This window comes from Cavia porcellus, unplaced genomic scaffold, assembly GCF_034190915.1.
Source record: "Cavia porcellus strain 051 isolate PalLab524CR breed Dunkin Hartley unplaced genomic scaffold, mCavPor4.1 scaffold_4, whole genome shotgun sequence".
NCBI classification, from domain to species: domain Eukaryota; kingdom Metazoa; phylum Chordata; class Mammalia; order Rodentia; family Caviidae; genus Cavia; species Cavia porcellus.
In genome coordinates, this window is record NW_026947487.1 from 118,438,704 (window position 1) to 118,509,596 (window position 70,893).

Sequence of the window (70,893 nt, forward strand, 5' to 3'; positions counted from 1 at the left end):
CGAGGAGGGTGATGCGTGGGGAATGCACGGTGCGGGTGCTGTCCCAGCGTGGGCTACAGCACACCCCCCACGTGAGTGTGGTGTTATTTCAAACAGCTTGGCTGCGGGGTGTGATGTCACTGCTGAGAGACGCCAGCTCCCTGCTCGCTTGAGGTACCCGGAGTCAAACCCAGAGCACCATGCCAGGCTGTTTTGTTCTCAGCCAGGGTCCCCCAGCACTGCTAAGGAGCCCCGGCTGGGCTTGAACTTGCGATCCTCCTGCCTCAGCCTCCGCGTGCTGGATTACAGGCTGTGTGTAGGTCCCTGCTGGCCCATTCTTGGTGACAGAAATTCATGTCTCACCCACTCCTTCCCTCGGTGATGGAAGGGGCCCAGACCTCCCTGTGTGGGAAATCCTGGTGATGTTCGCGGGTCTCCAAACATCCGGTGTCCCCTCTCCTCCTGGAGGTGCTGTATCCCATTGGGGGGCAGGGCCCAGGGCCAGCTGGGAGCCGGGAAGACATTCCAACTCCCGGCTCCGCTGCAGACTCCCAGACGGAAGCTCCGCTGGGTCTGGGTGCTCACGGTCCTCTGAGAGCACCTGCGCGCTGGACCCTGGGCTGCCCTGAGCCCAGGCACAAGCGGCTCAGAGACGCAGAACGGAGCTGGGATCCGGGGCCAGTGAGGGTGGTGGGTGGACCCACAGAGCCAGTGGGCTAAGGACAGGGCCGAGGAGCAGGACCCTGGGGACCATGGTGTGCAGGGGCTGGGGTTGGAAGCCCCATCCACAAGGGCACGAGAGAGGCAGGGGAGATGGGAGGACACCCTCACCCTGAGACCGTCCATGGCTCCCGTGCGCCTCTCCTGTCCCACGCCTGGCCAGCTCCTCCGGGTGTGACGGTTCCCCGAGCCCCAGTGCACCTTGACCTTGCCCCACACACCCGGGCGCCTCTGCCTGGGCCTAAGCTGGCTCCTTTGGTCAGAAAAACATTTTAATCCTGCCATCGAAGGGCCGGGTGGCAGGCTGTGTCAGCGGAGGTACCCAAGGTACCGGCCCCCCTCTGTCCCGCTCACCTCGGGCCCTCAAGACGACAGAGTTAAAAAAGCAAAGGCAGAATGGGCGGCTCCGTAGCCAGTGCCACCAGTGCTGGAAAAAACCAAATATGCACAAGCAGGCACTGATGGCATCTGTACCATCCGTGGGCACGGTGCCCGGGCGGGGAGCACAGGACCAGCCTGAGGCCGCAGGCAGGCTCGGCCCGGGCTCTGTGCCATGGCTGCAGCCCCCACAGAACCCTGCCCGGGCAGCGCCGCGATGCCCACTCCAGATCCCGCCCCTGCCTCGAGCCCCTGTGTGCACCCACCCCTACCCGGCACGGCCAGCCTCTGCGGGGTTCATGTTTCTTCCCCGCAAGTCTCGTCTGTTTTTTGTCTCATGTTTGCACTGTCTTTTCGGGGTGATAAACAAGGTACAAGCAGTAAACAGCATGAGGTTCACAGCGGTTTTGAGGTGCAGGGAGTGTTGTGGGCAGCGGGGCCCCAGCTCTGTGGCCGCCGTGATTCCGTTCTCCGGGCCCATGAGCACTGGAGAGGCACGGGACCTGTTCAGACTGGAACTCAAAGGGAGGCTTGGAAATTTAAAAATAAATACAGAAAGAAGGAAGAAAGAAAAAAGAGGGTCCAGAGGCCCTGTGAGCCCCAGCTTCCCACGAGCAAAGACCAGGTTTCCGTGTTTAAGGTTGGTGCTTCCAAAGGAGCAGAAGCTCTCCTTCCCTTCCCATTCCTGGCCTCTGCTCCAGGGAAAGCCTGCAAATCCTCTCTCATGAGGTTGGAGAAAGGGAGGCTTTGTGTTCCTTACCTGGGAAATGGGCACGATGATCATTTCTCACTTACAAAGTAGTGATCAAAAATAAATGCATTTTCACATGCAAAGGGCTTAGGACAGGGCGTCACAGCACGGTGAGTTCCAGAGAAGTGAAGGTCATCATCACCATCGCTGTAATCGCGGTCATCACCACCATCACTGTGCTCAGGAACCCAGAACTATCAGAGGCAGCAAAGTACCAACAAATCGGAATCAGAAGCCCAGCACTGATGACAGTTCAGGGCAGTCTCCGGTCACCCCGGGGCCCCCAGCTGCTGAATGCAGGCAGTCACGGTCCACAGCACCAGCCTCACGCCCTGAGCATGAGGCGGACGTTACCATTCCGTGCCACACCCAGGAGGCGCCCTGCCTACCGATGAAGCTGCTGGCGCCTGCTTGTTCTCTGGAAAGGCTCCTAGCAGCTGTTTACAGCGATTTTTACCGTATCATACTCTGTGCCTGACCTTGGTCTCCTTGTGGGCCCAGAAATGAAAGTGACCTCAGTTCCCACTGTGCAGAGCCCCAGTGACAGGCAGAACCTTCAGCCCAGCGCATCCCGCCTGGGGCCTCGGTCCCCGCTCTGCCAGGCCTCGCCCTCCACACTCCACACCACCGCGCTCATGCCCTGTGGACTGCGGCCCTGCACCATGACCGCACTCTGCACACCCTGAGGTGGCTGATTCCCCCAAGGGCAGTGTGACGAGGCACAGGGAGAGGTTTGCTGAGCAGTTTAGGATTTAATTTACACCCTTAGGTCACAGGCCTTGGGCTGGAGGAAGGTTGGGGGATTTGGCCGGACTTGGCCAGAAGGATGGGAGCCCCAGGCACTGCCGCTAACAGGCCGCCGCTGGGCATCGTGTCTGCAGGCATCGGAAGAACCCAGCACTGCCTGAAGTCAGATACGCTTGCAGGTTTCCAGTGGGGAAGGACAGAGTCCACACTAGCAGGAGCCTCGGGCACCGAGGGTCTGCCCTCACTCGGCCTCCCATGGCGGGAGCCCGGTCCCCCAGTCACTGCCATCTGGAAGACAGCCTGCGTCCACTGCAGAACCAACCAGAAGGCAGCAGCCGCAGTGGGCTCCTCCGTCCCCATCGTCCCATCGGTCCTGCCCACTGCGGGCTCCTCCGTGCTGTCATCCGGTGTCCCCTCTCCTCCCGGAGGCGCTGTATCCCATTGAGGGGCAGCTCCTCAATCGCTGTGGTTTTGAATGATTTCTATGTTCCTTCTCTGACCTCTATTTTCTCAGAGTCTGGTTAGGAAGTCTGGTAATAAGGAGCGTGACCATGTGCCAGCTCGGGCACCACTCTCCCCGGGCACAGGGCTGACCCCGGAATCCCCCGGGGCCCGGGGTCCCAGCACACGGCTAGTGCACAGGGCTGAGGAGGCAGTGGACATCCTTGGAGGGTCACCCATCTGCCTGCTGGGCTCACTCGCTCCTCGGAGGACCCGGCCTGCTCCACGGCCGACGCTTCCCTCCTGGAAGCCATCCACGCGGGCCAGCCCTGGCCTCCCCTCACCACTCCACGCCGTGTGGAGCCGTAACCCTCCCCACTGTTAGGCCAGCAATGCTTCATTCCACCTCTGAACCCCTTTAGGACAATCAAGCGCCTTCTTTTGGGCATCCGGTTCGAGGGCCAGAGACCCCTTCCAGGTCCCCTGCTGTGGGTGCCGTGGACAGTTGGAGCCGGTGAGCTCGGCCAACTCCCAGCGCTCTGCCTGAGAAGCCACCGCATCACAAGTAGGGGATTCATGCTACCGCGCATCCTCCCTGGATGCCAGCAGACCCTTGAGGGGTTTAAGGGGAGTGGAATAAGCTCCTGAGCCAGGAGACCCCCTTTTGTGATTCCGACCCTCAATCCAAGTTCTCTCCTGAAACCACCTTTGTCTCCTTCTGTGGAATCCACAGTGCCAGCCTGCGACCCGACTCCCTCGGGCCCTCCTAGGCCCTCCAGGGAGCCTCAGCAGGGTACCCTGAGCCCTGCCGGGAGCCAGGCACTGTCCACAGGCGGCCCACCTGGCAGAGCCTGCTGGGCTGCTCTGCTGCTGCCCTCTGGTCCCGGCTGAGTCTTTTCTGGGGACCCAGGGACAGGGGCGCCACCTTCCCGAGCCATCCCCAGTGCGACGGATGCTGGACTCTATGACCCCTGCCGCCTGCCAGCTTCTCTGAGACCAGGTGCAGGGCCCTGTGGGACAGGTAGGCCCTGACTCTCAGCAGCCTTAAAGAGGACCTGGAGACAGATGGCACACGTGCAGGGCTGCAATGAGGGGACCGAGGGGCGGACGCACTGGGCAGCTCTGTCCTGCAGGCCAGGGGCCCAGCAGACAGGAGTGTTGGGCAGCAGGCGGGGGCTCTGAAATCCACACCTTGCACCCCGTGGGGCTGAGTCAACCTCCGGTGGGACAAGATGCGTTCACAGGGACCCACAGGGCCTGTACACTCCTGCAGCCCCACACCACCCGCACGATTGCACACCCATCCTCAGGGGCATACCCAGGGCTCGGAGTTAGGCAGACTCACACACCCCCACGAGGCTTCTCACCGGTCTTCCTTTTGAATCTCAGAAAAGCTGCGTTTACCGAAATAAAATATGCGAGGTATGGAGCCGCCTTGTTGAAGGGCTGGGTTTCACGGGTCAGCCAGTAAATCCAAACTCATGGCAAGAGGCTGCAGTGGGAACACGCTGCGGTCACACCACCCTGTGGTACCAGCTGGCCCTAATCGGAGCCAGCTGCGGGGAGCCAGAGTCCATGGGATCCCTCCCTCTGCGGGGCGGCCGGTGGGAGCCGGAGCTGCCGAGCCCAGCGAAAACATAGCAGTGGACTCTCGAGGCCAGGCTCTGGGTGAGGCAGGGGACGGAGGGGCGCTGTGGCTGGTGCATGAGTGCTGGGCTTCGGGCCGCCTCTGACCCGGTGAAGAGGAGCCAGAGGGCGAGCGGCCTGCCACAGGCTCCTACATCTACGCAGCTGCCACTTCTCTGGGTGCTTTGAGGCCACGTGATCACTCTGAACTGCTGCCTGGGACATTAAGCCTGGGACTGAAGGTGGTGGTGACAGTGACGATGGTGGTGGTGGTGGCGGTGATGCTGATGACCATGACAGTAATGGACAGTAATGACCATGATGGTGACAACGATAATGATGGTAACAGTGATGACTGCATCAGTCAGAACCCCACGCAGGCTCCACAGAGCACAAAAGACGTCTGTACAGCAAAACCCTCGGCTATTAATACAGCGGCGAGACTTGTAACCCTGATAAAAACTCATCGGTGCTCATTTTCCTGGTGATTAACACCTCCCGCTCCCCCACCCCCACACACAAAGGACTCCAAACTCTGGGCGCACGCGTGCATCAGAGGACCCCTCGCACTGGGCCGCCAGCGGGGGCCGTCTGTGCCGCCGTGCTCCCTGTCCTGCAGAGGGGCTGTGAGCTGTGCATCTCTTGTGTGTGCAGCATTTTAATTAATTTTATAGCTGCGCAGTTCTGCTTTTGACCCTGAAACTCTTTGGAGACCCTTGAGCCCACGTGTGGCCCCCTGCCGGCCACCCCAGTCTGGTCCAGGGAGGGCAGCCTGGCGCTCTCCAGCCCAGAGTCCAGGCTCTCCAAGACATCGGGGTTGGCAACTGCACTGCAGCCACCACCCCTGGCAGTGGAGGTGACCAGGTCCACCGCACTGCCCGAGGAGGGCAACGAGACCAGCATGGCCTCCTCTTCACGTCCATTTCCTCCCGGGCCCACAGTGGAGGCCAGAGCTGGTACGTATCTGGATGCCACGGCCCCGTGTCTGTGTGGCCAGCGTCTGTGTGGCCAGCACCTGTGTGGCCAGCACTGGATGCCCTGTGTGTGGACGCAGCGGGGAAAATGCTGTTCACAGCCGTCCCTGCAGGCGGCACCCTGGGCACCAGGACAGTGAAGTCCAGGGGGAGAGGCCGGGAGGACTCAGTGCCCACCCCAGCCCCGAAGGAGGCGAGCTCCCACAGCGCAGGTCCCTCCCTGAGGCCTGGACTCTGCCAGGCTCACCCGAGACCTGGGGCAGGGTCGGACACAGGCGAGGGCTGATCTGAACACACGGGAAATGTCTGTGTTTTAACAATATATTACATTTCTAAAATTTATGAAACTTATTTATTGCCCTGGCTCCAAGCAGGCCAGTCCTGTCCTCTCCCCACTCTCTGGAGTTGTCCTTTGTGTCGTCTGTGATGGGGTTAAAAGCACGGTGAACGCTGCTGCCAGCGCCACCCAGCCATGAGGCCACCTGCCGGAGTCCACGCCCACCTCAGTCTGGATCCCGCACAGGCGCCTCCTGGCTGATCCCCAAAGTCTGAAGGAAGGGGAATGTGAACGGATTCAGTGCAGCTGGACCCGGGGAAGACGGACGGCAGGGCACAGCCATGCTGGACACGGAAGACCAGAGGGGTGAAGCCCCCACACGGTGACCTCCCCTCGTCCCCAGGCTGCGTGCAGAGTGATGGGCCAACTAGGAGGCCATCGGTGCCTGTCTACCTCGCCAGGACAGGCTCAGCACCCTCTCCATGGCCACCTTGCCAGTGTCCTGTAGCAGGGTGGGACAGGCACCTGTGGCCACCTTGGTGCAGAGATGAGCAGGAACTTTGTAGCCAGGGTGGCCACGGAGCCCGGTTCAAAGCCCAGCACAGCCCCGATGTGGGACCCGGGCATCCGTGCTTCACAGGGGAGGTGACGACAGGGCCTCTCCGCAGAGGGAGGACAGGGAGGGGGGCAGATCAGGCAGTGATGGAGACGGGGTGACAGTGACGATCACACGTGTGACCGTGGCCGTGGCCAGTAGCAGCCGAACAGACTCACCCCGCCCATGCCACAGAAGCCCTCGCCTCAAACTGGAAGACTCAGGAGAGGACCTCGTTGCCAGGGAGCGAAGCTCTCGCCCGGCTCCTTGATTTTCCGCAGAACCGGCCAAGGGAAGGCGAAGTGGAAAGCCAGGCACACTCCTCTCTCGGGGTGGGGGATGGACAGGTCCCCGCCGTCCCGTGTTTCCACCTCTGCAGCCTCCGGGCGGCAGCCAGAGCCCTGGGGGAGCGGGAGGCCGTGTCCAGCGTCCTCCATAATCCGCTGTGACCCTGACACCTAAGTCACTGAGAGGGGCCTGGAGACTCTGCTGGACGCGGACACGCTGTCCCGTGCCCCGTGGATGGTGCGGCCGATACAGAGAGAAGCCGGGGTTTGCAGTGGGATCTTTTTATGAGGTTTCCTGCAGATGGAAGGGATTTTCACTTTCAGGAGAAACAGCTGCCCACAGCTGCGGGCCGGGCCTGGCCAATCGCTGCCCTTGCCGGGTGCCCAGCCTCACCCTCCCGGGGCCTCTTGGACTTAGGAAGACACCAGGAGCAGTGGCGTGAGGCTCGGGCCACTCCAGGTGCCATGTCACTCCTCGCTGGCGCCCAGCTGTGTGCCCGTCCCCACCCGCCCGAGAGATGCACAGAGGAGGCTGGGGAGGAGGGACGGGCTGTGGGCTCCTCCTCCCCAGGGAGAGGCGAACAACCAAAGCGCAAGGCGGGCTGCGGGTCACTGGGAAGTGCCCTGGCCAGATGTGGTGCTGCACACCGGCACTCCCAGCACTTGGGAGGCTGAGGCAAGAAGGTCTCAGCGAGTTTGAGGCCAGCCTGGACTACACAGTGAGTTCAAGGCAGTCTGATCCTATCTCAAAAAAATAAAATAAAATAAAAATCATTGGGAGGCACCTGAGAGCCCCGGACCCAGGACCCGAACCCTGAAAACCTGAACCCAACCAAAGCCAGTTATCACCTGGCAGCAGCGCTACCGTGATATCCCAGAGCAGGTTCTTGCTGCGGCAGGGGCCTCGGGGCTCCGTGGAGGGGACACCCAGCTGCAGGCGGAGGACGGGCTGCAGTGGGCTGGACACCCATCTCCTCCCCTGGCGTGGCCTCCAGGCAGCGAGAGGTCACCTGCCAAACACCCCAGCAGATGAATCTACAAGGCCTGGGGGAGGCCATGCGCTGCTCCCCCAGCCCGAGGAGCTGTGGACAAGTCCCCTTGGCGGGTCTGGTCCCACGGAGCCTATTGTTAACGTTGCCATGGTTACTGCAAGGCTGAGGACCACAAGGATGATGATGAGAGGGAGAATCCCTGTGGTCCTGCTGACCTGGAACTCCTGGGCTCCCGGATCCTCCTGCCTCAGCCTCCTGAGCAGCCGGCATCTGGCTGTGTTATCGGGAGCACTTTGGGAAGTGACATGGAAAAAGGACCTGCGGACATTGCCAGGCACAACGGGAAGGGCCGCTTCACACTGCCGCTGTTTCCCAGCGGGACGCAGGCCCCAGTCAGGCCCCCCAGGAGGCTCGGGGTCTGACTGAACGCCACCTGGTGGGACCACAGATTCAGGGGCCCCTCGGCCCCAGGTGTCCCAGGGCGGGCAGAGCAGAGCTCCTGGGCTGCAGCCCTTCTGCGGGGAGTCTCTGCAGGCCGTGGTCAGGGTCCCCCCGCCTCCTTCCCACCCTCTGCCCTTCTTCAGATGCCCCCCAAAAGCTTCAGATGTGCGGTTCCGTTTCTATCCATGTCCGCTCACAGTGCTGCTGGCTGGAGGTCAGAGCGTGGCAGGAGGTGTGGGTTTTGTGGGACACACTGACACACCCCTTCCCGGACTCCCCAGGCCTGCATGTCGGCCTCGCCAGGCTGCACCCCAGCTCCCCAGCTGCGAGCTGGCCATTTGCACCTCCGTCTCAGCCCTTTGACCTCTCACCAGTCTGGAATTGCACGAGTCTGTCGGTGGCCACCACTGGCCAATCCACGGTTCGTGGGCTCAAACCCGGTGTGACTGGGCACCCACCTCCATCCCACATGGGGAGGCTGAGACGGGAGGAGGGCAAGTCCGGCCCAGCTCGGGTGCCTAGAGACTTAGGAGACCTCAGCTGGAGACGCAGCTTGGGGGTGAAGGCCACCTCCTGGGCATGTGATCCTGTCTGCAGTGAGTGACCATGCCCTGTGCGTCCTCGGGGCACTGGGTGGTGAAGCGCCCGCTCATTGGCTGGCGAGGAGGGGCAGAGGCCCTGTTTCCAGAGATATACTCGGGCTCCTACACAAGCCGCAGAGCCCAGCTGGGCGGGACCTGGAGAAGGGATAAGGCTGCCGCTGAGTTTGGGGAAACAGGCGCTGAATTTCCTTCCTGCCGGCTGCGGGATTTGGGGGTTTTCCAAAGTCTCTGGTACAATCAACAACATGGGGTGCTCTGGGGGCCAAGAATCACTGTCTTTGCGTCGGTGGTTTTACTGTTGGGTTTCGGGGTCTCTCTTGCTCTTCTGGAACTTGCACAAACTTCAGACCCCCACGGACTCCCTTCCCGAATTTGTTTTTCGGTTAATTCTCTGCTTCCGCCTCCTCTGGGCTCTGCGGCCCCGGAACCCAGATGTTTCTCCGTGTCTTGGTGTCGGGGTCTCCTCACCCTCGTCACGGGGTGGTGGAGGTGGTGGCAACCTTCCACCCGAACCTTCCAGCCAGGACAGCTCAGGAGCCTAACTCCTCGCTGCTCTTCCTGAAATGCTCCAAACCCCCCTCCAGTTCCAATCCTCACGCAAACTCCTACCACGTCTTCATCTTGTACAGGTCAAAAACTGCTGGGGCTGGGCCTCGGGCTTGTGTGCAGGTCCCAGGACAATTTCCTCCTGGGCACGTGCCCAGCAGAGAGCTCCTACTCAACCCACAATACCCACTACCTAGCCTGTACATAACCGAGTGTGGCACCCAGGTGAGGGAGGCTGGGCCGGGAAGCAGGGGCAGAGGCCTGTGGGTGTCAGCGGCGGGGCAGAGGTGGGGGAGTGGCAGGCTGGAGGGGTCCCAGACAGTGACGGGGGGGGGGCTGTCTAGACTCACATCGAGGTGCCCTGCTGTGAAACCCCTGGAGAGTGCACTGCTCACAGAACCACTTGCTGTTTGGTCCCTCTGGAGACGCCCTGCAGCAGGGACTCGGACGGGAAGCAGACGGCCTGGCCAGCCAGGAGCCGCCGTGCTTTCCTGGGGAGCCCATGCCAGGAACTGTTTTGGATTGTTTTCAGCCCCTGGAAGGGCTCAGATTTGTGCCCCAGAGAAGCACTCGGGCTCCTACACAGGCCACAGAGCCCAGGCTGCGTCTGCCTCCCTTGGCGGGTCCCCTCAGCACAGCTGCGACCCTGACTTGGCCTCACCAGAGGCGAGAGAGACCATGACTGCAGATGGCCCAGATGGACACCAGGACGGCACCTGCGGGGCTGCCCCTGCGGCTCCCCCCACACAGGTCTGCAGCGCGGCTCCCGCCTGCCCCCCATGTCTCATTCAGGGGCCCTGCGGAGCAGCGTGGGTGAGGCCGAGGCCCTGGAGGTCCCAAGGCTGAGCCGGGCCGGAGGAGCCCGGTTCTCCCCGCAGCCGCTCTGCCCACTGGGCTTCTCGTGTGCACAGCCGGCCGGGCTCACTCACCTCGCTGTGGCTCTGGCTGTCCAGCCCGGGTGCCCAAAGCGTCCTGAGCTGCCGCCCACGGCTCGTCCCCTCCCATCCTCACCAGCAGTCCCTGCCACCCCTGGGGCCGCCGTGACCCGCAGCCTCTGACCACAGCCATCGTCCAAACCCTGAATTCACACTAACACGGCACAGAGGACGCTGGCCGCTCCCCGAGGAAGTGGCACCTGTTTGTCCAGCAGCCGCGGCCTCCCTGCTCCGTGCTACAGGGCAGAAGCACTGGGCTGGGCGTGCGGCTCTGGGACGGGGCAGAGCCAGCTGTGCCCAGGCCACCACGGGGCGCCCTCAGAGGCTGCCCGGTGATTGCTTCCTGGAAGGCCTCGCTGGGAAAGGGACTTTCACTGCTTCCGGCCTCGGGGGCTCTGAGTCCAGCGTCTAGACTGCGCTCACGATGGCCAGGGCCTTCCGGATTCCAGGCCCCGGGTGCCGCCCGCTTCCACGGCCATTGATCTAAATCAGGGTTTCCTGCATGCTGGCCTTCGGGCTGCGATGCCAGGGCCGCTCCTCAGGGAAGGAGAGGAAGTCAAAGGTCACGAGCTGCAGCCAGGGGACAGTGGTCACACCACACAGCCCCTGCGCCCTGGGGAGGTGGGCACGGCCTCCCTCCTGGGACGCACGTTGGGCCGTGCTGGGTGCTGGTGCCCAGGGCTGCAGTGTCCTGCTTCTGTCCCCGTCCTTCCCACCCCAGTGAAGCGAACGCCATCCTCCGGATAACGACCAGGGTCGCCTGAGTCATCTGTCTCCTCTGCCCACCCACAGAGCCACCCGCAAGTGTGGGCATGGTCAGCAGCCCCCAGGGACCTTGGCTTTGGCAGCAGACGCGGGAGAGAGCCCATACTGACCATGTGCACAAGGCCACCAGCGTCTGTCCCTCACCCTCCGGCGACCTCTCTGACCCCTTCCCACCCTTCTTCTGCTTCAGCCCTCTGCCGCCTCCTGGCCCCTGCAGCACGGTCAGGCCCAGGCTGCCCCAGGGCCCTTGCACTTGTGGTTTCTCATTTGTCTCAGAACTTTGAGTGACTTGGTGCTTTACTGTGTGCAAGGTCTACCTTGGCAGACGTCCTTTCCCCAAACATTCCCTCTCCCTGTACTTCCCACCTGGAGGAGTCCCCAGACATATTAACATTCTGCTGACAGGACCACTTCGTATCTGTACCCTCGACCCCCTTCAGCAGCAGGGGGCAGAGGGGTTCAGTCCACCATGGCACCCACAGACATCGTAGTTGCTGGAGAAATGGCTCTCCGGGGACGAACTCCTGAGTGTGTTCACTGGACTCTGTTGGATTATTTTTCTATCTTACTTGCTATAATTTGTTGTTAAGCTTTTAATATCTGGTAGCCTTGGTTTATTGCTTGTTTCTACCCAAACATCTTGGCTAGTTATGAATCTTGGCTTTTTGGGAATGAATCTGTCCAGCACCATCTCAGATAATCCCCAGGATGGCTTATCCCCAGTGTAGACGGCCTGTGACAGAGGGGAATTGTATTCCGCTGACACCGAGGCTCCCGTCCGCCTCCTGGCGTCTTTTGGGCCCTGTAGGAGGCCTCAGCGCGGTCCCAGGGTTGGAATCAGCCATCGACAAGCTGTGACTGTGAGTGGACCGTGCGCCCCCTTGACGGCCGGACGGGGTGGGGGTCGATCCATCTTGGCTCACTGTCCTTCTGACGCCCGCTGGAGATCACTCATTCACTTCGGGAGGCGGCAGGTTCTCCTGGATTTTCACCTCGGACCATTTGGTCTCTACAGATGCTGGCAGTTCAGCCTCTCCTGTCCTAACCCGCACCTTGAGGTTCTCGAGGTGGTACAGGGCTGGGATGTCAGCAGGACATCCTTCCCCTGTGGCTGGCAGGTGCGGGAAGCCGTGAGAGGTCTCCACGATGTCAAAGATTGTGAAGTCTGTTAGATTATTTGCCAGTTTAAATGTATATTTGAAATTTTTCACAGTAAGAAACTTCAATAAGGCTGGGCATGGCGCGGCATATCTGTAATCCAGGGACTCTGGAGGCTGAGGCGGGAGGATCTCTGTGAGTTTGAGGATAGCCTTGTGTGTGGAGGGAGTCCAAAGCCAGTCTGCACTACATTAGCAAGACCCTGCTTCAAAAATCACAACCAACAAGCAAACAAACAACCCTGGGACACTTAATAAGATTAAATATGGACGAATTCCCAGACCCCGTGCTCGTAGCCCTCGAACTGGAAGCAATGGGTGCAGATGACCGACAAACGCCCATTTTCTGTTTTTAAAGATCATTTTTATTTTTGTGGCGCTGGGAACTGAACCCAGGACCTTCCCATGGAGCTACAGTCCAGTATTCTTTAGGTTCGGAGCTAGGGTCTTGCTAAGTTGCCAAGTCATCCAGGCTGGACTCGAACTGGGAATCCTCCTGCCTCGGCCTCCTAAGGCCTGAGAGCGCAGGGCTGTGGCCTACACTGGCTGAGGCCGCTTGACCCTTTGGGCCTCTCAGTCCTCTGCTGGTGGACGCAGCCCCTCCCTGCCGCTCTGCACAGTCTCTGTTTTCTGTGCCTCCCTGCTGGATGCTGCTCTGGACGGATTTCAAGAAACACAGGTTGGGCCGGGCTGACAGTGGGCATCCGGGGGGAAGACTTGGGGGCATTCGGCAGCACGGAACACTCACCCATCCCAACAAGGCTGGGCAGGGGAGGTGAGGATCACGTCCTGAGAGCCCACTCGGTGAGACCCAGATGGATCCCGGGAGTCCAGCAGGCCTGAGTCCAGGGCTAGGGCTGCCTTAGCGTCCCTGAGCACCCAGGCCTCAGCCCAGGCAGGCGGCAGTCCTGGCTCCGGGCACAGCAACAACCCTGAGGCTGAGTCCACCGGGCAGCAGCAGGCGACGGTGCCCATGCCCATCCCGATTCCTGTTACCAGCCGGGACCGGGCACGAGGCTGACCTCTGTGTCTCAGGGCAGCAGAGTCAGCCCCGCAGAGTCACTCTGGGCTGGGGCTTCTCACAGCACAATGAGCAAACACGAGGCAGGGAGGGCCTAGCAGAGACAGCCCAGTGGGCAATGCGTGCCCGGGCCACCTGGCTGGGCTCAGGAGCGCGCCTGCAGCCGCTCTGCCCCAAACGTGAGCCCCGGGGTGCAGGAGCGGCCAAGGTCCTCCCAGCACCTGCAGGCTGGTGCGGTTAGCTGAGCCCCTGGCCAGGGAAGTGAGGCAGGAAATGGTTGATACGGACAGAGCCCCTGCAGTCCCCGCTGCCCCTTCCCATCCACTGAGGCCAGCCCCGTCAAGGACAACCATCCCTTCCCCATTGTGAGACAGAGAGGTTTTCACCAAAACCACACCTCCGAGAGGGCTTGCTTTGTGTCCTTCCGGCCGCCGTGAAATACTAGTCAGGCTCAGCTCAGCCACAGGCTCTCACCTCCGCGTGTCCACATGTGGAGGGGCAGCAGCGTCTGGGCCCTGCTGGTCCCTTCACCTCCACCGCACCCCTCATCTTGGGAAGGAGGTGCGAGCTGGGGAGACCCACGCGCTGGTTTAGTGGCCTCTGCCTCAGTAGAAAATCACGGATTTTGTCCCTAACTAGATGAGTGAATGGCCTCACATGGAGAGAAGCCAGGAGGACCCTGGAACAGTCGTGGACGTGTGGGGAAAGAGCAGCGGCTCTGTTGGGAGAAGATGGCAACACCATCATAAAGGTGCCAGGAAACCAAGGTGCCCTCATGCGTCTTGCCTGGTTCACGGGGCAGAGCTGAATCCGTGGCACAGCACTCCAGCCCGAGAGCTCCTCTAGAGCTCCAGCCCGCATGTGTAGGGGGTGCTCCTGGGAGCCCCTGTCCATGCAGAGGCGGCGTTGGTGTGATTTCAGACAGACGTCACCCACAGCAAAGCACAAGGGCACTGTCTGTCACACCCGCCCAGCTTGGACGTGTTGCTTTATAAAAAAGGTCTGGCCCTGACCCCAACGCTTTGCCAAATCCAGTGTAGAGGCAGTGGTGGGGTTTTGACACCCTCTCCTGTGGCCACGTGGATGATAGAAAGGCTGCTTCCAAGCATGGGAGGGTAGGAAGCACTCGTCAGGGACATTAGTGTCATGGCTGTCACTATGATCACCAGGATCATCCTCAGGATCATCACCATGGTCCCTACTGCTGCCACCACCACCACCAGTCATACTCAGTATCATAACAGCCACCACCACCACCATCAATCTGTCATCACCGTCCCCACTGTTGCCCCAAACCCTGTTTCCTCCCCCTGGGATATACAAGGAAAACTGTGAAGGAGCCCTGGACACATCCCAGTACCACAGAGCAAAACCAGTCTGAGCACCCTCTCCACTAGAGTCCCGCCTTTATTAGTCCGTGCGGGGACCCTCTGAGAATAAAGGAAATAATTCACTGTCATTAATTCACTGACAGCTGGCCTCCGCCCCAGCCCCCGGGATGCGGGGTCCTCTCCCGAATACCCCGGCTGGGCCCTGATGCTTAGCAGGTTCTCACCAGCTGATGGAAGGGCTGCTGTAAGGGTGTCGCCGTTCTTTCCTGGGGCAGCACCCTCCTCCGTGACTGTGGCTTTCCCACCCTGCGTGTTAAGCTGTTCTTCCCAAAATAAACTCACTGGTCCTGGGGTGGAGGGCAGCACTGTTTTTGTTATTTGGTGGTTATTTCCGAAGCCTTTAAGTGACACAGAAAAGCTAAGGTGGTTTAGCCGACGCCCTGCCGCCCCTTCCTGGCACATCCTGGCCTCCAGTCTGGGCCTCTCCCTGGCTGGGGAGGGGTCCTCGCTCCCTTAGTGGGGAGCCCCTGCCCTGGCTCTTCCCGCTGTGCTGGTTATCAGGATTGTTATTGGTTTTTATTAGCTGGTAGCTAGAATCCCCACCTCCCCACCCCCAGCAAAGGTCCCAGATCACCAGTTCCCTTGGCTCTGGCCAGAGCTGCCCCTCCCCCAGGCCACCCCCACCCGGGGCATCAAGCTCCTCCATCATCCCAGACACTGGAATTTGTCGGGGGGCATCTGGTAAGCATCACTATGCAAATGAGTCCTCACCTGGGGAGCCACGGGGGACCCCACTATCTCCAGACCCCATGTGGGGCTGGTGTTATTTTTAAAGGCTGCTCATTCAGCCACTGCAGGGAACTAATTTCTTTTCAACACCAAGGCCTGGCCTCAGCAGCAGTCCTGGAGTTCGGGAAGCGGGAGGGAGGGGTGGGCAGTGTGATTAGCAGGATTTCCAGGATCAAAGTCCTTTACGACCCAAAGCTCTCAGCTCGGATTCTACAGTAGGGTTCAATTAGAGCCTCGTCCATCAACGCTGGCCCTGCTGCTTCGGGCAAATGGTCCTCTCCTAGGATGGAAAGCTTGAGCTGGGCGTCCCGCTGAGCAGAGACCCAGGTGGCAATGCTTTTCTTCTGCTGAACCCTTCTGCACCCTCCCTCTGTACGAGAGGGCAGGGTCCTGTCCGCCTGAGCAGAAGCAAAGCAGACCCCAGACACAGAAGCCTAAGCCTCCCGAAGCATTGGTAGAGACAGAAAGGCCTGAGACTTACGTCAACCCTGCCTGACTTGGAGTTCTAAGTTGATAAACGGGCTTTGCCTCTCTGGGCTCCTCATCTCCACAACGAGGCAGGGGTCGGCCACCTATGGTGTTGTCAAGAGCATTATCTTACTCAGGTAGCACCGAAGTTACAGGGTAACAGTTCTGTGACCGCGGTAGGCTCTGAGGCCCCGAGTCAAGAGCGCAAACAAAATCCCTGGGGCAGTGACACTCTGCAGGAGAGGAGAGCCAAGTGCAGCATGGGGAGAGTGGTGGGAGAGGGGACAGCCTGTGAGTCAGCAGATACATCACGTTGATGAAAGGACTGATCCCGGAGGGGACAACAAGGGTATGAGATTGCCATGATGATATAGTGATGGCAATGGTGGTGATGGTGATGGTGATGGCGGTGATGATGGTGGTGATGGTGGTGATGGTGGTGGTGGTGGTGGTGATGGTGGTGATGGTGGTGGTGGTGGTGATGGTGGTGATGGTGGTGGTGATGGTGGTGATGGTGATGGTGATGGTGGTGGTGATGGTGGTGGTGGTGGTGATGGTGATGGTGGTGGTGATGGTGGTGATGGTGGTGGTGGTGGTGATGGTGATGGTGGTGGTGATGGTGGTGGTAATGGTGATGGTGGTGATGGTGATGGTGGTGGTGATGGTGGTGATGGTGATGGTGGTGGTGAGGTGGTGGTGATGGTGATGGTGATGGTGATGGTGGTGGTGGTGATGGTGATGGTGGTGGTGATGGTGGTGGTGGTGATGGTGGTGATGGTGGTGGTGATGGTGGTGATGGTGGTGGTGATGGTGGTGATGGTGATGGTGGTGGTGATGGTGGTGGTGATGGTGATGATGGTGGTGGGGTGGTGATGGTGGTGATGGCTGTGGTGGTGATGGCAGTGATGGTGGTGATGGTGGTGGTGAGGTGGTGGTGGTGGTGATGGTGGTGATGGTGATGGTGATGGTGGTGATGGTGATGGTGATGGTGATGGTGGTGGTGATGGTGGTGGTGGTGGTGGTGGTGGTGATGGTGATGGTGATGGTGATGGTGTTGGTGGTGATGGTGATGGTGGTGGTGATGGTGGTGGTGGTGATGGTGATGGTGGTGGTGATGGTGATGATGGTGGTGGTGGTGATGGTGATGGTGGTGGTGGTGGTGGTGATGGTGATGGTGATGGTGATGGTGTTGGTGGTGATGGTGATGGTGGTGGTGATGGTGGTGGTGGTGATGGTGATGGTGGTGGTGATGGCAGTGATGGTGGTGATGGTGGTGGTGAGGTGGTGATGGTGGTGGTGGTGATGATGGTGGTGTAGTGATGGTGGTGATGGTGACGGTGGTGATGGCAGTGATGGTGGTGATGATGGTGGTGATGGTGGTGATGGTGATGGTGATGATGGTGGTGGTGGTGATGGTGGTGATGGTGGTGATGGTGATGGTGATGGTGGTGGTGATGGTGGTAGTGATGGTGGTGGTGGTGATGGTGGTGATGGTGATGGTGGTGGTGATGGTGATGGTGATGGTGATGGTGGTGATGGTGGTGGTGGTGATGGTCATGGTGGTGATGGTGGTGGTGATGGTGATGGTGATGGTGATGGTGTTGGTGGTGATGGTGATGGTGGTGGTGATGGTGGTGGTGGTGATGGTGGTAGTGGTGGTGGTGGTGGTGGTGATGGTGATGGTGGTGGTGATGGTGGTGATGGTGGTGGTGATGGTGGTGATGGTGATGGTGGTGGTGATGGTGGTGGTGGTGATGGTGGTGATGGTGGTGGTGGTGATGATGATGGCAGTGATGGTGGTGGTGAGGTGGTGGTGATGGTGCTGGTGGTGGTGATGGTGGTGGTGGTGATGGTGGTGATGGTGGTGGTGGTGATGATGATGGCAGTGATGGTGGTGGTGAGGTGGTGGTGATGGTGCTGGTGGTGGTGGTGGTGGTGGTGGTGTTGATGGTGGTGGTGGTGGTGGTGATGGTGATGGTGGTGATGGTGATGGTGGTGATGGTGGTGGTGATGGTGAGGTGGTGGTGATGGTGATGGTGGTGGTGGTGCTGGTGGTGGTGATGGTGATGGTGGTGGTGGTGATGGTGGTGATGGTGGTGGTGATGGTGAGGTGGTGGTGATGGTGGTGGTGGTGGTGTTGATGGTGGTGGTGGTGGTCACGCTGACGCACGTGCCTGTGCTTCTTACCACTGCTCTTGGAAGTAACAGCGAGTGAACATGGTCCGTTCTTGTTCCCGCACTGGCCCCTGTGAACGTTAGAGCTGAGGGGCACTTGGCAGTCTCTGGGTCCAGCCCACTTTTTTCACAGATGAGCAGCACTCAAAGGCTGGAGAAGGGAGGCTCTGGGTGTTCTGATTCGCTCCCCTGGCGGTGAGTACTTACTTGTTAGGAGGAGTGATTTGAACACACAAGGACGGCCGTGCTTGGCTTTAGCCCGCCGAGTGGCTCCGGTGGACTTGCTGTGCCTGGAGGCTCTAGGGCTCGGGGCATCTATCTGGGGTGAGCAAGGTCTCCCCTGTAACAGAGGCTGCTTCTGCCTCCTCAGCCCTAGGGCCACCTACTGTGAGCCCCAAGAGAGCGGGACGGGCTGGAGGTGCACGGCGGAGCCTGCACTTCCTCCGGGATGTCTGGGCTTACACGCCGAGGTTCACATTTCTGAGTGGCCAGATCTGGGTGAAAGCAAATACATTCTGGTGTGTGTTTCTTTCCTTTCGGGGGCTTATGGGAGAACTGGCCTTGAAGAGGCTGTCCAAGATACACACTGCCAAAACAATCAGAAGCCTTGCGAAGGAAACCTAGCAGCAGCCAAGATTTAGGGAGCTTAAAGACCACCCTGGCCTGCTTTAGAACCCTTTAGGCTGATATTTAATACATGGCTGCGTGGTGAGCGGCTTCTGTGTGGTGTTCAGGAAGATAGACGGGGACCGGGGTTTTGCTGACCTCATGGGTGCTTAGTGCACCCGAAGGAGCCCCAAGAGCTCAGCCTATGCCGCTCTGGCCCCCGCCCCACCCTCTCCACAGGCGTGGACGATCCAGCACCTGGCCCTGGGGGAAAGGGCTTGCTTTGGGTGAGAGGACCTGGCCCACCCAGCAAGGTCCATGCAGGCTGCAGAGTGGTCACTGGTCTCACACAGAAAGGCACAGACTCAGGGCAAGCCCGCAGAAAGGCAGCAAGGTGGAGAGGGGGAGATGGGCATTCTGGGTAGCTCTCAGGGTGCCCGCCATTTAAAACGGAATTCCCCAGGTGAAGAGCAGGTCCACCCACCACTGGAGCTGCCCAGGGAATGTGACAGCCCTTCGGCTGGACGTACTGTTGAAGGATTTCAAATGCCGGGGTAAGAGACTTAGTGGGCCATGTTAAATCTGAGGTCTGGGGGTCAGAAGGTCCCCCATTGCGAGGACACAGTCATTCACTTCTGTTTAAGAGTCTCTATTCCACAACAATGCCCGGGTAACCGGGATTTCAGGTGTCAGGTGCTCTTAACTAGCTGGAAAAGAGCAAGAATTGCCAGCCCGGTAGACAATGACTCTACGAACTTTGGATGGTGGCTGTCGTGTCCATACACATAATGTCCTATTGTCACACACAGGAGCCCCTCTGGTCGCCTTCCTGACCTTGGGACCCCTCCTCTACACCCAGTTCTGATAGACTTAGTCCCCCGATTCCTCGTCTGCAACCAATAAGAGAAAAACACACTTAGGAATGGGGAGGATATTACAATCTTTAATCCGTTGGGAACAGGGACCCCGTGGGGACAGCACACCGCCAAGAGTGAGCGGAGCCAGAACAGCGAGATGGGGAAAGTGCTCAGAAACCCGAGGCCACGTCACGTGCAGACAGACGGTCGCACAAATTCACCAGCGCGTGAGAAAGGGGGCCCGCTGGGGGCCAACGCTGCGAAGCCAGGTTTTATCTGGGGGTCTGAGCTCAAAAGGGAAAGTGTGCAATTTATTTTTTATTTTTTATTTTTTATTTAAGAGGAAAAAGAGGAAAACACAAAACAAACCAAAGCGGCGTAAGGGTACATGCAATACAGAACTACAAAACAAAACAAAACAAAACAAAACAAAAAACCATAACAGTAAGAAATTACCTGCTAGTAGATTACACACTATTTTCTTGAAAATAGTTCCTCAAATCACAGTATCAAAGAACACAAGGTGGACATTCAAACAGGGAGACTGCAAACAGCTGTGTTCAATGTTCCAAAAACATTGATAAAGTCAGCTATTTAACACCCCCAAACACACTTGCTGTTATATCCGTTAGAGCTCCTTTTCTTTTTTTTTTTTCCCTCTCTTTTTTACAACAAAATTTACACATCTTGGATTTTATTACTCCTTAGTGCTTATTACTTTCTTTGGGGGGGGGAAGAATACAGTCAAATATGGCAAAACAAAGCTGTCAGTCAATACCAAGGATAGACGTAGCACATGGTGTAGAACAGAGTACAAGTTTATCAACAATGGTTATCAACGTTGTCCCTTGTTTCCTTAAAAAGAATTGTCTATCTTATTAGATATTATAAAGTTGGACAAAACAGTAGAGAACAAGACCAATAAAACTTAGGCATTGTAAACATTACAGGACTTCCAAAGAAGACAATAGTCAAACCAGAATGGGTATCTTAGTGAATCTTATTGTCTTCAAAGTAGTTGCCTATGTCTTCAAACTTGATACTATCATATAGAATGGAACAGAGTCTAATCAGTCAAAACAAGATCGTGGGAGTACTACAGGACTTCAAAACAAGTTAATAGGAAATCGAAAAGAGTTACTATTTATATATCCTAATTTTTTTGAATTTTTTCTTTAATTAAGACAAACATAAAAAATGACTAAATAAGATTTGTAGTAAAGCCGAAAGGTGACCAGCAGCCTGGAGATCTGCACTTTATTCATGGAGAGGCCTCGCTGGGTGCAGAGGTCCCCAAAAGTGCTTGGCGATTGGTCACAGTCGAACACTAGAGACACGCAGGTGCCCGGTTCTGCCCAGTGCCAAGGAAGCACAGCCTTCCCAGGGGCACCTGGGTGGCACCAGGGCCTGGAATTGTGTGTCAGGTCAGGGCCATCACCCCGAGGAGTTGGGACCCTGAGGGCCTCTGCCCTGACCTCCCGAGCCGATGATCCTGGGTGCCCACAGGAAGGACGGGGCATCCTGAGCTCCAGGGCCCCAGTGAATGTCTTCCTGAGCTGCTCGGAGCTGCATTCACAGAGTGTCCACTCGCTGTGGACATCTGTCCTGCAGTCACGTGGGAGCATCGTCACATGTCCGACTTTTCTTGAGGTGGGACGTGGCCCCCTGGCAGGTACTGGTCAGATGGAGGTGCAGGGCTGGTGCTCACGGACCCGTCCAGCAGACACGGATGTTCTGCCCAGCACCAAAGGCCGTCCCTGAGGACAGAGGGCTTGGCCGAGGAGTGGACAGGAGTGGCGTCCTCCCTGTGGCCCAGGAGTCTTCAGCCCCTGCCAGTGTGTTCTGTGGGCCACGGTATTTTCACAACAGGGATGCTGGCCGTGTAAATCCACAAGCCCTGCTGCTGTCGGAAGCCCCAGAGCCCGAGCCACAGTGAGTCAGGGTTCCCGCCGGAGATGTACAAGTTGCCGCCTTGGGTGGGCAGCACTCTGGGTATCCTGTGGTCCCCTCCCCTCCTTGCTGGCCCCCCTCTCCCTGCTGTGGTGCTGTCACGGGTGAGCTCAGGCTGGGGAGGGGTGCTGGGCCTGCCTGGCCACAGTGCAGGAGAAGGTGCGTCTCCCTCCCCCTCCTCCCTCCCTTTCTCTCCCTTCCCCTTCCCCACCTCCTCCTCCCCTCCTCCCTCCTCCCCTCCTCCCTCCTCCCCTCCTCCCTCCTCCCCTCCCCCTCCTCCCCTCCCCCTCCTCCCCTTTTCCCTTCCCCCTCCTCCCCTTCCTCCCCGTCGTCCTCCGGGACTCACCAGTGTGTTGGGGTCCTCTGCCGTCAGAATCCCTCACAAGGAGCTCGGATCAGGTCATTGATGGGGGACGCCGATAGCCGCCAGGTTAACGAGGCCTCTGCTCCAGGGGGGATTAGAAACCCAGCCCAGGGGGCCTGAACTTTCCCCCCATCTGATCTGCCTCTAATTGTTACCAATTGGTGTCCCTTACCGGCTGCTTTGTAATGGAGCCGTGGTTCTCATTTTCAGTCCCCAGTGACCCTCTCTCTGAGTCTCAGCCGCAGGGGTCACCGGTTTCCTGGGATGAGAAAGTTTGTGGTTTTTCGGGGTTAAAACAACGTGTTTTCCTCCTCGCCTGTGCCGGCTCCAGGCACCTGGAGACCCTGGAAAGCTGCAGTCCCTGCATCCGTTTTGGGGACAAAGGCGCGAGGGTTTTTATCGGCCCCGTGTGTGCTCCCCTCGTATTTGTCGGAGCCCCAGAAGTGACACAGACTAGAAGGGCACTTGTGGTGATCGGGTTCTGGCCTTTCAGCCCACACGGCAGGTAATTATCTGTAAAATTGCGAGCTGGTGATTGGTTTAAGTCCAGTGCCGTGCCCTCTGACCCCTGACACGGGGAGGGCACCCTGGGCCGGTGAGTTAATCCCCAGGGGCTGCCGGGACGCACTGGATCAGGTGTCCGAAGCGTGACCCCATCCAGGGAGAGAGCCTGGGGGAGTCAGATGCTGGGGGGCCGATGCCAGGCGGGAGGGACCTGCTTGGCCACTAAATGTCCTTGGCTGCTGGGACGACTTTGGCCGCTTGCTGGGCAGTGGCAGGGTTTCCCTAGGAGCCTGGCTCAGGCAGCACGGGCACCTTAGATGTCCCAGCCGTTTCTGAGGCTGGGCACATGGGTCACCAGCCAGGAGGTCCAGCGCCAGCAGCCAGGGTCCACAGGAGAAACCCTCCCATGGGGTGCAGGGACCCCCCCAGGACACCCAGGTACGAGGTGAGGGTCACATGCGCACCCTGTGCATGAAGGCTTGAGGGTTTGCTTTGTTGCTAACAAAATTGTAAAACTTATGCTGTAGAGTATGGGTAATAAGTTGCATATCAGACTGAATCATGCAAATGAATTTAAATAGTGAAATGTCTACCCATAATCTTTAAAAAATCCTCTTAGACCACAGTCTCCTGCTCACCCCGTACACGTGGGTGGGGTGGCTTTTCAAGGCTGGGGGTTTAGTCCCTGGTCCCATCTTCCTCCCTGGTAGATGCTGGTAAGAGACCAGTCACAGACCCCAGGTTGTCACAGCCACAGACCCTGTGGCCAGTTGCCCCTGGACAGCAACATCGGCCTGCATTGGAAAAAACCCTCGTCCTGGACCCTGCCAGGCTGCACACTGTGACAGGACCGTGTGCCTCAGGCCCAGGGCCACCCTGACAGTGCCACCCGAACGCCCACGAGTGACATCAGATCATCGTCTGCATCCGGCTTTGCCTCCCCTGGGGGTGGGGACGCTGTCCTAAGATCCAAGTTGGCCACAGGCTTCTGGGGGATTCCTTGGGTAGTTTTCGATGCTAGATGGAGGAAAGGTTTATTTCTGCTGTTTGGGAATAAAATAGGTACGGGGGGAAAGTTCTGGGCAACGATCTCACCAAGTCTCTTGGTGTAGATTCTGAGGTGAGATTCAAACAGAAGCGCCTGCGTGCTCTGGGCAGACATGCGGCCACCGGGCACACAGGTACCGGACACCTGGGCACCGGACACACGGTGCTCTAGGAGTCCGACCCCCAGCAGCCCAGGCCTGCAGCGTGGCGGGGGAGAGTTCCCCAGCACCAGCCCAGCCTCGTACAGTGTGTGATCACAGAGCCAGGGTGGGGGTGCCGGGGACGAAGCGGGATGAGGCCAGGGCCGCGTGGCAGTGTGTGGTGGACGCCGTGGCCTTTCTGGTCGTGCTGACCCTGATTCTCGCAGGACGGGGCCTTTGGAATCTGAGAAGCCATCAGGGAAGGGCTCAGCCTGTGGGTCTGCAGGGCCTGTGAGATGCACCCCGAGCTCCGTAGGAAGCCCTGCACCCTTGAACCTCAAGCAATTTCAAGGGACGGTGAAAGGTACCAAGGAATTGCGGTGTTTGTGCTGGGCTGGAGTTTGTTCTCGGCAGCGTCTCCTGGCAGCGGGAGGCTGAAGAGACCCTGGTCACATCCTGGGGGGCAGAACAGCTCCGCACCGCCCCCTGAGACTCGGGACCTGGGCTGGGGTGCAGCTCACGGTAGGGTGCTTGCCTCGCGTGTGACTGGGTGCAGCGTCCAGAGGAGCCCACACATCTGCTCACTTTTTGTCACTGGCAAAGGAGAGGACCGAGGGAAGGACGGAGCGCTGGCGTCTGCACCAGATCACCATTCACCACGCGAGAGGTCAGTGCAGCTTAGGGGAAATGAGGCATCATTTCCAGGAGCGCTGCGGACTTCCCTGATGGCTGGGTACGAACGCGAGGGCCCAGAGTTCTTTTAAGACACAACTTCTGTGTTCACGGTGTAATTCACGGGAGCACAGATGTCGCGGAATGCTCAGTTCATGTTCTTCCAGAAGGTTAATCTGCATCTCCGTGTGGCTCCAGGGTTTTCTCTTAATGTCCCCGCTTTCCGGTGTTTACCAGCCATCACCGGAGCGTCAAGGCTGAGTTTGATAAACAAGACGCAACTCAATTACCGTTATGAAGAACTGGTGATGACATTGAACTCACTCTTTATAGTTTCGTTTCTAATGCAATGTGGGGCTTATAAGCCGGGTTTGGAGGTAACAATCTGTGACCTTAGCCCTCCAAGAGGCTGAGGCAGGAGGATCACAAGCCTAAGCTCAGCCCAGGCAATCAGGTGAGACCCTATCTCAAAATAAAATAAAATAAAATAAGCTACGTGAAAAGCAGTCAAAGCTGCATATTCGTACACACACACACACACACACACGTACACACACACACACACACACACACACACACACTTTTTTGTACAGGGCCTACAGCGTGTCTCCTCACCAAGCCAGCTTGTGCCTGAGCTCAGACCCCCTGATCGAGACCCAGGCCCAGGCTGCCTATGCTCGCCCCTTTCCTCTGGGCCCAGGCTCCTCTCTGGTTCTCCCTGACCCGGCACCCCAACACCAGGGCCCCAAACTTCATGCCACTCAGAAGAAAAGGGAGCCTGGTGTGGTGACGCAGGCCTGTGGTCCCGGCACTCTGGGAAGCTGAGGCAGGAGGCTCGGAGGTCCAAGCCCAGCCTGGACTGTTGAAGGATTCATGGAGACCCTGTGTCAAATAAAAAATAAACAGGGGTGGGCGGCAGCTCAGGGCGCAGGCCCAGCTTGGACCCTGGATGCTACAGAAGCAAACACGTTCTGTTTTCAAAGTCGAAGGAAGTGAGGTGCTGCCCGTGTTAGGAGGCGGCCTGGCTCTCCAGGGCCCTGGGGGTCCGGGTGGCTTGGTGGGTCGGGTTCATTCTGGCGGAGGGGGAGCTTTCTCTCCTCCCTGGGGTGGCCTGGACCCTTGCAGAGAGAACCCCACCCAGGACGCCTGGCCCTGCTCGAGATGAGGTCACTGCGGCTCCGACTGACCCAGAGCAGGGGCTCCAGACCCCCTCAGCCTGCACAGCGCAGGTGCCAGAGAAGCTCCCAGCTGTGGCCGTGTCTTTCCGTGGTGTCACCGAGCCACCCACTGCTGGAGTCTGGAACCAGGACTTGGTGCCCACTGCTCTGGAGGCTGATGGCTGGGACTCGAGTGTCCTTCAGAGTGGCCAGGCCGGGAGGCCAAGCTGATCACATCTGCATGACCCTCAGGGAGGGCCAGCTCCACAGGACGGGCAGGGACTTCAGTGCGTCTGTCTTGGAGACACGATTCACAGTCTCTGCAGGCTTGAGACCTTCCCCATTCTTCCCGGAACCCATGGTGATGCCAGAGCTCGCAGGGTCCTGTGGCCCCACCGTGGCCTCCCTGGACTTGCCCTGGCTTTCAGGCTTGGAACGAGTTTACCCCTGCAGTGTGGTTTTAATCAAGGCCCGAGGGGCCATGTTATGACATCAGCAATAGTCAACAAGATAAAAATTTCGCAGTGTGGCTCCAGTGGGGTCAGCCACAACTGCTGTGTAGTGAAGACTGCCTTTGACACTGCCGACAGGTTTGGTTGCCCAGTGCTGGACTTGGTGTTCAGGGAGCTCCATGGACGCTGCCTGCCTCCCACAGCGTGCCCAGCCCACGCCCAGCCGGCCATTGTGGGAGCTGCTCTGCTCCAAGGCGGGTTCACCTGAGTCAGGGCTTCGCTGAATCCATGTGCTAGGCTGGCCGCCCGCAGGGCTGTGGGGTGACGGCGTCTCCCGGGAACCTTAGAGGCTCCCTGGAGTGCCCACTGTGTCTCTGGCACCATCTGTGATGACCCTGGCGTTCTGGGTTGGGTGCCTGTAGGGCTCTGCACACAGGTGCGTTCATCACTTGGGGGGCCCTGTGACCCCACGCCTGCCTGGGCCCTCCCACCCCGTCCTGTCCGAGGACAGCAGCAGAGGGTGACGGAAGTGATTTCCAGCGTGCACAGGTTCGCTCAGCTGCCTGCCTTCACCTCCTCCGATTCTGGATGCCCTGGAGCAGCACCTAGAAGTCCCAGGTCACCATCCTGAACCGCAGCCACCTCGGTGAGGGCAAAGCAGAGCCTCCCAGGCCACCGCGGTGAGGTTGCCCACAGCAGTCCAGCGGCCCCGAGACCCCACGATGGACCCGAAGTTGTCGCCTCACGATGGCACTGAGCACCCCAAGCGAGACCAGTCCTGGGACTCCAAGCCCTAGCCATGAGGTGACCAGGAAGAGCGGCCCCAGGAGCTGTGCACCCCACGCCTTGCCCTGTGCCCCTTTTGTATGAACCCGAGGAGCTGGATCTGGACCGCTCATCTGTGCCCTGGGCACCGAGGCTGCGCTGAGCAAAGCTCCTGGCCTGCCCTCTGCTCTGCTGTCTTGGGAGGAGCCAGGGCTTTTGTCCTGCGGTGGCAACCATCATCCTGGGGAGTCACTTCTGTGCCTGGACTTTGTCATGTTTTCCCTCTGATTCGGGGTGTGGGAGGGGAGGAACCAGCCTACCCCGCCTTCTCCAAGTGTGGGGTGGAGAGGTGACAGAGGTGACATGCAGAGGTGACAGCTCCCCAGGCCTGGGCACCGCAGGACCCTTTCCTCCTCCTCCGTCCCCTGAGAACAGCCGCTCTTCTCAGGCTGAGCTACCGCTGGGGCTGCACAGGAGAGTGGGCCCCACTGATCCCTGGGAGGGGTCTAGGGGTGCAGATTCCCCCACTGCCGGCTCTGGGGTCCCCATGCTTACCCGGCCCCAGGGCCTGCTCCACCGGCAGCCCGCTGTTCCCTCCTGCTGGGGTCGGGAAGATCCCTAGGAAACCTGCAGAGAGGGAGTTCTAGTCCCCACATCTCTGGGTGTGTCGCAGCGACAGGTGTCACCCGCAGGGCTTCTCCCTGCGCCTCAGGCCAGCTGGAAGGCTCCCGAAGCCCTGCTGAGTGGGGAGTCCCCCGGGGTTTGGGCAGGGCCATCAGTAACTTGAGCCCCGAAGTCTGGCCTTGGGCTCTGGGCTCTGAGCCACTGTGCACTGTTTTGATTTGGCTTTGTAGTGGCCACACGGTCCCATCAGGTGGCCCCTGAGCACGGTGGTATTTAAATTTAGATGAATTAAAACCAAGCGGTGAGAGTTGGGCTCCTCGGCTCTGCTCTCTCCTCCCTTGACTTGGGCACTGGAATTCGAGGCAGGATTTTGCCCTGAGCGCATCGCCAGCCTGCTTTTCAGGCAGTTTTCTGAACAGGGTCCCACTCAGCCGCTAAGTGATCCGGCTGGGTTGGAACTGCAGTCGGCCTGCCTCAGCCTCCCAGCATGGTGGCCTGGCAGGCCTGTCGTGCCAGGTGCAGGGATTTGGGGGTGCAGGAGACCCGAGATGCCTGCACACCCTGAGCAAAGGGATGTGGAGGACAGACAGCCGGTGGGACTGAAAGGTCATAATCATCACATCGAATGCAAAACGCTCTTCGCACGCAGCCATTTGGGAAGAGACAAGTGTGAACTACGGGCTCCAGATGCTGTGTGTCTGAGTAAACGTTGCAGTCAGGGGGCGGATTTAAATCCGGGTTCTGCCACACTTCCCAGGTGCACGGCTGCGGCCAGTGGCATCACCTCCCCCATCTCCGCTTCTCTCCCCTTCGAAGCCGGGTCTCCAGCTCTCGAGAATGACACCGAGCCTGGCTGGGACCGCAGTGGCCCCGACCTCCTCCCCCTGCTGGGCCTGGTTCATGAGCCTGGCAGTTTTGTGCGGCTCCGGCCAGCGCGGAGATGCCCGGCCTTGGAGAGCTCTCACCAGGCTTCCCGCACATTCTTTTCGTGTCAGAGCTGCCCAGAAAGAATTCTCTCCTCCCCTCTTCAGGAGCTCGGCGTCCTTTGCTGCTCCCTCTAAAATTACCCTTTAACAGCCCGTGCTAAAATGAGCGGAGGCTTTACCAGGCCCGGCCTTGAGGAGAGAGGACATTTGCGGCGATTCTTAGGGGGATGGAGCGTGTGTCTCCTGCCAGCCGTGGGAGGAACCCGGGACCGGCAGCTCCCAGATCAGGCTCCTGGGAGGCAACTCCCTGAGCCCCGTGTCACCACGGCCATGTGGGGTTCCTTCCCTGCCCTCTGACAAATGCCCGGCTCTTGCCCAAGATGGGGGGAGGCCAGAGTGTCCATGGAGAAACTGCCACACGGCAGAGACCTGGGAGGAAGTCGCAGGGTGGCCGGGAGCTCGGTGACCTTGGTGGGATGGAATCAGAGTCCCCTGCACCTCGGAAGGCAGCTTCTACCACGCCCCCGCCGGGTGGGTCTCACCAAGAGACAGAAAGGAGTAAATTGTGGATCGTCATCCAGACTCAGTCGACAGGATCAGCGGATGGCTGAGCACACGGGGGAAAGCGACAGGTCCCCCACGGAGAAGGATCCCACAGGGACGAGGAACCTGGAGTGGGAGGTGGGGGGACAGCGCCGTGGCAGGACCCCAGTGCCCAGTGTGAAGTGGGAGGGCCCAGGCTCACAGGACAGCTGGGGAGCCTCGAGAGCCCCGCGTGGGGCGTGACCTTTGCTGCGCTGCCCTCAGAGCGGTGGCTCAGAATTGGCTGGACTCAGGGTCCCGCCTGAGTGGGTGGAGTCCAGGGCAGACAGGTAGGGACCCACAAATGGGGCCCTGATGACAGCCTTCTCTCCCTTCTGGACAGACAGACGTCCCCGCCTCCCTGAGAGCAGCCTGGGGCCTCGGCCAGGGGAGGGGACACAGCTCACAGCTCTGCCCACATTTCAAATCCCAGCTAAGTGACCACAGCCTGGTCCCTGGGCCAAGTCCGCCTCTGGGGGAGCCTGGGATGGCTCTGTGTGTGTTTTCTTTTAATCAGGGGCAGAGCCAGGGCTGTGAGGTCACCACTGTGGCATGTGTGGCCCTGTGGGTTAGAAAGGCGTGAGGAGTCTAATTAATGCTGGGGCAGGAGGAGGAGGGGCAGCGGCTGGTCAGTGCCTATGTGTGCGAGTCTGCGTGCAGGCACGCCTGTCTACACGTGTGCACATGTGTGTGTGTGTGTGTGTGTGCACGCGCACACAGCTGCTTCTCGGCAAGTGGGTGGAGCAGGAAACCTCACCCAAAGGTGTAGGCCCATGCCCGCTGCCTAGAGAGGCTGAGCCTATCTCCTCGTTCCCGGGGGGCAGGGGTGTCCAGAGCACCCCCAGGAGTCATTCTCTCACCCCAGTGTTTCCCTGGCTCCTTCTGCCCAGGGCTGGAGGGGAGCCCGATGCAGCCGTGGGGCCGGAAGCCCGGTCTCAGGACACTCAGGGCGCAGACAGCCCGAGAAGAGCCCTCAGGCCCCGTCCACACAGGCCGTCCGCTCTGGAAGGCAGCCCTGGTGACAGAGACCTCCATCCAGCTGTCCCATTCCTGCCTCACCTCCCAGCCACTCCACGTCCTGGCTCATCCATCAGGTGTGGCCTGGCACGGGAGCTGCCGGTGACGCTGGCCATGGCACTTAGGGCCACCCGGTGTCCTCTTTTTAATTTTTTTTCCTTTGAGACAGGATCTCACTATGCATCTCAGGCTCCCCTTGAGCTCACTTTGTAGCCCACATTGGTCGTGAATTTGCAAGGACCCTCCTGCCTCAGCCTCCCGAGTGCTAGGATTACAGTTGTATGCCACCACACCCTACTGGCTTCCTCTTATTGGTTGAAGCACTGAACCAACCTCTGGGTCAAGTCTGTGTCGCGCTGGGCCAGCACCCTTGGGTGCCGGGGAAGCTTACAGAACCTGTTGGCACCAACCTTTCCCCTGTGCCATGTACACCCTGGAACAGCCTGCCACTTGGAAATGTGCGGATGTCACGGAACCCTCTTCTCCTGGGCTCTAGCTCCAAGGGACAGCCAAGGCCTGGGAGGGCGCAGCTGGAACATGACAGGGACACAGGTGGTCGCAGGCAGGAGCTGTGTGGACCCCGACCCTGCCGGAGGACAGGGGTAGCACAGGGTCGCTATCCTCATCCTGGCTTGTGTCCGTGCCCTCACTTCCCGGGTGCAGGGGGCGGGTCATGAATTCCAGGTGACGGGGTGGGGGCTGGGTCCCCAGACCACTCGGTGGGTGGAGGCGGATCCGCCCGCAGCCCATGGAGCTGGTCCCTCTGCCCTGCCTGCCCCAAGCAGCCGGTGGGCAGCGAGAGAGCCACGGCTGAAATCTGAACCAAACCCAACCTTGGCCGGATTTTAAGGGCAGCCCGGCAGCCAGCGCTCCGGATTCCAGATGCATTCCTGTGACAGTCACTGGGTCTCAGGGGAAAAGCAAGGGCATTGCATTAATATTTCCCAAGGCATGAAATCGCTGGAGAGGGCCCCGCGCCATCCAGACGGCGAGCACGCGCTCCTCTCCAGTCCGGAATCCTCGTTCTCCGTGGTGTCGCTGGAATGTTTCGGAGTACAGTAGGGAAAGGGGGAGCTGAGCCCCAGGAGCGTTAGGTGACTTCAGACAGAAACCAGAGAGCCCCCGCTCGGAGTCTGAGAGCAGGAAATCACCTGGTGGACTCGTGAGGGGACGAGAAGCAGGTGTCAGAACCTGTGTGACCCGGGAAGGGAACTGCCAGACCCGGAGCCAGGAGTCCAGGCACAGGGTGGGCTGCAGCCTGGCCTCTCCAGGGCTGTCTTGCCTCAGAATGAGGTCCCCAGGGCGGGTGGGTGGGGAGCAGCAGCACCAGGGGTCCCCCAAAGTCCCGAGGCTTGCTCTGATCAGACCCGCTGACATTTTAACCTCGGCTTTGAATCATGACAGCGTCAGAGGTGACAGAGCAGGTGACGGCCCCAGACACCCTAGGGTCACACTGGCCACCAAAGAGGTTTGGATCCCTACTGGGGCCCCAGGGCTGTGGGCGGCGGATGCTGAGAAGGGAGCAAGTGGCCAGGATGGCCTGCGCCCCTAAAAGAGAAAGAGGAAGGAGGGAACGGAGGAAGAGGAAGAGGGGGTGGAGGGAGGGGAGGAAGGTCTGTGGGGACAGCAGAGTCCCTGTGAGAGCCGCCTGCCCGCCCACCTGTGGGCAGCACCACACCCCTGCCCACACAGCCCCGCAGGGCGGCAGCGCCAACCCCACTGCGGGATGAGCTGACTCAGGCTGGGGCTGCATCTAGGTCCAGTTCCCAGCCAGCACCTGGCCCACGGACACCGGCTGACACCCATACCCTGCGGCTTTGGGGGAGCCCTGCCCATCCTCCACTCCCAGCTGGGGCAAGGGCTCCTCCGTGCTGGAGTTCGGGCCCAGGGACTCAGCAGCATGGGGGCGGCATAGCGTCGCACAGAAGTGGTGGGTGGCACTTGAGGACATGTGGGGCAGCAGCCAGGGATGCGGGGTGTCCGGTCCCCCACTAGAGTCCGTCCGTCCACTTCACCTTCCCGAGGATCCAGCTCAGACTCAGGGGGGCAGCTCATCCCAGCAGGGGCCTCGTCACCCTCTGTTGCTGGGGGCTTCATGAGGAGCCCCTCCAAGTGCAGCAGGGGAAACTGGGGCTCACTGCCTGGGGAGTCGGGGGCCTGTGCAGCAGGATCCAACAAGTTGGCCCAATCTTTGGAGGAGGTCCCACGGTGCTAAAGGTCCGAAGCAGCCACGGTGCCCACGGGGACGTGACACAGCTCTCCGTCCCTCCACCTCATTTTTTTTTTTTTTATTTCTTTGGTTTTTGAGGCAGTCTGGCTGTTGCCCAGGCTGGCTGCACCTCCTGGGGATCCTCCTGCCTCAGCCTCCCTAGTGCTGGGAAGATAGGCGTGCGCTACCACGCCCAGCTTCTTGAAAAATTATTGCGGCTGGTGGTTTGTTGCATAGTCATCAAAAGTCACTGCGGAGCTGTGCACACTGGTCAGCTACCTACAGCCCCGGGCCAGCCACAGCTCTGGACACACTGCCCTAACCCGACCCCGCCCAGCCTGTCCTGCCCTATGCCCCACACCCCACATCCTACCTTCCGCCAGGAGCCCTGCAGAGCCTCAGCAGCCCTCTGCCTGGCTGCGTGCAGACCTGGCTCTCCTAGAGGACACAGGAGGGGACAGAGCTGGCCGCCTCTGTGCTCCTCAGCACCCCGGAAGATGGAGGGAGCAGAGGAGGCATCTGTATTGATGACCAGCGTCCTGGGATCTGGTCACTCAGTACACAGCTGGGGAGCGATGGGCTTAGTAAACCCGGCAGAAGATGCCACAGGGCAGCAGTCCTGGCCAGGCGAGTGTCCAAGGACAGGAGCAGAGGGCAGTGCGCGGTCCCAGGACCCTGTTCCCTCCACACCTGCATCCCAGGGCCTGAGCTGGGCCAGCTCTGGGTGGGACCCGCACCTGGGACAGCCCAGAGCAGGCAGAGGAGCTGGTCGGCTTCCTGGTGCACAGTGACACACCTATGGGCGGCCCTCACGTGTCCTTCCACCCCACCCGTGTGTCCTGGGGTCCTCTTCTCCAGGGGACACTTCTGAGGCCCTGAAGAAGACAGCCACAAATCCCCAGAAACAGGGAATCAGAGGCCAGGAGCTGGAAGCGGACCCCAGCAACCCCTGGGCCATGCCTGGGCTGCTTCCAGGGACGCTGTCCTAGGCTGCTGCCCACGTCCATGACCCTGAGGTGTCAGAGGTCTGGACTGCACAGCGCAGCCTCGAGATTCAGGGTGCTGGGTCTCTTCCTGGCTTTGCCCCCCAGGCTCTGCGACTCTTCCTTTCCAGAGGGGGAGCTGAGGTCTGCAGGGTCACCCGGCACCTGTTGCCATGGGAGCTGTCCGGGTGCTGCTGTTATCACGGTCACGAAGCTGGCGTCTCCTTGAAGTGCACGTTGTGCCCAGTCCTAGGTGGAGTGCACATCATCCTCCTGATACAGAGAGGTAGTGAAGTTCCCCCAGAACACACAGCAAGGGAGGCTGGGGCCGGACACAGGCCCAGGTTGCCTGCTCTTGGGGTCAGTCTCCAGGCAGCAGCCCTGTAGGGACCAGCAGAACTGATGCTGAGAAGCAGAGACAGCTGGCCATGGCCGCCCTCCTCGGCCCTTCCCTATGAATGCCCTCGGCTGTGCAGCGCCCACGTCCCCCTCCACGGGTGGCCAGGTCTCCCTGGGGAGCTGTCAGATGCCAGCCACATGGGCCAAACCTCCTGGGGTCCAGTAAATTTCCCCCGAGTTCCCAGTCTGCCCTGGACAGAAACCCTGGAGTGAGCCAAGGCTACATCCCTGTGGCGCCCATGAAAACCTAGCCCAGAGCTGGGCACAGGAGCCTGGGTTCCAGCCCCAGGGCAGCAGGATAAAAAAATAAAAAGCCAGCGTCCTGCCGGCCTGCTGGACTGGTGCTCGTGGTCTGCGGGAGACCTGTGGAGAGTCTCCACCCCAGGGTCAAGGTCACAGCCTGACCCACACCCTCCACGCCTCCGGGGAGCATCCTGGAGGGGGCAGTGTGGCCACTGTGTGCCCAGCATTCTGCAGTGAGCGGACGCCACTTGGTGCTGTTCCAGGGGACAGGTCCAGGGGGATCCGCACAGGGCTCCAGCCTGCCCACCCCTCCCCGCGAATCTGCCCCTCGGCCGGCAGCTGGACTTCATCCTGGCCACTATCGTCTTTATTAACAGCATTTTTTAATAAAACGAGTCCATTTTGAACCACCAGGTGTTTTGAATTTTTATCTTGTTCCCTTGCTTACTCGGGGAAAGCCAAACAGAGGCAGGGTATTAATAAAAACCCCGTGGGAAGAAAGCGCAGCTCTCCCCTGGGGTCCCCTGCCCTCCCGGGCACCCCGAAGCAGCTGCAGTTCCACACTCGGCCACTGGGAGGTGCTCCCGGCAGCTGTGTCTCGGAGGAGGAGTCCTCCCTGGAGTCGTCCTCCCTGGACACCCAGCCAGCCTGCTGAGTGGGACCCAGCTCAGTCTCCGAGGATGGGGACAGCAGTGATGGCCTCCCGGGACAGCAAGTCCCAGCCCCTCCCCAGACTCAGCCCTTTGACAGCCACCAAGCTCCAGCTGTTGCTCAGGCAGGAGGCTGATGGGGCCTGAAGGAGCAGAGGTGACCGACCCAGGACGTCACCTCCCAGGGCGATCAACCCAGGGACCCAGGGGCCACGGCCAAATTGGCACGGGGCCACCTCCAGCCTGTGATGGGCCAGGGCTGACCTGTGACTGTGAGGTTCCATGCCATGCATCAGACATGCCTTGACTCAGTTTCCCTCGCTGCACAGCAGGAAACCACATCAGCTCATCTTTCTGGTCCACTTCCTGGCTGGCGCCTTCGGGGATCGTGGCAGAGCCCAGGGGTGGCTCCGTGGCCCCATCTTCCTGCCCTCCAAGACAGAAGTAAGGGGGGAACTGGGGTCTGCGGGGCCCCAGATCCTGTAGGCGAGGAGGCAGACAGCGGCTTGCGCTTGTTTATGTGTAATTTCTTGTTCTTGGCCAGCATCTATCACTACCCCAAAGCAGATCCTATCTCCTCAGAAAACTGTAAAACAGAAGCCAAGGAAAATCCCAGGACACACGAGCTCCGAGCCCCGCAGACAGTGATTCAGGAACAATAAAAAGAAATCGCAAGAGGAAGGGAGGTGAGGCTGAGCCTCGGTGAGGGAGAGTCCTCAGGAGGATTTATTTTGTCTGGGGAAAGAGGACGGGGCGGGAGGGACCTGAGCGGGAAGGGAAATCTTAGCTGAGAGGAAGATGAAGAGGGCGAGGCGGGTTTCTGTCATTGCAGGCCCTGTTTTTCAGCGCCCGATGGATGCCGGATTAGCTTCCATGATTGCATTATTCTGAGATTTAGTGGATACAGTGACCCGGTGAGCGGCGACAATCAGTAGCAGTTGTAACAACAACGGTGAAGCGGCTGCCCCGCGCCCGCCTCCCTCTGGCTCCCTGTGCGGACCCCAACTGACTCCCGGACCGGGTGTCAGACCATCCGTACCTTCGTGTAGCGGGTTGGACACGGGAGCCCAGAGAGCGTCAGTGGCTGACCCAGCAGCACAGGCCTGGATCGGCCACTGCCGGACGGCAGATTTACCCAGCTACTTGCAGACGCCAAGTGAAGGGGAGCGGGCTGGGCTCCCGTCCATCCATGTCTGCACCTGGGGTTCGGAGAACGCAGACACAGCTCCGGGGTCCTGGCAGCATCCCCCCAGCAGGCGCCTTCCAAGGCTCCCAAACCCATCTACAAATGCCAGGGACGCTGAGTGTCACATGAGATGAGACTCGGAACACAGGAACTCCGGGGAGGGTGGGACGCGCTCCGGCTCCTGGCAGAGGCGGCAGCCGCTGGGCTTCTCTGGGCAGAAGGACCTAAAGCAAACCCAAAGGGGAGGGAGACCCCGGGCCCCTGCTGGACACCACTGCCTGGGGGAGGAGGAGGGACGCGCCTACCCTCTCCTCATGCACCGGACTTTAGAGATGAACTGACTGCGAAACAGAAACATTGCACGGGGCAACAGCAACGCCCGGGTGCGTCTGCGGCCCGGGCTCCTCTGCGTCCAGCCTGGCGTTCGGTGGAGTGGGCAACGCCGTGGGTCCACCTGTGTCCCTTCGCGGCTGGACCTCCTGCTGGAGACATCGCCTTCTGCGTGTTAATTTTCTATCGGTGTGTGTCTGCAGCATCGTGCCCGTGTTCACGCTCATCTCCGGGACTCGGCCCCCGTGCCCGCTGCCCCTGGCCTTCGGCCTGGCCTCCCCGCTGCCCTCCCCGTCTCGCGATGCCTCTTCTCAGCTCCTTACGTTAGTGACGCATCGGGATTTTACAGGAGACAAATGGATGACCCAGCCTTGGTTCTGAGTCACTTCACTAAACATCGCGGGGTCCGGCTGCATCGTCCTCCTGCCCATGACCCCAGCGTGCTGTCCTTTGTGGTGGGGGACTCCTGCACTGCGTGTGACCCCGCACCATCCTTACCCTCATCCCTGGACGCACTCTCAGGCCCCTTCTGGAATTTAACCAGCATGAACGCTGTTATAGCCGCGGACAGGCATGAGTCACTGGTGTGATGGCCTCAGCCGTCCAGGAGAGGCCTGCAGGGGAAGAGCTGGGTCCGGTGGGGTCCTGGCTGCAGCCTTTTGAGGGGGCTCCGCGCCGATTTCCATCGGGTCCCCCTGGTTCACCTTCCCACCCACACTGCAGCTGGGCCCCTTCTCCACACGGTGTTACCAGATTCCTTGATGCTGGCGCTCTCCTCAGAGGACCTTGGATCTCAGTGCAGCGAGGTGCACTCTCCGACATCCCATGACACAGATCATTCTCCAAGGCACTTGGGCGCCGTACATGGCCACCCTGCGTTCACTGGCTGGGGCCGCGAGGGGTATAGTGGGGGCCTGTTCTCTGTGTGATTTGTCACTGTTCACACGGGAAGCTCAGGCCTGCAGCCGGGAAACGGGAGGCTGAGCTCTGCCAGGCCCCGGGCTGAGCCTGCATGACCTCCTGCAGGCCTGACAGGGGCTCTCCCAGGTGCAGATGCCTGGCAGATCCCGCCTGAGGCTCCGGCTCCCTGTGTGCCCTCCTGGGCCGAGGCCCCACAGGTGGAGATGTGTCCCCTCTCTCCCTGGCTCCTCCTTCGCAGATGGGCACAGAGGACTCGTGCCATTCAGGCGAGTCTGTCCCTGCCAGCTGGCATCGGGGCGGGCATGCCCTCTCCCTTCAGACGAATCTGTAGCTGCCATAAACACCTTGGCCGTTTAGGGATAAAACAGAACCTGGCCCACCCAGGGCCCTCACATGAGAAGCATCGAGGGAAATTATGGAGTGAAAGGCCAGTTTTCTTTTACCTGATTTTCTTTTTTTGAGATAGGGTCCCCCTAGGTAGTTCAGGCTGTGCAGCCCAAGGTAATCTCAAACTCATGGGGATCCTCCCGCCTTAGCCTCCCTGGTGCTGGGGTTACAGGTATGCACCACCATGTCTGCAGAGAACTAACTTTCCAAACTACAAAGGGTTATACAAACACAGAGGAAGGAGGTCCTTGGAATCTCCGGGTGCAGACACCCCGATTTCACACCCAGTGCTGGCAGTGGTGCTTCCCTGTGCTGCCCGACACCTGTGGACTGTGGCCGTGGAGGACGGCCCCGGGCTCTGGGAGGGGACACACACACCTGACTGGGCTGGGTGTCTGTGTGGCAGGTCCCAGAGGACGCTGAGTCCCTAGACCCTGCCTGGGGGAGCCACGTAGCCAAGGTCCCCGTCCAAGCCTATCTCGATGGCTCTGGGTGCGAGGAAGGAGCCCAGCACCCGCCCACAGCCCCTCCCCAACGCCACAGCTGCCTCCACACCACCTTCAGCCCCAGGGGCAGGAGGAGCATTCGAACTCAGGGCCCTGGCACAGATGTGTGCAAACATCTGTGACGCGTGTGTGCACAGCCTTCTCCAGGGAGCTGTGAGGTGCAGTGCTGCCCACTGCCAGCCCCCGCCCGGAACCGTAGCCCCATTGCTTGTTTATGGTAGCGTGCAAATGACTGACTTCGGCTTGCAGTTCGTTTGTGTTCATGAGTTTGGGTCGTGCAGGGAGCTGAGAGCGTGCAGGATCGGGGTGAGCGGCTGGGGAGAGGGGCAGGGAGAGAGGGTGCAAGAAAATGAAGAGAACAGGGTGGGGCTTTAGCTCAGCGGCAGGCGCGCCTGCCTTGCAAGTGCACGGTCGTGAGTTCGATCCCCGGTACCAATAAAAAAGAAAAAGAAAATCAAGAGAACAGTATAGAGGGGAGACACAGGACGACCGAAGGTCCTCACAGCAGGCGCCTGCCAGGTGCGGCCTCGGGGCTCACGGCACTGTGGTCTGAACCCTCACTGATCGTAGGCCACCTCCTGGCTGGGCTCCGGCCCCCCGAGTTGGCCTTTTGGTTTCATTGTCCCTCTGAAAACGCCCTCAGCACACCTGAGTGACTCCTCCAGGTCCTCCTCTGCAGAGGACTGGCCTCTGCTTCCAGAGCAGGCACCGCTCCCGGACGGGTTGTTTAAATGAAAACCGCTTCTGTGCCTGACCTGGAGAGAGGCGCACATCCAGGGCTGAGTCCTGCCAGAAGGGACGCTGGCCACCAGCCTCAGAGGCCAGTCATTTACACACTAGCATAAACAAGCATGGAAGGGTCCAGTTCCACTGACAGTGACCAGAGGTTCCGATGGCAGCTGTGGTCAGGCAGACACCATCAGCCTGCAGGGCGCAGTCCCAGCAACTGTCCCCTGGGCCAGGCTGGAGTCATGAGGCAGGATGACCCCGACAGCTGCCCCTGCCGGCCCCGCCCAGGACCCTGAGTGACAGCTGGTGATGGGGTGCAGCCCACGGGCGCTGCCAGGACCACCACGCAGGCGGGCGAGTCCTTGTCACAGAGTTGGGACCCACGCAGAGACAAGAATCCAAGGAGGGGATGATGGAGAAGTCCAGGCCTGCAGTGGGACAAAGCCCAGCTGGACGAGGAGACGAAGGCCCTTGGTGGTCAGGAGGGAAGGCTCCACCACCTTCCATCCATCACAGCCTCGTAAACCTGGGTCCCACCAGTCCCCATGCAGGACCTGCGGGAGACAGGAGCGGGGGTCACAGCTCAGCCCCCTTCCAGCGGCTGCACCGCGGCTCCCGAGGCTCCTTGAGCAGAGCAGGACACCGTGAGCAGTGTGGGGTCACAGCATCCATCGGGACCGTGGTGACGGTGGCAGGAGCTCTGCTTCTCCACCTTCCTGTGGCATCTGCTCCAGGGACTCCCGCCTTCACCCAGGACGGCGTCACGGTCAGCAGAGCGGTCACTGAAAAGTGAATTGGACAGAAAGTGGCCGCTGGCTTTGTTCTGGGCACTAAGATACCGCAGTGAAAACACCCTTCAAACTACGCCTGGTGGAGCATGCCTACAACCCCAGCAGTCCGGGGGGCTGAGGTGCGAGGGTAGAAGGCTCAAGCCTAGCCTGGGTGACTGAGCCACTTAGTGAGACCCTGCCTCGGGATGAAAAACAGAAAATTAAAAAGGACATGGTCTGGTTAGCACGCCTGGGGGTTTCACTCCGGGCACAAATAAAAGCCTGTTCGAGCCCCTTTTCTTTGCTTTAGGAGCCAACAGCCCAGTGGGGCTGGGAGAGATACAGGGACCATCTATCCCCTGCTGTAAACCAGCCCTGTGCGGGCCATGGGAATAAACCCGTGCAGTCCATGGGCTCTGCTGGGCCTGGGGGAGAGAGCTATGCCTATGAGCAGAAAGATCAGCGGAGATCAGGACCAGGACAGGGGACAGGAGGGACGGGGGGAGGGCAGTGGTACTTCCCAGCAAGCTTGGGCCAGATGGCACAAAGTGGGGGGCCCTGGCACCCACAAACTCAAGCTGCCTGGGCCAGATGTGCCCTTGGCTGCTGCCATGGGCTTCAGAGTTGAACCAGGCTCCTGGCGCAGACAGGTGCCAGTGACCCCAGGGCTTCTGCACCTTCGGCCTCCAGCAGGGGCTGCACCCTGGGCCCCTCCTGCTGTGGCTTCCAGTGCTTTGGACCGAGCGGCCATTGGGTCCCCCAACTGTCAGCGAGGACACAGCTACGTTGGGTCGTCCAGCCTCAGATGCTGTCGGAGTCACTCTCCTCATCTCTGGGACACAAAACCTGGTGCCTGCCACTTCCAGACGAGGCTCAGTTTATAGAGGTTTCAGTCCATAGTCGGCCAGCTCCGAGGCAGAGACAGCAGGGCAGAGGGGCCTGGTGGAGAAGAGCTGCCCGTGGCATGGGGGACAGGAAGCAGAGAGCCCAGGGAGGACCTTCCAGGTCACACTCACAGTGACCACAGACCTCACCTCCTGACGCCAAGTCAGCGATGAGCCCCGTGATGCAGTCACCTTCCTATGAGTGCATGAGGCTTTGGGGGACGTCTAGACAGAACCTGAACATGGCGCAAGCCCATCTAATAAGTCCAGGCAGGTTCTAGTACTTCTGTTCCCCTGGAGAGCCAGCCTCATGGAGCCACCCCCCCCACACATGATGATGGTGACGTGGTTGGGGCCTTCGGGGTGCAGGGGTTGGGTGGTGCTGGCTGGGCTGCTCACGGAACCAAGCATCGGGCTGGAGACCCAGGCAGCAGGCCCTGGGGGGGCGAGTCCTCCCTGGACAGCAGGGTCAGGGCTGAGCGGTCATCATTCTAGGCAAGGCTATAGCCCAAGGGTAACTCGGAAGAAGGGGAGGCGGGTAGCATCCGGGTCGGTAGCAGCTTGCGACCTCCTTTCTGAGCCAGCAAAGTGATGGGAGATTTTTGTTCTCATCACACAGGAGGTGGGCTGCTGGTGTGCAAATATCCGTGCATGGTGGCGATGACGTCTCTGCAGGAGGGGCCATTACGTCGTGCAGAACGGGCTGCTCTTTTCCCCAGCAAGTCAGGCACGAGGGCCATATTTTTATTTTTAGGCTTATTGCTTACGGCACCATGGACTACAATGAACGGCCTCTGTGTTTTCCTACTAGCAAGTGGGCTGCACTGCAGCGGGCAAGGCAGGGAAGCTTCCCTGTGTTTACGGCAATCCCGTCCTGCCACACCTGAGCGCCTGCAGCCACGCTGGACTGTCAGTGTGAACAGACGGTGAGCTGTGTGTACAAGCGATCTGGGCTGTGTGCTTTGATGCGAATCTAATGCCTGATGGCTTACAGTGGAGCTGAGGCAGTGACGCTAGCCCTGGGGAGCGGCTACAAATACAGGTGGATGTTAGCAGAGAGGCCGACTGCCAGAGACAGTCACGATTAATCACTGCAGACTCCTATCAAACCCTGTCATCGAGTGGCCAGGGACAAGCAGGCTGCAGCCGCTGTCTGGTGGCAAGTGAGTGGGCGCTTTGACTCTACAGCTGCATCTGCAGCAGCGTCACGTCAGAATCGGATGCTTATTTTGGTCCATACATGCCCTGCCCATTATATCATTAATGGCTGCCATTCACATATCATCTCTCATGAACTGCACTCTTTTGGTTCCTGTTTCGGTAGCTGACAGCTAACCCTTGCCAACGTGAATGAAAATCAAACACCAGTGGACAGCTTTGAGGAGGGGGAAGACCCACAGACAAGACAGAAGACCCCAAGATGCTGGGGATGTAGCTCAGTGGTACAGCGCCTGCCTGGCAAGCACAAGTCCTGGTACAAGAAAAAGAAGGAGCAGGAGGAAGAGGAGGAGGAGGAGGAGGAGGAGGAGGAGGAGGAGGAGGAGGAGGAGGAGGAGGAGGAGGAGGAGGGATAGGCTGTGTTGAGAAGAAAACACCAAGGCTCCTACTTGGTGCAGCTCGCCACAGCAGGCGGGTCACACTCTCCAGCCCTTCTCTGTTTAATCCGAGGTGACAGCTGTCCAGCGGAGCCTTCCAGCCTGCTTCCCGACGTGGAGACAAGCTGTGCACTAAAGCCAGGGCTCTGGGATTTGCAAAAGGGAAAAGCATGAACAGAAGCAGAGGCAGCCACTGAAGGCCGCACCTCCATCCCACGCATCTGCACCAAGGACGTCATCTCAGGGCGGCCCCTTGAGCAGGGTGAGGAGCAGATCCTGCCCTTGCTGAGCATCTTTTAGGAGATCTTTTAGTCCTCAGCTTTTAGGAGAGGCCGCAGCTCCAGAGGCAGCCGGGGCTTCCCTTCCTTCTGGCATCAAGCTCCCCCCTTGGATGAACCAGCTGCGCACACTGAGGCCCGGCGGTGAGAGAGGAGGGATGAGCTGTGGTTGGCAATCCAGGCTGACAAGGCTACCTTGGACAGTAGGTGACCCTGCTTGGGTTTGTGCGATGTATTTTCCAGGAGGATGTGCAGGAGGGTCTGTCTTGTGCACACGTGTTGCCGTCCACGCCTTTCTGCAGAGCTGTCCCAGTGTCCGGGAAGCTACAAACCCGGAAACCCAAGCTGGCCGTTTTGTGGGCACACGGGCAGACAGCGGCTGCCCTGACTGGGGGGTTTCTAGTGAAGGAGGCTGCTTCTGAAGGGGAGTCCCGGCACTGTGTCGTCCATAGAGCAAAGCTGACCCTGGAAAATGTCCCCTGAGCGGGAAGTCTTGCAGGGCGTGATGGAAATCATCAACCACATTAAGGTTTGTGCCGTCACCTCAGTCCGCCACTGTCTGCTCGCAGAGCACACAGATCGCTGGCCCCGGATTTTGAGTAATGAGAATTAATCCAGAGATTTCTTTTAGAAAAAGTCACTGTTGGCAGCACATTGTGGAGACGTAGAGTGGGTGACAAAGCTCGCTTTCCCGTGTGACCCATTCCAGCTGTGCAGTGGGCTTGGACTGTCACTGGGGCAGAGAACCGCGGCCGTGTTCAAGTTGTCAGATGCATCAGATGCTTCGGGGCCAAGCTGGATGGTGGGCAGCGGGGACACTGCGATGTCTGATGCTTCCAATGCCAGCGGAGATTTTGGAAGAGACTCAGCCCGGGGTGTCTCTGTCCCAGCCATGCGTGGCCACAGCCTCAAGCCCTACCCTGCAAAGCGTCCCCTCCCCTGCATGGGCCAGGTCAGGTGCACAGCCTCACTGTGAAGTGGAGTGGACTCATCTGTGGCGGCAGAGGCACCACAGCTTGAAATGCAGATGCTGGTGGCCTCAGCAGTGCGTTTGAGCCAACTTCAGATCTCTGTGGCATCCGGTTAAAGTCAAAGCCACGAAAGCACCATTCAGTTGTGGCCACGCCCAATGTCCTTCCTTTGTGCACACCTCCCCCGAGAGCCACCAAATGAGGCTGTGGGCTTTCAGAGCAGGCGGCTTGGAAGTGATACCCTGCGTGGTCTCTGCGCCCCCAGATGGGATCACAAGGCCAGCCTGGGGTTCCCTGGCTCTGTAGAATGGCAAGCTGCAGTTACCCCATTCCATGTCCCGGGGTGATCACGAGAGACAGGAGGTACCCAAGGAGTTCCAAGCCACTCCCTGCCCCGCTGCGTGGGTCATGTGTCTTCCTGACACCCGCCCCGCTGCCCCCACACTGGATTGCTGTTCAAATATTATTCATATTCACTTTGTAAAGAATGAACCCGCAATTCCTAACAATTGCTCCAAATCGTTTCTCTGAAATAATGTCGATGGCTTTTTAAAATCATCCTCCTTGAAGAGGAAACGGAAGAGCCAAGCGAATGTGGGTTAATTCCACCAGGGGTCGGGTCGCTGTAGGATTAAACCGTGGTCCCCAAAGCAGAAAAGGACACCAAGGAAACTGCGGAAATAATCCCACGTGGTATGAAACTTGGTGTCTCAGTCTCCCAGGAGGGCGCCGGAACCGTCCGGCCCCACCCCGAGCCGTCACCCCGAGGCCACCCCCTCAGGACCCTGGGGCTGCTGCCTGCGCGGAGGAGTCCAGGCATGAAGCCCTCAGTTGTACCCGCTGTGTGTCCGTCGCTGTGGTCACCGCCTTCATGGATCACGTCCCCCCGGTGCTCTGGGATCTGGGCACCCGCCTTGTTTCTGTGAATCCTCCTCTGCCATCTTTGTCCCTGAAAGGGGGGAGCTGGCCTGGACGTGGTCCTTGGTGACACTTTCTCTCCTCAGGACACTGGGTAAGTGGCCCATCACCCCTGACGCCAGACTTCCGCCTCCTCCTCCTCCTCCTCCTCCTCCTCCTCCTCCTCCTCCTCCCCGGGGCGAGGCTGTCCTCCCCCACCCCACCACGGGTGTGTGTGTGGTCATTTGCTGACTCTAAATTGGGGTGACCCCAGGACACATGCTGTGACCCACGAGCACTTGTCTTCAGAGTCCGGCAGCTGTCACATCTGATCCATCACCAGCGCAATGTCCCTGCCAGTGACCGACAGTCGCCACTGGTCACCTCTGCCTGCCACGGCCACCTGCCCGGCCCAGGGCGCCTCTGTCCCCGTCCTTCCCTTCTGTCACACGGTGTCGCCCACAGGGACACGGCTCCTCAGCACTTGGGAGTGAGGCGGGCGGGCAGGATGGAGGAGACCTTGTTTCCAAGCGACTTCCTCCCCAGGCCGGGCTTCCGGTCCTGGCTGTGTGGTGCCCACTTCTCGGATGCCACCCTGAATGCCCCCCACCCTCTGGGCACGGGGGCATCCGCTGGCCAGGGTTTGGACTCCAGCTCTCCCTGAGGCCACCGTCGCCTGACCCACCATCCCCACTTACCTTGAGTTTTGAGTGTCTTCGGACAGGATGGTCTGAGCGCCGGTCCTTTCCAGGACAGGGTCCAGGTGAGCTGGACGTGCTGAAGATTTGTTCTGCCAGAACCTGAAGGTCTGAGAGACTGAGAGGTGCGACCTGGGACACCGGCAGACACGGGGACACTCATGCAGTCCACGCTGCTGCCCTTCATTCTCCTGGACATCCTACCCCTCCTCCCATGGCAGCCTGCATTTCAAGGACAGTGGTGCGGTTCCCTCCCTGGGACAGGGGCATCTCTGCCCTACACACCGACCTTCCTCTGAGCTCAGGCCAGAAGTAAAAGGCTCACTCCATTGCAGCTGAACAGCGTGACCATGGGGCGGCCTCCCCTGGTTTCCAGAGTTCAGAGACCAGAGGTCATGCCAAAAACCCGGATGCCTGGAACTCAGGCCCAGGCACTGCTGCGTGCTAAGCCTGTGGCACAACAACACTGGTCCTGCCCCTGCCCCAGGACCTTTGCACCTGCCATCCCCATGACTACAGCACTGTTCCCTCTGATATTGCAGCCTTCACTTCCAAAATGTTATCTCATCAGAAAGAGCTCTTCTGGCCTTGTACACACAGACGCACGTGCACACACACACACACGCACATATGTGTGTAGCCAGGTGTGCACACACATGGGGACCCCCACCCACCATTCTTTCACTTTGCCCTTGTGTGTTTTCTGTCAAGTCTCCTCAGCACCTGCAAATGGGTGGGAAGCGTGTTGTGCTGGCTGCCTGAGGCTGTTTGGAGGCCTCTGCCGGGCCCCTCCACAGTGAGTGGGCTGTCAGGTGCCCCTGCACGGCCACCTGTGTGTCACCAGCTCCCACCAGTGCTGGTTGGTGCTCTGTGGAGCGAGGGGGACTATGACCCCCTCCCTGATACTTTGCACAGCTTGAGATCTCCGAACAGGGGCCAAAACTCCCCAGCGAGGCCTCCCGCCCTGCCAGCCCCCCAGCAAGATGTGGCAGCGGGTGTGGAGGTGGTCTCCTCTGCACCCCCGGTGGCAGTCGTTAGAGACCCCGCCTCCCCCAGCTCTGGCTCCACCAGACCCTCCTCAGACACCTGGATGCTGCCCCCTCCCCGCAGCTGTCGGGCTGGGAGAAGAGGTAGGCCCTGAGCTCCTGCAGCAGCCCACCGCGTGGGGACTCGGGGAGGGGCCTTGTCACATCTAATGGTCCAGTGATTAGGAGACCACCCACCGCCACCCACGGCCTAAATTGCCTTGGATGTGCTGGGGCAGCCCCAGCTTCTCTGCCATGGGACTCGGGGTCCCAAAGGAGGAGGATGCAGAGGCTCAGGACAACCTGGGCCCCAACTCTGCAGACCTCCTGGGGCCCGAGCAGTCACCGGCCCCACCCTCCGAGTGTGCTGGGGCCAGGGTCAGCGCCTCTGTGTCCAGGGCTGAGTCACCTTGACCACACCGAGGTGCTTTGGTGCACGCTGCTCTGAGCCCCCTCACATCTGTGAGATGGGACGATGGCTGTGTCCCCATCAGAGGATGGGGGTGGGGTCCTCCTGGCCTGGCCATAGGTGGCCCACGTCCGCAGCCATCCCTGGAGACGGGAGCTGCATCCCTCTGAGCAGGAGCAGAGCAGGAGCCGGACGGGGCCTCCCTGGGACCCCCACACTCTCCAGCGGGAGTTTAAAGCTGTCACCGGACTCCACCCGCTGTGCCCCGTGACAGATCGCAGGCTCTGAGATGCCGGCCGCAGGCTGCTGTGCATGCCCACCTCTGTCACCCCACGACAGCGCTGTCTCCCGAGTGCGGGGCCCCCACATGCTGCGAACGGATCTGCGCGGCCCAGCAGGTGTCTCTGGGCCCCGACAGCCATGCATGCCCTGAGGTGGGCAGGCGGCCGGCTGCTGTGTCCAGCCCGCTCTGTGTCCACCCTTGGGGCTCGGGCGGCCTGCAGGATGGCGGGGCCTGTAGAACAAGAGGCTTTTGAAGCCTCAGGTGGGGCGGCCTGGATGTGGTTTACATTCCTCACCTCAATTTTCACAAGTATCGCCGCCCCCTTGGAAATTGCTTCTCTACAATAATAAACAGCGCATTGAGGCAGGCCAGCGGGCGGGGGGCGGGGGCCGCTGCGACGGTAGCCAGGCTCAGGCCGCTGCCCGCATTTGGGGTACACAGGTCCGGTGGCAGCCGAGGTTTTGGGTTACAGGGAAGCAAGCAAAATGGCAGGTAAACGGCGGCGGTGGAGAGTTACAGCGGCGGCTGCCGGTCTGCTCTGCTGTTCGTCACGATACGGGGCCCTCGACGCCCCCTCCCCTGAGCTCCCACACTGTAGACGGCATGGAGTGAGGCCCCGGGCTCCGTGGGCTCCCTGTGTGTCTCTCAGCAGGGGCTGCTGCACTCGGGGCTCTGTCACAGGCCTCGGGACCCTCAGCCGGAGGAGACGCTGGTGGAGCTCGCTGCTGCTCACATTCTGGGCTCCTCCCCTCCCACCTTCCCAGAATCAGAGCTCATGGGTCCCCCAACAGCTTCCCTGGCCTGCTGCTCCATCCCCGGCCCCTGCCAGCTGAAGTCTCTGCCTGGGCCCCGGAACACAACCTACCCTCCGAGCTGCCTGCCATCCCAGCGCTCCTGGAGGCTGAGGCAGGTGGATTGCAGGTTCAAGCCTGGTCCGGGAAACTTAAGAAATTTGTGAAACACCATCTCTAAACAAAAAATGAAAAAGGGCTGGGAATGTAGCTCAGCACGGAGACCCTGGGTTCGGTCTCCAGCACCACAAGCAAAAGAAAATCCTTGCCTTGGCTGAGGAGTCCTTCCCGAGTCACCCCTCTGCCCCTCACGCTCAGCACCGTGATCTGTCGATTACATCCCCAAAATGTCTGCGGAGGGGGCCCAGCCGCACCCCATCCCCACCACCCTGCTCCTGGCCAGGACCCTGCCTGGCCCCTGCAGGTCCCATCCCTGACCTCTGTCTGCAGCGCCCGCCCTGCAGCCTCAGCCAGGGTCACTCTTCCTGCTGGCTTCCTCATTTCTCCAAATCAGACTCCCACTCCTGAACACCAGCGTTTCCACCGGGAGTGAACCAGCGGAGGAGCTCCCCCGCCGGGGGTCGGAGCCACCAGCTGCGCGTGAGGTCGCAGGGCAGCGTGGCAGAGGGCATCACTGGAGATGCACACAGTCCACGCGGGGCGGGCGGAGGCAGGAAGCAGCGAGCCTGCCTTTCCTCTCTGCCTCTTTCCATCCAAAGCTGTAAGCCTGTTGGCTGGTGCCGCCCACACCCAAAGTGGGGTTTCCTCCATCACACTCAGAGCTACGCTAAACTGATCAGCAGACTAATGATCACACACGCACACTTAATCTGTATTTCCACACGGTCACGATACAGCCAGCACTGGAAAGGCACAACCATGACTGTGGGGGACATCCAGGCACAAGCCACGACAGTGAGGTTTGGGGCTGGGCTCGGTGTGTGACAGATGCCATCACATTCGCCCTCGGGAGCAGCCTGGAGCATCACAGCACAAAACAGGAGTGGACAGGAGCGGACAGCAATGCCCAGCCACGGGCTACATGGAACACACAGAAGTGGGGGCAGTGAGAGATGCTGGGGACGGGTCTGCACGCACCCCTGGCCACCCGCCCGTTCTCGCCAACAGCCTCCTGTCCCCTGCATCACACACGCATGCACAGGTGCACACCAGTGCCCCAGCAGGTGGCAACTAACAACCTTCACTCTCAGCTGGAAAAACTAAGGCTCTGGGAAGGAAAGGGGCTCACCCAGGAACCGAGTGAGCTCATAATTATTCTTGTTTTAATTAACACATGACCCTCATACACATGTCTAAGCCCCGCGGGAGGTTTCCACACATGTATGCAGGGTTCGTGGGTTGGACCGGGGTGACGAGCATTTCTAGCTCCTTGTCAGGTCTCTTCCCATCCTCAGAAATTATGCGGCAGATCATGACTCGTATCAGTTACGTTTCTCTCCTTGTTGAGACAAAATACTTGAGGCCCAAAATTAAGGAAGAAAAGGTTTATTTAGCTCACAGTTTGTGGAGGTTTCAGTCCATAACCTGCTGGGTCCAAGGCAGGGCAGCTCATGGCAGGGAAGACATGGTGACAGAAGACAGTAAATTAAGCAAGCAAAGAGAGGAGCACAGAGAGACTTTCTGTCCCTTATGTCGCATAAGGGACCGCACCCCAGGGTGGGTGTAAGCACTCACACACATAATTCTAGCATTGGACCACGAATCAATCACAGATCCTAGAAACTCGCCCCCATGATTGCATGAGGCTTTGGGGGGCGGTCCATACCCAAACCATAACACAACGCACAGAAGCGAGACTGAGCCATGTGACTCCCCACAATCCGTGACCTCAGGTGCACCCACGACCGCTGGCCTTGCATGGCTGGGAAGCTGCCACTGCACCATCTGCCACTGCCCAGGTATCTGGCGGTGGCAGCAGTCACCGTGACATGCCACAGAACTGAGGCACTCGAGCTGCGGGGTCTCCGAAGCTCTTTGCACTCTGAGAACTCATGGAAAATCACACAAGCTTTTGCCCATGCAGCTGCAATCCACGCAGTTACAGAATTTGTTGTTCAAAGTGGTAAAAGTTTCCAGATATTTTATCCGGCGAGAGAGAGAACGAGCGTAGACTCATCACTTTAACACGAGCCCCGTATTTTAGGAAACTGAAGTATGCTTTGCAAAACTCTTTAGAAAGTGGTGAGAAGATTGGCCTTGCTTCACTATTTTACAAATCCCTTTCATCTCTGGCGTAAGAGGAAGCAGCTGCTCACTCTTATTTACTTCTGCTTTCAATCTGGTACAACATGCTGAGTTGTTGAAGTTTTAAAGAAATCCTGCCCACACAAGGACACGCGGCTGGAACGGGCAGGGGCCAGCGGCCTCTTTGGAACCTGGTGGCCTTTCAACGTTGGCCCGAAAGCCCCTAGGAGAGAGCTTCTGGGCTCGCTGCTCTGGGAGTCTGGAGCCAGCCCAGCAGGGCTTTGCTGTCCATCCAGCACCACGAGTATCTCTTGGTCTCTCTCGTCATGCAGAGGGTTTGCCCCTGGGTCATTTGGAAAACACCGGTTCCCCGGCCTAAGGGAGCCTCCCAAGCATTAGTGAGGGTGCCGGGATGGTCTGAAAAATGGCATGTGTTTTCCATGAGAAAAATGCTCATAAAACGATGTGCTGGGAAGTGGTCAGGCCCACCGCGGTGCACACAAGCTGCTCCAAGTTCTGATGCTGCCTGAAAGCTTAAATCTTCCCTGGACGTGACCTGCCCGCTTTGTTCTTCTCAAACAGCTGTCTGCTCAGGATGCAGCCGAGCCACCCTGGCCAGTCGGCCAGTCGGGCTTTCCCGTGAAAAGCCGGGGAGAGCAGGGCGGCCTGGCTCACGCCGCAGCGACTGCAGGGGGTCAGATGGGGCGCGGGAGAGGTGCTGCTTGAGCCTCTCTCAGTTCATCTCGGGGACACTGGGGTTGAGATGAAATAGTGTCAGTAATGTCACTGCGTCATCGAGGACGTTTCTAAATGACCTTCTTTTAGCTGCAAACACGTAGTGGTGACATCCAGGACTCGGAGCACACACTGGTCCCACAGCCCCGTCCACGCTCTGACATCGTGTTGCCTCTGACTCCGGGCAGCCCAGGTGAACAGCAGCTCTGGGGACAAGGCAAATGGCTCCTGACAATCAGCTGACTGCGTGGGTCCCTTGAAGGAGTCCTGGTGCCCCCCCAGTGAGGTCCAATGCCCACAAGTTATCGCCACTGTACTGGGTTCTGTATGCCTGAAGAATGTGTCTGTTTTCTTTGCCTGTGAAAATGGAAGATGTGAGGAGCGGGGAGATGGAAACGAGGTGATTAGTAACACAGAAGAGGCTGGACTCACCGTTAAGCCTCATGCGAGCTCCACGACCTCAGAAACCCTCGAGTCTGGGGGCAGTGTGGGGAGGGAGTCCCTGCAGGGGGCTTCTGGGGACCTGGCCATGGCTACAGCCCTGCTCTCATCCTTCATCCTACAAGATTCACTCCACTTTTTGTTAGGAGACCTGGGCTGGATTTGAGAACTGTATGTGATGCACAGATCTCAGTACTCCCGTGGTCTGACCCCCACTCCTGCCTTGGTCAGGGGCTCACCCTCATGCAACACATCTCCCAGAAGTAGCGGGAGAGGATGTCACCAAGGGAGTATTTACAGGTCCAGGGGAGAGTTTCGGGAACCAACAAAGGGTGAGAAGCATTCAGGGCCTAACAGAGAGCCTTCACCGCCTGGGCTGGAGTGGGCAGGGGTGAGCTGGGGAGGGCTGCAGCAGAAGGAGGGGCAGACAGGAAACTCTCCAGCCTCTTTCCCACCCTCCAACCTATTTTTAGCATCCATATCTACTACTAGGTTATCCAAACAGGAAGTAGGAAGCCCCAAACAGGAAACAGGAAGCATAAAACAGGAAATAGGAAGCTCAAAACAGGAAATAGGGAACCCAAAATAGGAATCAAGAACCAGGAAGCATTAGTGCTCCTGTTTTAGGCAGCTTTCTGTCATTGTGCCAAAATGCCTGGGAAAATCGGCTTAAGGGAGGAAAGATTGATTCTGGATCATGGTTTCAGGGGCTTCTGCCCATGGCGATTTGGCCCGTGGTGTCTGCTCTGTGTGAGGCAGAGCGCCATGATGGTGAGGGTGTGGTGCAGCAGAGCTGCTTACCTCGTGGTGGCCAGGAAGAAGGGAGGGCCAGGGTTCCCATCTCGCCTTCCAGGAGTACCGCTGTCACCTAACCCTCTGACTATATTTCACCTACGGACAATAGTTCCCCTGCAGGGAACCATCAGCCTTTGGGGGACATTCTAGATGCAGCTCTAGGAGCCCCATCGATGGACCAAGAGGGCAGTGATGGAGAGCTTCTCCTCCTGTTCCTCCTCCCTCCTCCTCCTTCTCTTCCTGTTCCTCCTGCTCCTGCTCCTCCTCCTCCTGCCCCTTTTAAAGCTGTCCATATGAGGAGCAGACTCCCTGGTGTGAAGACTCATCTGTTCTTGTGGAAGGTGCTGGCTCGTGGGTCCTGCACACCTGAGTCCAGCAGGCTCCTCCCTCTGCTAGAGGCCATGGCTTCCTGGTGCCCCTGCGATACCTGACCCTGACTGGCCCATGTCCTGACCTTGCCCACCCCAGGGATGAGACAGCATCTGACCGTCTGGAAAGGGCTCCTCCTCCCTGTGGGCACTGAGCCCACTGTGGCTGGTCTGATTCCAGGCTGGGGTGTACAGATCAGGGAGCTCTGTCCCCTGAGTGAGGTAACAGTCCCCACTGCAGAGCTCCTGTGGCATGCCTGGTTTCCCAAGAGGCCGGCTTTGGAGATGGGCTTTCACGTCCACCTTGTTTTACTATAGAGGAAGCTTGGACAAGTGCATCAGGCTCTGTGTGGCCCAGGAAGGGGCTGACCTGAGCTGTGCGACTTCCAGAGCTGTCCGAGCTCTCTCTAGGATCTGAGGTTCAACTTATGCAGCTCCTAAGTCAAATAAGAGGCCTGAGTTTTAACCCAGAGCCACTGCTGTCAGTGCAGAAACTCACATCTCTCAAGTGGGGAGAACAGAGACCCACGGACCCTGCACCAGCCAGGCAGGCTGCGGGGCATCGTGGTTGCTAAGGGCAACCGACCTGTGATGCTCCCACACTGGGGGGAGATGAGGGCACCGTGGGAAGGCGACCAGGGGACTGAGGTGCAGGTGGACGCTTCTTGTCTGGATTCTGATCCACATTGCAGCCCTGAGAAACAGCGATGAGGGCATGGGAACCCGAGGCTCAGCACAACTGTCCCCTGGGTCCTGGTCCCCAGAAGGCCTGGGTCATCCCTGGGCTCTCAGAAACCTGGGCCCCAGAGCTGCTGGGCTGGAACCCAGTCCTCCTCTGCAGACTGAGCCGGGTGAGGCAGGCGGAGGGGCGCCGGGGTCCGAGCCCCCACTGAGCACACAGAGGGACCTCGTCCCATTCCTGTCTCTGTTGTGGGTCCCCGGAGTGGGGAAGGTTGTGCAGCTGGCCACACCTGGCCAAGTACAACGGGGCCTCGGGCTCCTTCATGCCCCGCTAGTGACCAACAGGCACCGCAGTTCTCGGATCCACCTCAGACCAAGCAGTACAAGCCAAGGCCTCCCCCGCCACCCATGAGCTTGGTGCTACCGTCCTCGGTGCCACGGGGAGCCTACATGATCTGCATGAAGGAGGACAGAGTGTGTGGTGCCCAGTGCTGGCCCCTGAGGGGAGGGATTGGGCCCAGATCATGGCCACAAGGTCAGCATCCTCTTCCTGTCCTTTATTTCCGAGCACCTGCTCCAGTGCCCCTGCTTCTACTGGTGAAGAGGGACAGGGGGTGATGGCCTGGGGAAGCTGGGGATGGAGCTTGGCTCCCCCCACCCCCACCGCTGTGTGACCCTGACACGTGGCTGACCCTCTCCCAGCCACAGGTCGGCCATCGGTAACACCAGCCAGGAGCTGCTGTGAGCGTGGAGGGGTTGGCTGGGGGAGCCCGAGGCGGCAGGTGTGTGTGGGTGCCTGTGGCCCTGCGGTGCCACCACGCTGGTGTCCCCAAGCTGGCTCTCAGGGATGTCCACGGAACCGGGCCCTGTCCCTGTGGCCTCTGGGTGTGGCCTGCGGATTCACAGTGGGCTCCACACCTTCTGCCCTCGTGGGCCCACAGCCTAGGGCAGAGACAGCACAGCACACAGGAAATTAGAAAGACAGAAAACAGGCAGATAGCAGGAAACAGGACGGGGCTGGGGGACAATAAAAGCACTACGATGTGTCACGGGCACCCAGCCCTTCCCATGAGGGGTGTGATCATTACGTCCTGCACATGTGTGATAATAAAAATAAATAAAAGCTGGCCGTGGTGGACGTGGGAGACTCTGGGGAGCCGTCTTGGTCACCTTCCTCCTCTCTGTGACGCAATCCCTGGGGCACCCACCTTTTAAGGAGGAGAGGCTGGCTTCAGCTCACAGTCTTAGAGGGTTCAGTCCATGGTCGGCCAGCTCCAAGACAGGGCAACAGGTGGGGGGTCTGGCGGAGGAAGCGGCTCCCGATGTGGTGGACAGGACGAAGACAGGACAGAGGAGCTGGGAGGGAGATGGACCCCCCAGGCCACACCCCTGGACCTGTCCCTTCCCACAGGCCCCGCCCCCTAGCAACAGGTCAGCTGGGATCCCCATAAATCCAACTAGCCCTCCCTGAGCCCACCTATGGGCACCACAAGCTCCTGGGGAGGCCGAGTGTCCACCACAGCAGGAGCGGCCATCCCTGCGTCAGGAAAGGATCCCGACCACGCGTCACCTGAGACCTGCAGGCCATGACAGGAGAAGGGACCATGTGGCGTTCCCAGGGAGAGCACCCTGCTGCCCAGACTTGAGATCCAGCACTGGGGCAGGACATCGTGGGCACAGAAGCTGCCATCCTGGCCCCACCTCCCTCGGGGACGGAGACGGTCTCACTAGGTGGCAACAGTCAGGCGTGGGAGCCCACAGTTCCCACGCTGGAGCCCAGCCCCACCCAAAGCCCGAGCCCGGCCCGGCTGAGATGGACACGGCCACCATGGGGGGGGCACCGCAGGAGCGCCAGCCGGCTCCTTGCCCTGCTCATGAGTGGCCGCCTTGCTGCCTTTAAAAACGCTTCCTTGCAGTGTGGTGACAAAACACCCCCCGCCCCACCCTGGGGTTTCCGGGGTCCAGCCAGGGCTGGAAGTGGGGGCAGCAGTGGGGACAGGGGCTCTGCCAGGGACCCGGGACCTCGGTGCCCCGGCCTCCTCTCGCTGACAGCTCTCAGCGCCACGGAGCGAGTTTGGGGCCCCACCCCTTGCTCGGCTGGGATTTGGGGGTTTTTCCAGCCACCCCGCACCTCTGGGGGCATCTTCCCATGCTCTGTGCAGGGACTCGGGTGTGGGTCGGGGGCCCTCGGCTAGGGGAGCAGGCGGGGTAGTGGCCGAGGGCCCGGCCCCTGCCCACGGGGTCCTCCGGGAAGTCTCATTCCTGCAGGCGTTCCATCCCTAGAGCAAGATTTTCAGCAGACTCCAGTGGCTGCACCCTGGGGACCCAGGCGAGGGCGGAGGACACGGTGGGGACTGGGGTCGGGGGAGGTGGGGTAGGAGTCCTGACCCTGAAGGACAGCGTGGGGACCCCCTCAGGTCCTCTCCTCAGGCGCAGCCCACCCGGCTTTGCCCCCTAGTGTGCCCCCGCCAAGGCTCCATCTGCAGCACTGCTGTCCCGCCCACAACTTCTCTGAAGATTTCACCACTTCTGTCCCTCATTTTCCAGGCCAGGTGACTTCTGTGTCACTCTCTCCCGCTGGGTGATGAGACCGGGATCCCGGGGACATCTGTCCCTTGTCACTGTGTAAAACTGAGCATTCCATCCTCCCAGAGCTTGCCTCATTGTTGCACTATGGCTGCCACCTCTCCAAGCATCACATCTTCTTCTAGCTGTATCTACATTAGGAAGGGAAGAAAGAGACTCCCTCACTTTGATCCCGCTGTCCTCTCAGAGACAGGAGTTGTGCCCAGTTCCCCCGGCCTCAGAGAAAGGAGCTGGTCACTTAGCTCCTGGATGTGTTCAGGCGGCCTTCAGTGGTCACTGGCTTCCTTGTGGGCTTGGGAGCAGCGTCAGCCCCACACAGCTGAGCCCCCCTCGGGTGTCCCAGGCAGATCAATTAGCATGCGGGGAGCCCTGGGGTTCGGGACTTCGCCCCCCACACTCGGGGCAGACTGAGGCAAGAGTCGGTCCCTTTGTCCCCTCAGAGCTCAGGGGACACAGGCGGGGAGGAGGGAGCCTGGGCCCGTCCTCCCTGGAGGACAGGAGCTCGGACAGTGCCCACCTGGCTCCCACTCCACCCTCAGCCCCGCCACGGCCGCCACCTGCTCCCTGCTCCCTCCAGGCCCTGTCCACACACACACCCCACTTGCACTGAGCAGAACCACTGAGGGGAGCTGCAGGGGCTGGAGAACCCCACCTCGACCCGTGTGGGGGCGCCCACTTTTCTCTCCTAAGAGAGCAGCCTGGCTCTCACTACCACTCTGGGCACAGCCTGTTGCCTTGGGGCTGACCCAACAACAGAGAAGTACTTTGGGGGTGACTCATTCACCTCTCCCTGGCCTGCCCCTCTGTGGACCCCAATCTGTGCCTCCATCCCAGCCTCCTGGGTCTCCCCAATCCCTGCCCCACCGGGGATCCTGCAAGGCGTGACCCACACCAAACACTCAGACCTTAAAGCCTCTCAGGGGCTCTCAAAGTCTCAAGTGAGACCTCAGGAACTTGGGTGACCAATGACCATTCCTGACCACCCTGCCCCTGCCTACCACCCCCGTCCCCAACCACTTTGGGCTGCTCTTTAACTCATTATGTAGCCCAGACTGGCTTTGAACTCACCAAGAGCCTCCTGCCTCCGCCTCCCGTGTGCTGGGACTCCAGGAGTGTGCCACCTCTCTCACCTCCCCACTTGACGTGCCACCCCAAGAGACACAGCTGCCTGCTGTCCCCACCCCCAGCCCGCACTGTACCCCAACTCCACAGGAATCCCTGGGCTGCTCTGAAGGAAGGTCCCTGGTTCCCAGCCCCTCAGGGCAGCATCGGGTTTGCCCCGACTCCCTGTACCCCAGCTTCCTGATGCGCCCATAGGTCCCTGGCTGGGTGGCAAAGGCACCCAGCAGATGTGCTGTGGCCGAGACCCTGTCCCCTCCACCCCTGGCAGGAGGTGGGAGCTGGCTGGACGGGTGCTCGGGGACAGGAGGAGTCACCAAGGCCCAGGGGCCCGGCCTGCCTCCTTTCTTCTTGCAGAACACGGAGGCCCTGGGCGGGCTCTGCCTGGCCCCTGTGTCTCCAGCCTGGCCCCTGCATCCCCGCTGCAGCTGCCGGAGGCCACGTGCCCCTGCCCACCCATCGGGCTACAGGGCTCTATTCTGGGCCTTGTGGGAGCCCCTGGGAGAAGTGAGGTGGGGGTCACCTGTCTGGCGCAACCCGCAACCCGATCTGTGCTGCCCTGACTCCCTGGCCTCGCCTTTGAAGTGCGGCTGAGGCTGCTGCCTGGTGGCTCCCCGTGACACCCAAGTCACACCTCTTCGGCATTCCTAGCTCCCCGGCAGTCTTTGAGCAGTGACAGCTTGGCAGCTGATGGCCTCCTGCCAGGAGCCTGTCCCCTGGGTGACCTCCTGGGCTGGGAAGATGGCACCTGGCCCCCAGACGGCGGGAGAGCGGAGGCGACACCTGTCCCTCCCTTTGCCTCCTCCCTGGGGGCCTGCAGTGGGCACTCGGGCGTCATCCGCACAGTGCTCTCACCTTCCCTGACCGAAACTCAGGGGCTCTCAGACGCTGACCTCCAGCCCAGCACCCGCCATCCCGCTCCTTCTGCATGAATAGGCTGTGTGGGGACCTCAGGTAGTGGCGTCTCGCAGGATTCGTCCTTCTGCCCAGTGATTGCAGCGAGCGTGGTGTCCACACTGGCCTCCAGGTCGGTCACATGTGTGAGCAGCGACAGAGACAGCTGGAAAACGTCACAGCCCAGAGAAGCCTGAGGTGACCGCTGCCCTGTGGGGACCTGTGCAGAGAAGTGACATCAGGAGAAAACCAGGGAAATGCAAGGAAGAGGGGGTTTGGGTCACCAGTGGGTCCGTGTCCGTGGGTCCTGGCAAAGGGAGTAACGGAGAGAACGGGGTGGGAGGTAGACGGCAGCTTTCTGTGCTTTTCACATCGTCTCTGCCAGTCTAAGCCTATTCTAAAACTTAAAATCACTTTTTCATAAAGCATTATTACACCAGAAAAGCTGTGGACTTCACAGCAAAGCAAAGCCCAAAGCCAAATTGCTTAGAATCCTGGGAGCGGGCTGGGCCCTCCGCTCCTCTCACTGAGCTTGGTCATTTCTGGGGGGGGGGCGCATTCACATCTAGGGAGACAACATCCGTTCCAGCTCCACTTTGCTCAGTCACCCAGTCACCCGCAGTGTCAGCTGGGTGGGCACTTCCGGGAGCTGGCGGGAGAGTCCAGCTGTGGACACTCAGGGACCCACTCGAGGGCTGTCCAGCCAGCAAGAGCCAGAGCAAGGCTGTGATTCAGGTTAACAGCTGCCAGAGAGGATGCACTCCGGGGCATGTGGTCCCCAGAAAGCCTGAAGGCCAATCTTAATGGATAGATGATGAGTGGGTGGATGGATGGATGGGTGGATGGATGGGTGGATGGATGGATGGATGAATGGATGGGTGGATGGATGAGTGGATGGATGGGTGGGTGGGTGGATGAGTGGATGGATGGGTGGGTGGGTGGGTGGATGGATGATGGGTGGGTGGATGGGTGGATGGGTGGATGGATGGGTGGATGGGTGGATGGATGGGTAGATGAGTAGATGGATGATGGGTGGGTAGATGGATGGGTAGATGAGTGGATGGATGGGTGGATGGATGGGTGGATGGATAGGTGGATGGATAGATGGGTGGATGGATGGGTGGATGGTTGGATGGATGGTGGATGAATGGGTGGATGGGTGGATAAGTGGATGGGTGGGTGGATGGATGGGTAGATGGATAGATGGGTGGATGGATGGGTGGAGGGATGAGTGGATGGGTGGATGGATGGGTGGATGATGGATGGATGGATGATGGATGGGTGGATGATGGATGAATTGATGATGGATGGATGATGGGTGGATGGATGGGTGGATGGATGGATGGGTGAGTGGATGGAAGATGGATGGATGGGTGCATGGATGGCTGGATGGATGGATGAATGGGTGGGTGGATGGGTGGATGGATAGGCAGGTAGATGGATGGATGGTGGATGGATGGGTGGGTGGATGGATGGATGGATGGATGATGGATGAATGGGTGGGTGGATGGATGGGTGGATGGATGGGTGGGTGGGTGGGTGGATGGATGGGTGGATGGATGATGGGTGGGTGGATGGGTGGGTGGATGGGTGGATGGATGGATGGATTATGGATGGATGGGTGGATAATGGGTGGATGGGTGGATGGATGGGTGGATGGGTGGATGGATGGGTAGATGAGTGGATGGATGATGGATGGGTAGATGAGTGGATGGATGGGTGGATGGATGGGTGGATGGATAGGTGGATGGATAGATGGGTGGATGGATGGATGGATGGTTAGATGGATGGTGGATGAATGGGTGGATGGGTGGATGGGTGGATGAGTGGATAGATGGGTGGATGGATGGATGGGTGGATGGATGGGTGGATGGATGGGTGGATGGATAGGTGGATGGATAGATGGATGGATGGATGGATGGATGGATGGATGGTGGATGAATGGGTGGATGGGTGGATGGGTGGATGAGTGGATGGATGGGTGGATGGATGGATGGTTGGATGGATGGGTGGGTGGATGGATGGGTTAATGGATGGATGGGTAGATGGGTGGATGATGGATGGGTGGCTGGATTGATGAGTGGATGGATGGGTGGATGGATGGGTGGATGGATGGGTGGGGTGGATGGATGGATGGGTGGATGGATGGGTGGGTGGATGGATGGGTGAATGGATGGATGGGTAGATGGGTGGATGATGGATGGGTGGCTGGATTGATGAGTGGATGGATGGGTGGATGGATGGGTGGATGGATGGGTGGGATGGATGGATGGATGGGTGGATGGATGGGTGGGTGGATGGATGGGTGAATGGATGGATGGGTAGATGGGTGGATGATGGATGGGTGGCTGGATTGATGAGTGGATGGATGGGTGGATGGATGGGTGTATGGATGGATGGGTGGATGATGGATGGGTGGATGGATGGATGGATGGTGGAAGGATGGTTGGATGGATGCATAGATGATGGATCAATGGATGGATGAGTGAATGGATGAACATGTATGTGGGAGGACAGATGGGCAGGTGGATGTGTAGGGGACAGATGGGTGGGTGCATGAGAGCATAGGTGGATAGATACCTGATGGCTGGACATATCTGTGAGTGAATGCACAGAGCATTAAATGAGTTGAGAGTGAATCTGACAACCTTGCAAGGTATAGACCATTGCCAGAGTTTTGTGAGAGGCTTTCAGCAAAAACTGAGGGCTGACTTCCGGGAGAACATGGCGGACAGATAGCAGCAGCTACAGAGGCTCTCTGAAACACCCAGCTTAGAATTCAGGAATGGTGCTGAGTAAGGAATCATAAGCAAGAGGAGATACGCCCCGGTGAACCAAGAATGAACTGGGCTGAGAGAAACCAACTGGGAATGCAATCCTGGTGCTATAACAGGAACAGATAAAGCCTCAGCGTGGAAGCTGGAGCCCGCACCATTGGAAGCCGCGATTTGGGTTTCCCACCGCCGCCCTGCGTCTGCATTGGCTCGGCAGGGAGAGAGACGTGCAGAAGCTCTGAGAATGGGAATCAGTGAACGGAGTTGAAAGCAGGATGGGCGGGGAGCTGTGCATTGACCTGCGGTGAGTGAGAGAAACTGGGACTCTTCCATGGTCTAGGAGACTCCAACAGAGGACATTCTGGGACCAGGCAGACTTGCGGGAACAGGGCGCTGCAGTGACTTCAGTCACATATCCCCCTCTCAAGCGGGATTAGTGAGCAGTGCCTAGCCTACGTGATGCTGCTGGCTGAGACCCAGTAGGCTAGCACAACCCAGGTCCCAGCACCTGAAGGTAGATTGACCTGGAGGGGCGGGCCCCGCATAGGCTGCCTGGTCTGCAACTTCCTGGTGCACTGCGGTGGGTGGGAACACCTAGCCGGCACAATTCAATCAGACTGTGGCTGACAGGGAAGGAAGCTGGGCCTCCTATATATGCTTGCATATATAAGGAACAAAGAATATGGGAAGAGGCAGCAAGAAGAAAGGGTCCTCGGTCCCCAATCCTGAGAAAGAGGCAACAGCAGACCCAGCACCAATAGATATAAAGCACTATCTCCAGAGCCTCATAGACAAGTTCAGGAATGAAGTTATTAATAACCTGAAGCTAGACATAAGCAGAATAGTTAGAGAAATGCTAAGCACCACCCAAGAAAAAACAGATGGTGGAATGGAAGAACAGAGAAAGAGGGGAGAATTGTTTAATGGAGAAAATAGAGAAAGCATAGAATTTGTGAAGCAGGTTCAAAGAGAATACCAAGAAACTAAAAAGTCTATCGAAAACTGGCATAACAGCTTGAAAGAAACTAAGGACAGATTATCTGAACTGGAGGGCATATTTGTAATATGGGAGCATGAAATGAAAAACTTCTTAAAAATAACAAAGAAACAAACAGCACTAATACAAAGACTAGAAGATGATAAGAGGGTCTATAACTTAAGAATTAAGAACATAAAAGAAGAAGTAGGTACACAAACAAATGAACTACAAAAGCTATTCACAGAAATAATCCAGGAGAATTTTCCTAATTTAGCAAAAGGTAAAGATACTCAGTTGTATGAAGCATACAGGACCCCAGCCACCTACAACCCAAACAGAGCTACACCCAGGCATATAATAATTAAAATTCCAGAAATCCAATACAAGAACAGAATACTAAAAGCCGTCAGAGACAAGAAACAGATCACTTACAAGTGAACACCCATCAGAATTACAGCAGACTTCTCAGCACAAACCATCAAATCACGAAGCGCATGGGGGGAAATAATTCAAGCTTTGAAAGATAATAATCTCCAGCCAAGATTGATATATCCTGCACAACTATCCCTGGAAATTGATAGAAAAACAAGGTGCTTCCAGGATAAAGAGGAACTGGGGGAATTTGCAACCACCAATTCAACTCTACAGAGAACACTGCAGGATATTCTAAAAAAGAAAAATACAAAGAATCCAGAAGTAGCGGCAGAGAGGCCACAATGATGGAGCAGAAAACAAAATGAAGAAGACAAACTGACAACTAATGACAGAAAAAGAGCTCAACAGAAATGAGGCAGAGAAGATTGGATGGTAGGAACAGCTATTTTGGAGAAAATGATGTCTTAAGAGGTAATACTGATTTAGTATCATCTTGTTTTGAAGTCTCATCAGGCTTTTGTTCTTCTGTCTCCATTGGTCTAAACAGGTGGTAACTTATTGGATTTTATTATATATGATAGTATAAGCAAAACCTTTTATAGACAAGGAGATTATACAGAAACTATTGTTTATTTTCTGTTAGTTGATTCTAAATACCCTGTAATACTGTCATTCTCTTAAATGGTTTTACATTGTTTTGATATATTTGATGCTACAGTATACGAAGTTATACTCAAAGATTTCAAGGAAAGAGACAATATGGTAACTACTTTTATGTCAGGATAATCTTGTGGTGAAACACTATTTTGCTTAAATGGTTATGTTTTGATCTGTGCTGATTTGCTGTTATGCCCTCTTTTATCTCAATCTCCATTTTATTATTTACTTTTTTATCCTTTTAATTAAGGGAAAAATAAATTTAAAAATAGCAGGATATATTATAGTAACCCACTTTGACTTTCCATTATCTTGATTTAAAGCCCTGTATTACTCTCACCATCTTGTTTTTGACTGATGTTCCTCTATTCTGTTTTGCTTGATAGTACCAGGTTCGAAAGTTTAGGCAACAGCTGTGAAGATAGTGGAATTCATTATGACGCCCATTCTGGTTGACTATTATCTACTTTTGAAGACCTATAATGTCTCCAATGTTTTGGTTTTGTCGGTTTTGTTCTTTACTGTTTTGTTCAATTTTATTATAACTGATGATATAGGCAATTCTATTAGAGATAGCGGGAGGCATCATGGTAACCATTGTTGATCACCTTGTATTATGCTTTTACATTATCTATTATGTCCACCCTTTTGATTTGACTGACTCTGTTCTGTTATGTCACATTTGGTTCTACTCTCTTCCAAAAAAGTAATAAGAACTGTGGGAGCAACAAAACCCAAAATGTGTAATTGTCATTGTACAAAAGAGAGGAAAAGAAAGTGCTCTAAATGATATAACTGTATGTATATTTAAGTGTATTAGATAGATAATGATATTACTGAGTTTTGTTGGATCATTGAACAGAACTGTTTGCAGTCTCACTGTTGGAATGTCCACTTTATAAGCTTTAATTTTGTAACTTGAACAATTGTTTCTGAGATGACAAAATGTAATCCATTAACTAGTGATTTCCTACTGTTTATTTTTTTCTGTAAATCTGTATAAGTTGTACCCTTTCTCTGCTTTTTTTTTTCTCCTTAAATAAAATTAAAAAAAAAAAAAAACTGAGATTTGCCCTGGATCATAGTAAAGGAAGGAGCTCATCTGGCCTTGAGGGAGCCTTTTCATCATAGTTATCAAGGTGACATTGATCATATCTCGGTGTCTCTGACAGCTGCTATATAAAACATTTTAAGTCATGACACTGCCTTCTTAAGATAGTTGCATATTTAATACATTTTTTTTTGTCTTTTTCTTTTTTATCGGTACCGGGGATCGAACTCATGACTGCCTGCTTGCAAGGCAGGCACTTATGCCGCTGAGCTAAATCCCCAGCCCCCATATTTAATACATTTAAAAAATCTTAAGAGAGCATCAATCTCAATTTTACCGTAGTATTTCCTCACTTGACACTAATGATATTTTTGTAAAACATGAGTTGATTTGGATTCGATTTAAAGAAAACTGTTAAACCAGAACAAAGCAACGTTTTCAGTGGGTAACAGGGTGGGGGAGTTTAAGGGGTGACTCAGAAAGCTTTGCCAGGACTGACGGAAGCAGGAAGGAAGTCCTCTGGCTGTTCACCGTGGGAGCGGCTGCCCAGGGGAGAGGTGGACCCAGCTCCCCAGTGATTCCCTGCCCCCAAGCTGAGATCCAAGGAGGCACGGAGCACATCCTCGGGGGGTTCATGCGAAGAGCACCTCCTGGTCCCAGGATGGCCCTGGGTGTTGTCACTGGCGGTGGGGGGAGGGGGCAGCGGGCGCCCTCTGGAACAGCAGGCAGCTTCGGGGCCACCTTTCCTGGTGTCAAGCACCTTGACAACACCCTGCTGTGCACACATGCACACACAGACCCTTCCAGGACACTCCAGGAGTGACCTCCACTCCGGACTGAAGGAGCATCTTTACGCTATCAGACGTCGTCAGTAACCAGCAGTGCCCAGAATCCAGGAACACACAGCAAAGCCTGTCTGGCCGGTGTCTCTCCGTGGACCCTGTCCCTCTGTGGACACTGTCCCTCAAGTTAAAGCCAGCCATCCAGCTGTGGTGAGAGGTCCTGAGAAGGGCACAGCAAGTGAGCACAGTGTAACCCAGCACCACAGAGAGACGCTCTGTCCGCGTGAGCAGTGTGTGTGTACGTGTGCGTGTGTGTGAGTGTGTCTGCTCCCAGGCACACACAAGCGTCATGTGTATGGATGGGTATAAACGTGTATGTACAGGTGTCTACAGATGCATGCGTGTGTGCAGACCAATAGGTGTGTGTACCGCTGTGTGTGCACAGACTGTGGATGCGTGTATAAACATGTACATGTGTATACGTCTGTATAGGTGTTGACACGTATGACTATGTATATATGAATACACACAAGTATGTTCATGTGTAGAAGCAACACGTTTATAGGTGTGTGTGTACAGGTGTGAGTACATGCATATGTCACGGGCTTGTGCATGTGCAGATGTGTGTATATGGGCTTGCACAGTGTGTGTATGCATCAGAGCTGCACTTACAGATGCGTGTGCGGATGTATCTGTACGTGTGCTGATGTGTGCACAAATGTATGTGTGTGCACACGCTGTCCCCTACTTCAGTGCCTTTTCTCTGGCCACAAAGCCCCCCAAGCCTTCTGCCCAGCAGGGTCACAGCTGGAGACCCCTCCTGGCCAGCGCCGTCCTGGTGCCCTGGTGCTACCCTCTGCTGCTCAATGGCGCATTCATCCTGCACTCTGGGGTTCGGCCAGGAAGGGGCGGGGTGGGGAGGGGCGGCCAGGGGAGGAGAGGAAGAAAGGGCCGAGTGTGCAGCAGGAGGCAGGTGTGCTGCGCGGCCAGGGAGCCCACAGCGGTGCCTGGCGGCTGGCGTGCATGAGAAGGCGCCAAATATTTGGACTCCCTGAGACCCAGCTGCAGGAGCCCGGCGGGCAGAGCGCTTAAGGGTGCATAAAATGTGGATTTTTTCATAATTATTTAAATATGTGTTAATGATGCTCAAACCCAGTCGGAGCGTCTCTATCAGAGGATTAAAGTGGGAGGGAACTGGAGGAGGCGCTTGGGCCCGGAGCAAAGCGTGCATTTGGGGTCTAAATTTCCATTTTGGCTCTAATCCTACTGCCTGGGGCAGGTCACCAGGCAGGTTGCCCACCTGGCATCAGCTCGGGGTCTCATCTGAAGACAGCTGGGGCAGGACAGGGTGGGGCTGGTCAAGGCCCCCACCGCAGACGCCTGTGCTCAGCAAAACCTGCGCGCCCAGGACGGAAACAGAGCAGGTGGGGTGGGGGCGGCTCGCTGCCCACTTCGTCTGAGTGCGGGAGGAGCCGCTGCCTTCCACCGAAGGAGCCAGGGAAGCCCGTGCCCACTGACAGAACCAAAACCCCTTCGTGGAGAGCGACTCCGGTAGCTGTGCCCTGCGCCCACCCGAGGGTTCCGTCTGCACCCAAGGGTCCCTCTGTGACCAGCCCAATCAAGGGGTGGCTTTGCCCGAGCCTCTGTCCAAGAAGGGAGGATTTGCACATTTTGCCAAATATAGGAATGACATTCACATGATTTTTCTTCCCCAAGAAAGAAAAAGGAGAGAGAGAGAGAGAGAAAGAGAGAGAGAGAGAGATCCCTAGCCCAAGCTTTGCTACATACCGTGCCTTTGACACCTAGCCTCTTATTGGACTTGCTACTTCCAAAATAAAGAAAGCAGTGATTGATTTCGGGGTATTTCTGCCGCGCTTTTGAGGATGTTTGGGCCTTTCATCTCCTCTGCAGGCGTGTCACCTAATTATGCCCCTTTCATCCTGTACCCGGGTGGACACACCAGTCCCCTCGACAGCAATCGATTTTGACGGAGGGTTTCCACATTCCAGCTGGTCCGGAGAGCCCGGGTATTTGTGAATACCTGAATAAACTCCTTTAATCCAAAAACAAACTCCTCCTGAAAGAAATGGCCTGAAAAGGCCTTTCATGGAGTGTTTTCCCATCGGCGGCTCACAGCTTCTCTGGATTTCACTCGCTTCCTGCGCTAATGGTCTCCGAACGCCCGTCCGGCTGCGGCTCACTGGTCCACCCAGTCCCCACCATGAAAGGGGTGCAGGGAAAAAGCAACACAGCCTGCTTGTGGGCACTGCCAGGACCGGCTGGGTTGAAACTGAAAGGAAATACATGTGGGTGACACTGATACGTTCTTTCTACAATTTTGTAAAGAAATGCCTCTCTAGGTAATGTTTTAAAAACAAAGTCAGAGCTATACGGAGCCCACGTGGGGGGCGGGTGTGCGGCCTCCATCCGATGGAAAGCAGATTGCTCCAATTAGCTCCAATTTGCTTTTGGACTTGAACTGAGACCTTCGTGGATCCTAGAAGAACAGCCCTGGACCTGGGGGCCTGGCGGAGCAGGGCACACTGACATCTGAGCTGTAGGCTAGCAGTTGGCACCTCCAGGGTGACCTCCCTGTTTACCAGAAGGCGTCAGCACTGAAGCCAGTTGTTATGGTTTGTGTCTGGATGTCCCCCAAAGCCTCATGTGGTCGGTGCCGGGGGAGGAAGCTTTGCAGGCAGCTGAGTCTAAGGTTTGTGATTGGCTTATTGTCCAGGGCTGGGATTGGTGATGTGTGAGCTGTACCCGCCCAGGGGCGGAGCCTGCATACATTATAAGGGAGGGCAGGAGGCATGCTTTCCCCATTTTGCCTTTTTTGGTCTCGTCCCTCCTGGCTGCCATGGACAGTCGCCCCTGTGCCACAGCACCCTGCCTTGGAACCAGCTGAGTACGGGCTGAAACCTCCACAAACCTTAAGCTAAACAAACCTTTCCTTCCTTCATTTTGGGCATCAATTATTTTGTCTCAACAACAAGAAAAAAGTAGCCAAGACTCCAGTCTCTTCCTTGTGTGCCCGTGTCCTTGCCCCCCAGGGGGAGGGAGTGCACCAGACACAACGTTTCCTTCCCAAAGTCCAGGTTGTCCTGGACATCAGCAGAGGTGACCGCTCCCTGCCACTCCTTGGTCCCCAACAAGCCTGATCTGCTCACAACTGCTGCAGAACAAAGTACCCAGAAATTGGTGGTGTAAGGCAGAAGCCCTCGTGTGTGTTCATAGTTCGTGGTCTGGACCTTGGGAAGGAGCCTGTCAGCTGGGAGGTGGTCAGTGGCTCTCTCCAGAGAGTCTAGTCAGGGGCTGGGGGACTGCTCACAGCTGGAGTCGGACAGGGCTGGACATCCATGGCATGGCCCTCATGTGGCTGTGGCAGTGGTGGCTGGCAGCCGGGATCTCGACTGGGACTGTCAGCCGGAGCAGCTCACATGGCTTCCCCCGCATGGTGGTCTCGGGGTGGTCAGCGTTCCTAACTGGTGACCCGCTTCCTCATCCAGAGCAAGCATGTCCAGGGAACAGGATACGAAGCGGCCTGTGGTGAGCTAGTCACAGAGATCCCACTGTGCGTTCTGCTGCACCTGTTGAAGACCACAAGCCACCAGGCTCAAGGGCTGGGAGGGAGAGGGGCCATTGTGCAAGGAAGTCACGCTGTGGCCGCGTGCACAGATACAGGGCGGGGTGGGACGTGTGCAAATCACAGCCCACCGCTCCCTCCTGGATGCCAGTTCAGAAGATCTCCAGTGTCCCTTCTGTCAGGATAGGGAAACCATTCCAGAAGCACAATAGCCATTTGTTCAGAATCTTCAAAACTTCTGTCTTCAAAACTTGTCTTCAAAACTTCGTTGAGATATAACTGGTGAACAGTAAGCGGGATGCACCTCAAGCACAGCACTGAATAAGCGGGAACACATTTAGGTGCTGTGACATCATCAGCACAGTGAGGACAGGGTGCACACGCATCACCCCCAAAGTCTCCTCCTGGTCCTTTCTCATCTCTCTTTCCTGCTCCCTAGCCATCAAGACTCACCCCAGTCTGCTCTCTGTCACAGTGAATTTCCAGATTTTTGTGCCTAGGAGGTCCTAAAGTGTGGATTCTTATTCATCTGGCTTCCTGCAGCTAGCATAATAGTTTTGAGATTCATCTATTTTGAAGCCTGGATCAATAATCAATTCCTTTCTCATGGCTGAGTTGTATTCCATTACATAGACATACCGCAATTTCCTCACCCCTTCACGTATCAGTGGATGCTTGTTCTGTTCCCAGTTTGAGCTATTGTACGTAAGACTTCTCCAAAGGTGCTTTTTTTCTGTTTGTTGGCTCTCTAGGAATACGGGGGCTGGATCACACAGCAAGGATCTGTTTAAGTTTTTGAAAAATTGCCAAGCTACTCTTCACAGTGGTTGTCCTAAAAAGTGGTTGTTCATAAAAGCTTGGAAGGTACTCCCATCCTTACGAGAAAATCCTGGACAACTTGAAAGTCAACAACACTTCATGGCCTGGCCAGGAAGTCACCCAGGACAGTCACAGCCTGGGACGGAAGCCCACGAACACGCGAGATTCAGTAAGAAGAATCCGCACACAGCCCCTGTCTTGGAGGTAGATGCTGCTGAGCGAGGCCGAGGTACAGACTCTGTCCGAGGAGGACACTTGCGGTCAGCCCTGCGGACAAAAGCAAGGACACCTGTGGATGGGAAGCCTCCGGCAGCTGCCGGGTGCTTGGCCTTTGGAGTTGACCTTGTCTGTAGCACAAAGTGGGTCTCGAGGAGCACCCAGTTGTTCAAATTCTCTTTCTAGACAGGATCGGCCCGCCCTGCCCCTCATCAGGTGCCTGTCATGCACGTGTGAGTGCGTGCGTGCGTGCCTGGACTCTGTTCCGTTCAGCTGACCTGCTGTGTGTCACGACACCAGTGACGCTGAGGGTCCCCGTTGACTTATAAGCCTTAAAATCAGGCGTCTTTTGCCCCCCACCTCCACCGTCTTTCTGTTTCCGCAGGACCTCTCTGGGGCCTTTGCCTTCCTGTGATACACTTAGGGCCAATTTTGTGCCGTTTTATCACAAGCATGGCTTCACACAACCGTGTGTCCACGAAGATGCAGAAACCAAAGCTGTCTCCCGGCCAGCCCTGTGTGCTCACCTCCTCCCGCCCCCCACCTGCCGGCAACGAATACACCATTCATCGCTTGAGTTTGGCTGCTTTCACAACCCAGTGTAAATAATACACTGACCGCTAGAGACTGGCCGTTGTCATCCGACCTAAAGACAGCGAATCTCTCATGGTGGCCCACGTAACCACGGTTCATTCATTCTGTGTGTTACTCCGTGACGCGGGCGCACCACAGTGTAGTTAAGAAGTTTGAAGGTCACCTGGATTGTTTTCCATGTTTGCTGCAAATAAAACTTCTATAACGTTTTGTACACAGGTTGTGTGTGTGTGTATGTGTGTGTGTGAACGTGAGTATCTGCCTTAGTTACTTTCACAATACCCGACACCCCTAATTAGAGGGGAGGGTTCTTCGAGCTCCCAGAATGTGGAGGTTTCGGTGCAGTCTGGCTCCAGGCGGGCCAGCACTGCAGAGCAGAAACAGCCAGGGCTCAGCCAGCGGGAAGCTGCAGGGTCAGGGGAGGAGGGCTGTGCATCTGCACCCCCCCAGGCCACGCCCAGGCCCACCCCCAGCACCACACCCGGCCATGAACCTCACTGTCCCGGGGGAGACCCAGCCGCTCCCCAAAGCCCAGCTGCAGGCCGTGAGGCCTTGATTTCTAAGTACCTAGAGAGAAGCGGGTATAAGTGCATTTTCTCCAGGACGGAGGCTGAAGTGCCAGCCGGCTCAATCACCTGGTGTTTGAATGTCTGCTGCTAACAGGGCACCCACCGGTTTGCAGGGTGGCGGCTGCAGCCAGGACAGCCATGCTGTCTTTTCTCAGGTTATCTGTTCCAGCGTGCGGGGCGTCTCACGGTGTTTTGGTGTTCACGTCCCTGATGACGAGTGGCTTTGAGCACCTTTTCACGTCTCTGTTTGCCACGCAGTGAAATGTGCTTTGCATCCTGCCCATGTTTGGTTGGGTTGCTTTGTTTCATTTTAACAGTTGGCTTTGAGACTTCTCTATGTAGTCCTGAGTACCAGGCTCTTGTTAAACATGTGGTTTGCAAGTATTTTCTTCCATTCTGTGGATCATCTTTCTGTTCTCATAAAAATGTCTTTCAGGCTAAAAACATTTGTTTTTGGCTTTTCAAGGCAGGCTTTCACAGTGCAGGCTGGACTTGTACCACTTTGTAGCCCAGCCTGGCCTTGAACTCACAGCGATCCTCCTGCCTTGGCCTCCTGAGTGCTGGGGTCACAGGCGTGTACCACCATCCCTGGCCTCAAGTTTTTAATAAAGTTGAATCTATCGGCTTTTTCATTTCTGGATTTGCTTCTAGTGTCCAGTCTAAGAGCTTTCCTGGACCAACATCCCTATCACTTTTTCTACGTTTTTCCTTAAAGTGTGATATTTTTCCATCTCAACCCATCATCCATTTGAGCTAATTTTTGGATAAGATGTGACAGTTACGTTGAACTTTTTTTGGCTTATGGATGTCCGATTTTTCCAGGCCATTTGTTGAAGAGGCCACTTTTCCTCTACGGAGTCGCTTTTGCACCTTTGAGCACACCGATGTGGGTCTCCCAGATGTGATCAGAATATATGATCAATGTTCCAAAAACGTGAGGCAGTCAGAGCCCTTGCCGCCGAGCGTCACGTCAACGCGCTCGTCCCGCGGTCCTGGCCTCTTTCGGGAACCGTTCCGGCAGCCTCTTCCATGAGTGTTTTTACAAGATGAAGAGTTATGGTCACTGATACTGCCGCGCCCATCCTGGAAAGGCAGCTGGGTAGCAGTACAGCGCTGCTCTTCCTCCCACTCCCTGGCTCCTCCCTAAAGTGGACAGTGAGGGGGAAACAATGGAGTCCTTTCAGCAGCTGAAGACCCCCAGGAAAGAGGGCCCCAGAGCTGCTGCGGGAAGCAGCAAGAAACGGGATGGACCGGTTCAGAGTGGAGCGGGGCCCTGCGGGGTGTTCACGGCAGTTCAGTCTCCCATTTCGACACGGTTTCCTTGGCTCACACAGGCGCTGTATTCTCCTGCCGCGCCTCGTATTTCGGGGTTCTCTCGGGTCTCATCCACCCGTGCCACCTCCTCCACCAACATGACAGCCGTGATTACTGCAGCTGCATAACAGCTCGTGAAATCACGGAGACTAATTATTATTTTTCTAATTATTATTTCTGCAAAGGTATTTTGACTACAGTTCCTCTCCTTCTCCAAATAACTTTTGGATGATCTTGGCCATGCCTCCAGAATGTGCCACAGGGGCTTTAACAGGGGTCGTTTTAAATGTCCACCAGCCTGAAGGGAGTTTGTATCTTGCCGAGTCTCCCAGCCATGGGGGGCATGGTGCCCACCCTCAGACCTCCTCCCATTCCCTCCATCCAAATCATGTTATTTTTGGCACACGAGTCAAGTGCATGCTTCGGCATTGACACCTCCTTTTTTGAGAGCTTATAAGTGATACTGTATATTTAGTTTTATTTGTTTTGTTGTTCAGTGTTAGACTTAGTTGTTGGCTTTTATCCTGGACCTTACAGTCTGCTGAATCCCCT